The 60948-nt window shown below is 38.8% G+C and overlaps 8 protein-coding genes, 1 long non-coding RNA gene and 1 pseudogene across 11 annotated transcripts; 2 read left to right on the top strand and 8 right to left on the bottom strand.

Annotated features, from left to right (window-relative positions):
* Positions 1 to 11188: 11188 nt before the first annotated feature.
* Positions 11189 to 16181, bottom strand: LOC141622101 (uncharacterized). The gene is made up of 6 exons (XM_074438152.1): positions 15781 to 16181; positions 14932 to 15058; positions 12988 to 13250; positions 12689 to 12900; positions 12315 to 12576; positions 11189 to 11696 (listed from the first exon to the last, which is right to left on the bottom strand). Exons 2-6 carry the CDS (start codon positions 15020 to 15022, stop codon positions 11406 to 11408), a joined length of 1119 nt encoding a protein of 372 aa, XP_074294253.1. The 5' UTR covers positions 15023 to 15058; positions 15781 to 16181; the 3' UTR covers positions 11189 to 11405.
* Positions 16182 to 16797: 616 nt separating this feature from the next.
* LOC141622103 (protein AE7-like) lies at positions 16798 to 22613 on the bottom strand. The gene is made up of 6 exons (XM_074438154.1): positions 22407 to 22613; positions 20422 to 20576; positions 19135 to 19238; positions 18933 to 19032; positions 17698 to 17743; positions 16798 to 17211 (listed from the first exon to the last, which is right to left on the bottom strand). The coding sequence occupies exons 2-6, from the start codon at positions 20548 to 20550 to the stop codon at positions 17111 to 17113; spliced, it is 480 nt and encodes a 159-aa protein (XP_074294255.1). The 5' UTR covers positions 20551 to 20576; positions 22407 to 22613; the 3' UTR covers positions 16798 to 17110.
* A 1380-nt stretch (positions 22614 to 23993) lies between these two features.
* On the bottom strand, positions 23994 to 27955 carry LOC141622099 (uncharacterized). Of its 3 annotated transcripts, none has more exons than XM_074438151.1 (7): positions 27849 to 27955; positions 26945 to 27107; positions 25940 to 26202; positions 25633 to 25844; positions 25253 to 25514; positions 24231 to 24577; positions 23994 to 24092 (listed from the first exon to the last, which is right to left on the bottom strand). In XM_074438151.1, exons 2-6 carry the CDS (start codon positions 27048 to 27050, stop codon positions 24287 to 24289), a joined length of 1134 nt encoding a protein of 377 aa, XP_074294252.1. In that variant the 5' UTR covers positions 27051 to 27107; positions 27849 to 27955; the 3' UTR covers positions 23994 to 24092; positions 24231 to 24286. The 3 variants fall into 3 exon arrangements, with proteins under 3 accessions (XP_074294252.1, XP_074294251.1, XP_074294250.1); XM_074438150.1 differs by lacking the exon at positions 27849 to 27955 and adding an exon at positions 27753 to 27826; XM_074438149.1 differs by lacking the exon at positions 27849 to 27955 and adding an exon at positions 27214 to 27336.
* Positions 27956 to 29541: 1586 nt separating this feature from the next.
* Positions 29542 to 30963, top strand: LOC141622097 (large ribosomal subunit protein bL27c-like). The gene is made up of 3 exons (XM_074438147.1): positions 29542 to 29920; positions 30392 to 30493; positions 30586 to 30963. The coding sequence occupies exons 1-3, from the start codon at positions 29621 to 29623 to the stop codon at positions 30769 to 30771; spliced, it is 588 nt and encodes a 195-aa protein (XP_074294248.1). The 5' UTR covers positions 29542 to 29620; the 3' UTR covers positions 30772 to 30963.
* Positions 30964 to 31416: 453 nt separating this feature from the next.
* LOC141622104 (protein transport protein Sec61 subunit gamma-1-like) lies at positions 31417 to 33047 on the bottom strand. Its single transcript, XM_074438155.1, has 3 exons — positions 32862 to 33047; positions 32648 to 32768; positions 31417 to 31617 (listed from the first exon to the last, which is right to left on the bottom strand). Exons 1-2 carry the CDS (start codon positions 32953 to 32955, stop codon positions 32653 to 32655), a joined length of 210 nt encoding a protein of 69 aa, XP_074294256.1. The 5' UTR covers positions 32956 to 33047; the 3' UTR covers positions 31417 to 31617; positions 32648 to 32652.
* Positions 33048 to 34920: 1873 nt separating this feature from the next.
* LOC141622105 (uncharacterized) lies at positions 34921 to 38303 on the bottom strand. The gene is made up of 2 exons (XR_012532870.1): positions 38266 to 38303; positions 34921 to 35297 (listed from the first exon to the last, which is right to left on the bottom strand). It is a non-coding gene; the product is annotated as an uncharacterized LOC141622105 (long non-coding RNA).
* On the top strand, positions 34995 to 37019 carry LOC141622102 (oxygen-evolving enhancer protein 2, chloroplastic-like). The gene is made up of 4 exons (XM_074438153.1): positions 34995 to 35247; positions 35532 to 35764; positions 35841 to 35891; positions 36618 to 37019. Exons 1-4 carry the CDS (start codon positions 34995 to 34997, stop codon positions 36876 to 36878), a joined length of 798 nt encoding a protein of 265 aa, XP_074294254.1. The 3' UTR covers positions 36879 to 37019.
* Positions 38304 to 40398: 2095 nt separating the features above from the next.
* LOC141622106 (gamma aminobutyrate transaminase 1, mitochondrial-like) lies at positions 40399 to 49516 on the bottom strand. The gene is made up of 19 exons (XM_074438156.1): positions 49325 to 49516; positions 47618 to 47724; positions 46398 to 46482; positions 46204 to 46276; positions 46022 to 46119; positions 45163 to 45255; positions 44549 to 44622; positions 44429 to 44467; positions 44268 to 44356; positions 44098 to 44174; positions 43927 to 44001; positions 43132 to 43179; positions 42800 to 42883; positions 42459 to 42546; positions 42114 to 42192; positions 41490 to 41580; positions 41315 to 41393; positions 40796 to 40911; positions 40399 to 40652 (listed from the first exon to the last, which is right to left on the bottom strand). The coding sequence occupies exons 1-19, from the start codon at positions 49361 to 49363 to the stop codon at positions 40578 to 40580; spliced, it is 1509 nt and encodes a 502-aa protein (XP_074294257.1). The 5' UTR covers positions 49364 to 49516; the 3' UTR covers positions 40399 to 40577.
* Positions 49517 to 49672: 156 nt separating this feature from the next.
* Positions 49673 to 51609, bottom strand: LOC141622109 (large ribosomal subunit protein uL2-like; annotated as a pseudogene).
* Positions 51610 to 51926: 317 nt separating this feature from the next.
* LOC141622108 (putative protein S-acyltransferase 19) lies at positions 51927 to 60677 on the bottom strand. The gene is made up of 9 exons (XM_074438157.1): positions 60319 to 60677; positions 59064 to 59177; positions 57705 to 58106; positions 55746 to 55814; positions 55551 to 55622; positions 55334 to 55462; positions 54993 to 55073; positions 54689 to 54892; positions 51927 to 53341 (listed from the first exon to the last, which is right to left on the bottom strand). The coding sequence occupies exons 1-9, from the start codon at positions 60361 to 60363 to the stop codon at positions 52262 to 52264; spliced, it is 2196 nt and encodes a 731-aa protein (XP_074294258.1). The 5' UTR covers positions 60364 to 60677; the 3' UTR covers positions 51927 to 52261.
* Between the last annotated feature and the right edge of the window lie 271 nt (positions 60678 to 60948).

Genomic DNA, 60948 nt, shown 5'->3' on the forward strand with positions numbered 1-60948 from the left:
TAAAATCCTCCGGAAATCACATTGAAAGTTCCTCGGGTCAGATAAAGCGGCCACGCAAAGTTTGAGCACCAACGGAAGACATTTGGGGGTGCCGGTGTGCCACAAACCAGCATTCGCCGAAACTCGGATTATCGTGAAAAATGTGTTAAAGCTCGTTATTTGAGGCTGAAATCGAACAGGTTGATCCTGAAATCGAACAGGTTGATTCCTTAAATGAGCTCGGATGCGTGATTGAAAAACAGGGAGAAAAAAAAACAGGTTCCGGTACGACCTTCCAAATGGCTGAAATTGAAGTGTATAATACGCGGTTTTTCGGGATTCCGGGGTTCCGGAATAAAATTCTCCGGAAATCACATTGAAAGTTCCTCGGGTCAGATAAAGCTGCCACGCAAAGTTTGAGCACCAACGGAAGACATTTGGGGGTGCCGGTGTGCCACAAACCAGCATTCGGCGAAACTCGGATTATCGTGAAAAATGTGTTAAAGCTCGTTATTTAAGGCTGAAATCGAACAGGTTGATTCCTGAAATCGAACAGGTTGATTCCTGAAATGAGCTCGGACGCGTGATTGAAAAACAGGGAGAAAAAGAAACAGGTTCCGGTACGACCTTTTGAACGGCTCAAATTGAAGTGTATAATACACGGTTTTTCGGGATTCCGGGGTACCGGAATAAAATTCTCCGGAAATCACATAGCAAGTTCCTCGGGTCAGATAAAGCGGCCACGCAATGTTTGAGCACCAACGGAAGACATTTGGGGGTGCCGGTGTGCCCCAAACCAGCATTCGCTGAAACTCGGATTATCGTGAAAAATGTGTGAAAACTCCTTATTTGAGGCTGAAATCGAACAGGTTGATTCCTGAAATCGAACAGGTTGATTACTGAAATGAGCTCGGACGCGTGATTAAAAAACAGGGAGAAAAAGAAAAAGGTTCCGGCACGACCTTCCGAACGGCTGAAATTGAAGTGTATATACACGGTTTTTCGGGATTCCGGGGTCCCGGAATAAAATTCTCCGGAAATCACATAGAAAGTTCCTCGGGTCAGATAAAGCGGCCACGCAAAGTTTGAGCACCAACGGAAGACATTTGGGGGTGCCGGTGTGCCACAAACCAGCATTCGCCGAAATTCGGATTATCGTGAAAAATGTGTTAAAGCTCGTTATTTGAGGCTGAAATCGAACAGGTTGATTCCTGAAATCGAACAGGTTGATTCCTGAAATGAGCTCGGACGCGTGATTGAAAAACAGGGAGAAAAAGAAACAGGTAGGTTCTGGTACGACCTTCCGAACGGCTGAAATTGAAGTGTGTAATACACAATTTTTCGGAATTCCGGGGTCCCGGAATAAAATTCTCCGGAAATCACATAGAAAGTTCCTCGAGTCATATAAAGCGGCCACGCAAAGTTTGAGCACCAACGGAAGACATTTGGGGATGCCGGTGTGCCACAAACCAGCATTCGCTGAAACTCGGATTATCGTGAAATATGTGTTAAAGCTCGTTATTTGAGGCTGAAATCGAACAGGTTTATTCCTGAAATGAGCTCGGACGCGTGATTGAAAAACAGGGAGAAAAAGAAACAGGTTTCGGTACGACCTTCCGAACGGCTGAAATTGAAGTGTGTAATACACAGTTTTTCGGGATTCCGGGGTCTCAGAATAAAATTCTCCGGAAATCACATAGCAAGTTTCTCGGGTCGGATAACGCGGCCACGCAAAGTTTGAGCACCAACGGAAGACATTTGGGGGTGCCGGTGTGCCACAAACCAGCATTCGCCGAAACTCGGATTATCGTGAAAAATGTGTTAAAGCTCGTTATTTGAGGCTGAAATCGACTAGGTTGATTCCTGAAATCGAACGGGTTGATTCCTGAAATCAAACGGGTTGATTCCTGAAATGAGCTCGGACGTGTGATTGAAAAACAGGGAGAAAAAGAAACAGGTTCGGTACGACCTTCCGAACGGCTGAATTTGAAGTGTATAATACACGGTTTTTTGGGATTCCGGGGTCCCGAACTAAAATTCTCCGAAAATCACATAGCAAGCTTCTCGGGTAAGATAAAGCGGCCATCCAAAGTTTGAGCACCAACGGAAGACATTTGGGGGTGCCGGTGTGCTACAAACCAGCATTCGCCGAAACTCGGATTATCGTGAAAAATGTGTTCAAGCTCGTTTTTTGAGGCTGAAATCGAAGAGGTTGATTCCTGAAATCGAACAGGTTGATTCCTGAAATGAGCTCGGACGCGTGATTGAAAAACAGATAGAAAAAGAAACAGGTTCCGAGACGACCTTCCGAACGGCTGAAATTGAAGTGTATAATACACGGTTTTCGGGATTCGGGGTCCGGAATAAAATTCTCCGGAAATCACAAAGAAAGTTCCTCGGAGTCGAGATAAAGCGGCCACGCAAAGTTTGAGCACCAACGGAAGAGATTTGGGGGTGCCGGTGTGCCACAAACCAGCATTCGCCGAAACTCGGATTATCGTGAAAAATGTGTTAAAGCTCGTTATTTGAGTCTGGAATCGAACAAGTTGATTCCTGAAATCGAACAGGTTGATTCCTGAAATGAGCTCGGACGCGTGATTAAAAAACAGGGAGAAAAAGAAACAGGTTCCAGACGACCTTCCGAACAAATTTGAAATTGAAGTGTATAATACACGGTTTTTCGGGATTCCGGGGTCCCGGAATAAAATTCTCCGGAAATCACATAGAAAGTTCCTCGGGTCAGATAAAGCGGCCACGCAAAGTTTGAGCACCAACGGAAGACATTTGGGGGTGTCGGTGTGCCACAAACCAGCATTCTCCGAAACTAGGATTATCGTGAAAAATGTGTTAAAGCTCGTTATTTGAGGCTGAAATCGAACAAGTTGATTCCTGAAATCGAACAGGTTGATTCTAGAAATGAGCTCGGACGCGTGATTGAAAAACGGGGAGAAAAAGAAACAGGTTCCGGTACGACATTCTGAACGGCTAAAATTGAAGTGTATAATACACGGTTTTTCCGGATTTCGGGGTCCCGGAATAAAATTCTCCGAAAATCACATAGAAAGTTCGTCGGATCAGATAAAGCGGCCACGCAAAGTTTGAGCACCAACGGAAGACATTTGGAGGTGCCGGTGTGCCACAAACTAGCATTCGCCGAAACTCGGATTGCCGTGAAAAATGTGTTAAAGCTCGTTATTTGAGGATGAAATCGAACAGGTTGATTCTTGAAATCGAAAAGGTTGATTCTTGAAATGAGTTCGGACGCGTGATTGAAAAACAGGGAGAAAAAGAAACAGGTTCCGGTACGACATTCCGAACGGCTGAAATTGAAGTGTATAATACGCGGTTTTTCGGGATTCCGGGGTCCCGGAATAAAATTCTCCGGAAATCACATAGAAAGTTACTCGGGTCAGATAAAGCGGCCATGCAAAGTTTGAGCACCAACGAAAGACATTTGGGGGTGCAGTGTGCCACAAATAGGCATTGGCCGAAACTCGGATTATCGTGAAAAATGTGTTAAAGCTCGTTATTTGAGGCTGAAATCGAACAAGTTGATTCCTGAAATCGAACAGGTTGATTCTAGAAATGAGCTCGGACGCGTGATTGAAAAACGGGGAGAAAAAAGAAACAGGTTCCGGTACGATCTTCCGAACGGCTAAAATTGAAGTGTAATACACGGTTTTTCGGGAATCCGGGGTTCCGGAATAAAATTCTCCGGAAATCACATAGAAAGTTCCTCGGGTCAGATAAAGCGGCCACGCAAAGTTTGAGCACCAACGGAAGACATTTGGGGGTGCCGGTCTGCCACAAACCAGCATTCGCCGAAACTCGGATTATCGTGAAATATGTGTTAAAGCTCGTTATTTGAGGCTGAAATCGAATAGGTTAATTTCTGAAATCGATCAGGTTGATTCCTGAAATGAGCTCGGACGCGTGATTGAAAAACAGGGAGAAAAAGAAACAGGTTCCGGTACGACCTTCCGAACGGCTGAAATTGAAGTGTATAAATACACGGTTTTTCGGGATTCCGGGGTCCCGAACTAAAATTCTCCGGAAATCACATAGTAAGTTCCTCGGGTCATCGAAAGCGGCCACCCAAAGTTTGAGCACCAACGGAAGACATTTGGGGGAGCCGGTGTGCCACAAACCAGCATTCGCCGAAACTCGGATTATCGTGAAAAATGTGTTGAAGCTCGTTATTTGAGGCTGAAATCGAACAGGTTGATTCCTGAAATCGAACAGGTTGATTCTTGAAATGAGTTCGGACGCGTGATTGAAAAACAGGGAGAAAAAAGAATCAGGTTCTGGTACGACCTTCCGAACGGCTAAAATTGAAGTGTATAATACACGGTTTTTCGGGATTCCGGGGTCCCGGAATAAAATTCTCCGGAAATCACATAGAAAGTTCCTCGGGTCAGATAAAGCGGCCACGCAAAGTTTGAGCACCAACGGAAGACATTTGGGGGTGCCGGTGTGCCACAAACCAGCTTTCGCCGAAACTCGGATTATCATGAAAAATGTGTTAAAGCTCGTTATTTGAAGCTGAAATCGAACAGGTTGATTCCTGAAGTGAGCTCGGACGCGTGATTGAAAAACAAGGAGAAAAAGAAACAGGTTCCGGTACGACATTCCGAACGGCTGAAATTGAAGTATATAATACGCGGTTTTTCGGGATTCCGGGGTCTCGGAATAAAATTCTACGGAAATCACATAGAAAGTTCCTCAGGTTAGATAAAGCGGCCACGCAAAGTTTGAGCACCAACGGAAGACATTTGGGGGTGCCGGTGTGCCACAAACCAGCATTCGCCGAAACTCGGATTATCGTGAAAAATGTGTTAAAGCTCGTTTTTTGAGGCTGAAATCGAACAGGTTGATTCCTGAAATCGAAGAGGTTGATTCTGAAATGAGCTCGGACGCGTGATTGAAAAACAGGGAGAAAAAAACAGGTTCAGTACGACCTTAACTTTGAAATTGAAGTTTATAATACACGGTTTTTCGGGATTAGGGGTCCGGAATAAAATTCTCGAGAAATCACATAGCAAGTTTCTCGGGTCGGATAAAGCGGCCACGCAAAGTTTGAGCACCAACGGAAGACATTTGGGGGTGCCGGTGTGCCACAAACCGGATTCGCGAAACTCGGATTATCGTGAAAAATGTGTTAAAGCTCGTTATTTGAGGTGAAATCGAACAGGTTGATTCCAGAAATCGAACAGGTTGATTCCAGAAATCGAACAGGTTGATTCTGAAATGAGCTCGGACGCGTGATTTAAAAACGGGAGAAAAAAACGAGGTTCGTGCGACCTTCCGAGCATTTGAAATTGAAGTGTATAATACACGGTTTTCGGGATTTCGGGGTCCGGAATAAAATTTTCGGAAATCACATAGAAAGTTCTCGGGTCGGATAAAGCGCCACGCAAAGTTTCAAGCACCAACGGAAGACATTTGGGGGTGCGGTGTGCCACAATCAAAGATTCGCGAAACTCGGATTAACGTGAAAAATGTGTTAAAGCTCGTTATTTGAGGCTGAAATCGAACAGGTTGATTCTTGAAATGAGCTCGTACGCGTGATTGAAAAACATAGAGAAAAAGAAACAGTGTATTATACACTTCAATTTGAGTCGTTCGGGAGGTCGTACTGAACCCTGTTTCTATTTCTCCCGGTTTTTCAATCACGCGCCCGAGGTCATTTCAGGAGTTAACCTATTCGATTCAGCCTCAAATAACGAGAATTAAACGAGTATTAATCCATTTTCACGATTATCCGAGGTTCGACGAATGTTGGTTTTTGGCATACCGGCACAACCAAATCTCTTCCGTTGCTACTCAAATTTTGTGTGACCTCTTTATCTGAACCGAGGAACTTTCTATGTGATTTCCGGAGAATTTTGTTCCGGGACCCTGGAATCCCGAAAAACCGTGTATTATACACTTCAATTTGAGCCGTTCGGGAGGTCGTACCGGACCCAGTTTCTTTTTCTCCTGGTTTTTCAATCACGCGTCCGAGGTCATTTCAGGAGTTAACCTATTCGATTCAGCCTCAAATAACGAGCATTAATCCATTTTTCACGATTATCCGAGGTTCGACGAATGCTGGTTTATGGCATACCGGCATCCCCAAATGTCTTCCGTTCCTACTCAAATTTTGCGTGACCGCTTTATCTGACCCGAGGAACTTTCTATGATTTCCGGAGAATTTTTTTCCGGGACCCTGGATTCCCGAAAAACAGTGTATTATACACTATAGTTTGAGCCGTTCGGGAGGTCGTACCGAACCCTGTTTCTATTTCTCCCGGTTTTTCAATCACGCGCCCGAGGTCATTTCAGGAGTTAACCTATTTGATTCAGCCTCAAATAACGAGCATTAAACGAACATTAATCCATTTTTCACGATTATCCGAGGTTCGACGAATGCTGGTTTATGGCATACCAGCACCCCCAAATGTCTTCCGTTGCTACTCAAATTTTGCAAGACCGCTTTATCTTACCCGAGGAACTTTCTATGTGATTTCCGTAGAATTTTGTTCCGGGACCCTAGAATCCCGAAAAACCGTGTATTATACACTTCAATATGAGCTGTTTGTGAGGTCGTACCGGACCCAGTTTCTTTTTCTCCCGGTTTTTCAATCACGCATCCGAGGTCATTTCGGGAGTTAACCTATTCGATTCAGCCTCAAATAACGAGCATTAAACGAGTATTAATCCATTTTCACGATTATCCGAAGTTCGTCGAATGCTGGTTTATGGCATACCGGCACAACCAAATGTCTTCCGTTGCTACACAAATTTTGCGTGGCCGCTTTATCTTACCCGAGGAACTTTCTCTGTGATTTCCGGAGAATTTTGTTCCGGGACCCTGAAATCCCGAAAAAGCGTGTAATATACACTTCAACTTGAGCCGTTCTGAAGGTCGAACCGGATCCAGTTTCTTTTTCTTCCGGTTTTTCAATCACGCATCCGAGGTCATTTCAGGAGTTAACCTATTCGATTCAGCTTCAAATAACGAGCATTAATCCATTTTTCACGATTATCCGAGGTTCGACGAATCTTGGTTTATGGCATATCTGGCACCCCAAATGTCTTTCGTTGCTACTCAAATTTTACGTGACCGCTTTATCTAACCCGAGAACTTTCTATGATTTCCGGAGAATTTTTTTCCAGGACGCAGGAATCCCGAAAAACAGTGTATTATATACACTTCAATTTGAGCCGTTCAGGAGGTCGTACCGAACCCTGTTTCTATTTCTCCCGGTTTTTCAATCACGCGCCCGAGGTCATTTCAGGAGTTAACCTATTCGATTCAACCTCAAATAACGAGCATTAAACAAGTATTAATCCATTTTCACGATTATCCGAGGTTCGACGAATGTTGGTTTATGGCATACCGGCACAACCAAATCTCTTCCGTTGCTACTCAAATTTTGCGTGACCGCTTTATCTGACCCGATGAACTTTCTATGTGATTTCCGGAGAATTTTGTTCCGGGACCCTGGAATCCCGAAAAACCGTGTATTATACACTTCAATTTGAGCCGTTCGGGAGGTCGTACCGGACCCAGTTTCTTTTTCTCCCGGTTTTTCAATCACGCGTCCGAGGTAATTTCAGGAGTTAACCTATTCGATTCAACCTCAAATAACGACCATTAAACGAGCATTAATCCATTTTTCACGATTATCCGAGGTTCGACGAATGCTTACCGGCACCCCCAAATGTCTTCCGTTGCTAGTCAAATTTTGCGTGACCGCTTTATCTGACCCGAGGATCTTTCTATGTGATTTCCGTAGAATTTTGTTCCGGGACACTGGAATCCCGAAAAACCGTGTATTATACACTTTAATTTGAGCCGTCCGTGAGGTCGTACCGGACCCAGTTTCTTTTTCTCCCGGTTTTTCAATCACGCGTCCGAGGTCATTTCAGGAGTTAACTTATTCAATTCAGCCTCAAATAACAAGCAACAAACGAGCATTAATCCATTTTTCACGATTATCCGAGGTTCGACGAATGCTGGTGTATGGCATGCCGGCGCCCCCAAATGTCTTCAGTTGCTACTCAAATTATACGTGGCCGCTTTATCTGACTCGAGGAACTTTCTATGTGATTTTTGGAGGATTTTGTTCGGGACTTTGGAATCCCGAAAAACCGTGTACCTCAATTTGAGCCGTTCGGAAGGTCGTACCGGATCCAGTTTCTTTTTCACCCGGTTTTTTAATCACACGTCCGAGGTCATTTCAGGAGTTAACCTATTCGATTCAGCCTCAAAAACGAGCATTAAACGAGCATTAATCCATTTTTCATGATTATCCGAGATTCGACGAATGCTGGTTTATGGCATACCGGCACCCCCAAATGTCTTCCGTTGCTATCCAAATTTTGCGCGGACGCTTTATCTGACCCGAGGAACTTTCTATGTGATTTCCGGAGAATTTTATTCCGGGACCCTGGAATCCCGAAAAACCGTGTATTATGCACTTCAATTTGAGCCGCTCGGAAGATCGTACCGGACCCAATTTCTTTTTCTCCCGGTTTTTCAATCATGCGTCCGAGGTCATGTTTATTAATTAGTCGGATATTTATTTAATATTATTATTAATATTACTTTATTATAATAATTCGTAGGTAACGTGGAATAATAAAGAGGAGAATCGAGTTAGAGGAACAATAAGACGGAAATTGGTGAGCAAATTGGGTTGAGACGATCTTAAATATTGATTCATGTGGAAGAAAGTCAAGCATTGACTTTCATATTTTTGACCATCGAATCACTACTTCATTCACCTGCAAGTTCACAATTATTCATCATCACCATTCGACAACAGTCCACCTTCACCGAGCAAAAACAACAACGACAACAGACATCCACCATAGCAGCCCACGATCAAGATGTGAAAAACCACGCCTCCTCCATTGTTGCCACCAGACTAGCCGCACCAGCCTCCTCCAATCTCGAATCACCACCACCAACAACACAGACGTGCACCACCATACTCCCCTGCATCACTCTTTCCTCTTTCATCACCTTCATCACCGCCTCACCTCTGAACCACCATGACATCAATCACCGGCAACTACAAACCACCAACTCGACATAGCAGCAGCACCAATCAATCACCATTAACCGCCAGCAGCAGCAACCTCCATTCATACATCACCTCCACCATTTTCGTCCCCTGACCACCACTTCAATTCCAATTCACTCACCATCATCAATCCACCAAACAGCAGCCGCCGATTCCACCACCATTCGTGACCATTTCAGCAGCCCATTTCACCTCCATCGTCATTCACCAAAACTTCAATCAATCTGCCACCAGACCCGCATCAAACCCGTCCCCTGCATCAATTCAGTTCACCAATTCATTACCACCGTACACCTCAGCCGCCACCACCAATTCACCATCAACATTCATCGTCAATTACCATCACTCACCATTAATATACACCAATCAACCACCATGGCAGCCAAATCGTCACAGCAACACTCAATATCCGCGAATCCGTCTCATCTGCAGGGAAAATTGAAGCAACTAACATCCCCAGCCGATCTCACCGGTGGCCGGTCAACCGGCTCACAACTCAATTACATCAAATTTGCATCACCAGCCGGCTGGGAATACATCAAATTACGCCCTTTTCTTCCAGGGACTTCCCAGCCGGTGTCAAGCCCGACCGCCGGTTGACCGGCTAGGCGTATCATGTTGCGTGATTTTCCCCTTTTTGTGTTAATCCATTTTTCACGATTATCCTAGGTTTAAGGAATGTTGGTTTATCGCATACCGGCACCCCCAAATGTCCTCAGTTGGTCCTCAAATTTTATGTGGCCGCTTTATCTAATCCGAGGAACCTACTGTGTGATTTCCAGAGAATTTTGTTCCGGGACTCTGGAATTCGAAAACCGTGTATTATACACTTCAATTTGAGCCGTTCAGGAGGTCGTGCCTGATTACGTTTCTTTTTCTCCCGGTTTCTTAACCACTTTTCTAAGGTCATCTCTAAAATGACCTAATTCGAATTCACGTCCAAATAACGAGTATTAATCCATTTTTCAGGATTATTCGAGGTTCGACGAATATTGGTTTATTGCATACCGGCACCCCCAAATGTCTGGCGAAAATCAGGTACCCCTTAAAAATAAATGAATACTTCTTATGTAGGGTTGAAAATCGAATACGGTAACTCATGAAGCGACCCCTGACACGCGGTAAAAAAAACTGGGAGAAAAAGAAACGGGACCTGATATGACCTCCCAAACAGCTCAAATTTAAGTGTATAATACACGGTTTTCGGGATTTCAGAGTCGCGGAACAAAAATGTCCGAAAATCATACGGATGGATTCTCGGGTCAGATAAAGTAGCCACACAATTTTTAAGAAGCAACAGAGGACATTTGAGGATGTCGGTACGCGATAAACGAGTCTCGGACAAAAATCGGGTATTCCTTAAAAATAGATGAATAATTCTTATTTAGGGCTTAAAATCGAATACGGTAACTCATGAAGCGACCCTGACACGTGATAGAAAACCTGGGAGGAAAAGAAACATGACCCGATACGACCTCCTAAACAGCTCAAATTTAAGTGTATAATACACTGTTTTAGGGATTTTAAGGTCCCGGAACAAAAATGTCCGTAAATCTTACAGATGGTTCCTCAGTCAGATAAAGCAGTCACACAAATTTTGAGAAAAAAAAGAGGACATTAAAGAGGACATTTGAGTGAGTCGGTATGCGATAAACTAGCGTGTGATGAAAATCGAGTACTCCTTAAATATAGATGATAACTTGTTAGTTAGGGCGGAAATCGAATACGGTAACTCATGAAACGACCCGAGAAACGTGGTGAGAAAACTGGGAGGAAAAGAAACATGACCCGGTACGACCTCCTAAACGGCTCAAATTTAATTGTCTACACGTACACGGTTTTAAGGATTTAAGTGTCCCGGGACAAAAACGTTCGTAAATCATACAAACGCTTGTGACCTTATCATCATAGAATGGCGTTCCTTTTGCTAACAAAGAATATACTTTCATTTTATCTGTAACTAGATTCTAGAGTAGGCAACTAGGTATCTCAAAACAGGTGCTCATTTCCGTTGTCGTTCCAAACAAGACAAAGCCTTTGTGTTGAATAAACTACAGGAAAAGCAATTGAACATTTTTTCTGTTCCAAAGTAAAATGAAAGTATATTCTATGTTAATCATGTACTCAAAATACAGTGATGGAGGGCAATAATGCGCAATCAATCAATAATACAGCTCAAGACACTAATTAAGATGTGATGTTCAATCCAAACCAAAATTAAGAATGACGGGTACTGTAAAAATGCCCGTATCTAAGCGACATTACAATAAGCCTGCATGGTGCATGTAAAGTCAGCCGATGTGTTTAGAAGTAGAAAGAGTACCTCCTGTAATTCAGATGATTGATTTCATTCTAGAGGGGCAATTGCGCCTTGATGATGGTCTCACTCATGCCCTTACCATATGGGAACATGTGTCCACCCCCTGGTATTTCATGGTAGTGAATCCATGGGAGCTTTTCAGCTATATAACGCTGTAATGTGACTGGTACAAGTATATCTTCATCACCTTGCCAAAGGTGAACACTCCCTTCATTGTTTGGGAATGGATTCGTCAATTCAGGTGGATCAAATTCCCATTTTCCAAAGCCCACGATCAAATCACGGTGGAGGGATTCAAATTCTCCTTGCTGTCTCACAGAAGACTGGTGAATAGGCACGAAAAACAATCAGTAAACAGAGTGCTCACAGCTACAAATAAAGATGCTGATCACAGCACAGGGATTGGGTATGCTGTTTCAACTGAAGACAATGATGCAGAAGTTAATTAAGAACATCTTCTCATCGTGGATTATGTCATTAGCACATAATAGACCCATAAGTTTCATATGTTCATTTTCTAAGATAATAAGTTAAGGCGGAGATCCCTCTCCCCTCTTCTTAGGGTGATGCCAATCGCAAAAGCATATGATACTGACCACTAAAGCATATTGTGTTATGTATCATACCAACAAATTTGCGGGTATAGCAAGTTTCAAATTAATGAATAATGATGACCCTTACATTTATTGAAATGCGTTACATAAAGTTTAAGCTTCGTGAGAGTATGAGAAGATGTCGGTAACTGTTACCATCACATAAGGAGTTACGGGGTCTACCAAATCGAAACAATTTGAAGGAACGCCAAGTGAACTAAATAAACGTTTCCCAAGAGAGAAATTACAACTATATTAGCAACTCACCCCCAATTCTACAAATAATTAGAGGTGGGTAATCAAATTTTAAAGTAAATTCCAGAAGTAAATACGGAGTAGATGTCTTACCACGTCTTCCTTTTTCCCGTACTGTCCAAGAACTTCTTTGTCATGGCGAGACAATATCTCGGGAATCTGAGCAATCACACTTAAAGAAGGGAAGAACTTTTGAGTGTTCCACCAATAAGTTAGCCATGGCAGATAGTGTGCCACACGTAGCGACCATACATCCCGCTGAAGCTGTTTGGAGAACGCTTCAGAAGACAGGTTAGATGGGAAGCTAGGCCACCAATAGTTGATGACTGGGGCTATTAATGTTGCTCCAGCTAGCCTAACAGAGTACAAATACAATAATAAAAGTCAGTTAAAAAAGAAGAAATATATTTGATTAACACCACTTCAAACTCTAGGTTAAGATTCACAAAATTAAAATACACCAATACCTATGCGGAATATATTTTAAGCAGCTCCATACACCCTGTCCCCCCAATGAGAAGCCTATGAGATAAAACCTGTCACCAAGACCCAATCTATCGGCAAACTCTTCTACATCTAAAGCGATGCTCCTAACTGTCCGATTTGGATCTGGATCACTTTCACCATACCCAGGGCGATCAAATGACACAATGTAGATTCCCAAGCTTTGGTATGTGTCCTAGAAAAGGAGGCGTATCAGAATGAAGTAACAAGATAATACAGCCATGGAGACAGAACGAGCAAGACAACAAATATTGACTCATACCGGAGAGAGTAGGTTGGCAACAATGGCATGTTGACGGCAAGAATCAAAGCCATGGATATAGACAAATTTGAATTTAGCGCTGTCTTTGGGGACGCCATGCTCTTTGTAAGCCAAATGCCTTCCATCAGAGAGCTTAATTCTTGGTGCAGTAACGGGAGGGGCATGCGGAGAACCGCAAATTTTCGGAGGCGGCGGGCGAGCAGCTTGATATGACCATGCCAACAGACCAACTAGGCCAACTAGAAGGAGTTTGCTGGAAAGGCCTGTTGATTTTGATAAACTTCACAGTCAACGCATGAACCAGATATGGGTTACAGATCAAAGACAAGGTAGGTTATCGAAAATTATATGGAGAATAGAATAAAATAATTGTCAGATATTGTTTTCAAGTAGCTAGAGATTGATAATAAGTTATGAAATAATTAGTCCAGACTAAGTTTTAATTAAGGTTTAAGTCAACGCATGAACGAATATGGGTTACATCTTAAGAATTAAGGTTTAAATCAAGAAGTCTTGAAGTATCTCAGACTTTTCTTTGAATTTTATTATCATATATTGATAATAGTAAAGTAATGTTAACGAGTGTTTAGAGTTTTTATGGGAATGGACTGAGACCTATGATTCCGGTCAGATCGAAAACTCAGACGAGATCGAAGAGGATCGTCAGTTAAGTAGGATTGGAACAGTGGGAGAGAAAGGATCTTTACAAAGATAAGGCTTTTATTTGGTTTTTTCTTGTCTTTTTTCTCACAACTCTTTGATTGTTAAGTAATTTCTTTCTGCTTGCTTTTTTCAATTAAAAACCAGTGTTATGATGCTTTTTTCAATTTAAAACCAGTGTTATGTGTTATGATGCTTTTTTTCAATTGAAAACCACTGTTATGTACTTATGTGTGATGTTGTTGAGTTTGAGGGAAGGTGGATACATCCCATTGTATCGAGTATAGCGCGGTTTTCGTCAGTTTTGCCCTTGGTTCCCCTGATTTCTTTGGTAATTTGAAAGTCCTTTTCTTTCTTTTACCGCTTTCATCCGCGAGGATGTGATAGGTTAATTTCGATTAACCTAGTTTCCTTTCCTTATCAAAAAAAAAAAAAAAAGACTAAGTTTTAATTAGTCCAGACTAAGTTATGAACCAAGTGGTGTTAGTCCAATGGTAGCCGGGTTAAACCTTGAAGCTTGCAGGAATGCAGGAGTTGAAAGGTCTCGGGTTCGACTACGAGCTGGGGCGAAGGGGGTGGCTTACATGGTCCATGTGGTGGTGCGGGAATGCATGGGCCCGGGGGGATTCAACCCTCTCGTCATCAAAAAAAAAAAAAAAAGTTTTGATTAATGACACATCAATCGGAGTTGAGCAGCATGAGCGAATGGTACAGGCTACTGAATCTGATTAATCTCCGGAGTTTGGCTTGAAAGGTTGACATAGAAGGGTCACCACCAAGGCCAACTAAAAGCAGTGGCGGGGGGAGGGCGGTTAGCTAGGGATACAGCCCCCGACGCAATGAAAAATATGATTGTTTTAGTATTGTTTTTATGATTCCTCTTCTAAGGTATTTTATTATGAAACAATTTCACCCACCCCACGATTCTTGATGTATGTTGATATGTTCTAACCCTATACTTGGAATCCCGTCTCCGGGGGTGACGAAAAGAACCAACCTTGTGATTTTGAAAATACTTTCTGGTCAACAGATAAATGATATTGAATCGTTTATGATTAAACAAGGCTAATAATTTACTTGAGATTGATTTGACAAGAGTGACGCTGTCTATGAATGTGAGTACACGTGCCTGACCAATCAACCTAATCAATTGAGAATGGTGAAAAATAGAAGCAAAGGAAACAGAAACTGTTAAATCTAATCTAATACGCCTATAAGCTGTTTAACAGGATGTTCCGTGGGGGGAATGTGCTAACTTATTAATTAAAACAGAAAAGAAAAAACCTGAGGACGAAGAGGGAGTTGAGGTGCGAGTGTGGGATCTGGCTGATGCTGCAGATACCTTCCTTCTGGTTCCACTTCGCTCTCCCGCCATACTAACCTTACTTCCTATCCCTCTCTCTTTGTCGCACTGAAAGTAGAATACAATGCACACTTTCTAAAATTCTCACCTTCTATACATTGTCACAGGCTCCCAGCTACCACATAAACATCTTTTTTTTTTTCTCAAATTAAGCAATGAAGCAACAAACAATGGGTTATTTGACACAAACGACAATAGAGTCAATCTACATACATTTAAGAATCTTCATGAGCCAAAGTCGAAAACATCCACACAACCATAAGTCTTTCAGTCCAACATTCAACCCAACCACTCGGGGGAGACCAAGTTGTCAACAATATGTATTTTTTTGATAAAATACAAGTAGTGTGCATAAATTTAAAATATAAAAAAAGTAATACTAGAAAACTTATTTAATTAAAGATCCTAAATAAAAATGAACTATTCTACAAGTCAAATTTCGGTCAATCACAAAATTAAGTCAAATTTCGGGTTCTCAAACATGTCATTAAAAGTCAAATCAGAACATTCTCAGCCTAACTTTCAAAAACTCACCTAATTATCTACCTACCTCTGATCAACAATATAAACAGACAGATACTCCCTACGTCTCGGTCATTTGCTTTAACTATTACAAATGTAAACAAATGATTGGAACGGAGTACGGAGGGTTCACATCACAACCATAACATATTAACATGGCAGTAATAAGGAATTAAGAACACATTGACAGCAGAAGTTGAGTAAACGATCAAAAATAATGAAGCCAATTGGATGAAAGTAAAACATACCCAGTAATAGTAATTAGGTGAAAGGAGTAGAATTGGGGATTTCCAAAAACAAGAGAGTTAAAGACAAGACGAGAGGAGTGAGGAGAACGTGAAAGGGAATGTTTTTTGAACAAAACAAAACAAAAGATGTTGCCTCAGATGAGTAGGGATGGCTGACATCCAATCCAATGTGGTTAGTAATTTTGGATGGATTGTATCAGATCGTACAGGACCATTTGGAAATTTTAGAATTCATCCTTTACTTTTTAAATGACAAGAGTATGAACTAAATTGGCGAATACTTACAATTTAGTAATTTACGTCCAAATTGATCTTTTTCAAACCCAAATATTGTGTTTGTTTTGTTAATATGGCTAACAAGAAAATGAATTTTAAAAAGTACTTGCTCCCTTTCTTTTAACTTTGGTAGGTTTAAATTTTGGTTGTTGAGAGGCTTAATTTTGGTGGATCTTATTAATTGCAAAAATGATAGGCATGTTGGGTGGCAGCCCACTCACCAACCAAAATTCATGCCCCTTAAAACTAATTTTTTTTCACAAATTCTTGTTTCAGACGGACACTTTTGGTCTTATTTGTCAGACGGATAAAATGTTGCCATTTTTTAAGAAAATGTAAGCAATTAATTCCCAAAATATTATGACTAGAGGTGTCATTTTTTACTCTGAAAATGATGTGAACAATAATGATAACATGTTATCAAAAAATAACATTTTATTGTAAAATGATGACATGTTACCCGTCTTATTTCAGACCAAAAGCAATGATCTTAAGAAAAACGGACCAAAATTTTTTTGGAAGGAGGTACTTCTTCTATTGCCAATTCAATTAGTCTTATTATAGACAGGTATATCCGTCTAAAAAATTAGTCTCATTAGCTTTAAAATGCAACAACCTATTTCGGATCCATACACATCACGTGTTTAAAGAGGCTCAGGAGTAACAACAGTCTCTAAAGAAATTTACACACGCGACGCGTTACGTCTCGAGTAAAACCCTTTATGACTAGTACAAGCCTTAGACAAAAAGCAAGATATTTTTAACATGAAACGGCAAGTAGTTGATGCAGATTTCTTAAAGAAACGACTTGGGAGTTTGCTAGCACAGTAAATTCACACATTATAGTATTATACTGCTATATTATTTTCCCATCAACTTCTCATGCTTTCATGCATCAAAATTGTCACCTCAATATTTACATACTGGTACAATAATTTTCAGTTAAACTGAATTGGCAAAAAGAACTAATCTATATGCCCACCTATAGAGCTACACACCTTCATCAAAGAGTTACACACAATGAAAACCAAATTGCGTAGAGCAGCAGGGAGGTTCAAGCAAAGGACGGAGCTAGACACTCGTCAACCATATCAACTAGGTTCGGATTTTCTAAAGCGGCTGCCACACGCTCTTTGTCATTCAACTGTTTATTAACTGCAACAACAGAATAATGGAATGTGTGCATAAGCAATCCAAATAGTACCATTAGTATAGGAACATACGGCATGCAACTAATGAGAAATGATGGCATCACGGCACAACCATCTCAGAAGCCAGCACCGGTCATAGACTCCCAATATTTGAAAGAAACGCTCAAAACTGTCAGAGTAGATGAGTCCACGGAGAATAAATTGACTTAGCAAAGTAACTATTCTAATAAATTCCCTCAAACCAAATAAAAAGAGCACTATACATGAAAATATTGTCGAGTGACTTGGGCGATTTACATTCATCAACCAAACGTTTACAAGCATCTTTGCTAAGCAATTCAGATAATTCAGATTCCGGCAAAGATGCTCCGCTTTTAAGGGGGGAAAGACTATGTGGCCCGTTTTTGACAAAATACTAGTTTCAACCCATACTCATTTTGATAATAACGCTGACCTTCAATTAGAAGTTCAAAAAGGCTCTGTTAATTACCTGCCGCCTCAGTAGCATGGGTTCCTGGCGCTACTCTGATATCCACCTGGTAATTAACAAGACAGTGAAACATTTATGATCATTACAAGTTGCAATCCTAGCAAAACAAAGTATACTGCAGCGCAGCACAAGTAATTCAGCCTGAAATCACTCCCCAAACGGCCAAGCTCAAACTTCCTCCCTCCATCTCACTATAAATAAATTTCCTAATATGCAAGTAAGATGTAAACTTTACAAAATGGGTAGGTTGCTTTGTTGTAACTCCACCTACAAGTTGTCTTACTAGAACAATCTGGTCTTGTGCAAGCAAGGGTTGCTCCAAAAATGGAGAGGAAGTTTAATATGAGATATCCAGAAAAGGAAAGTGAGAAGTTCAGTCTATAAGATAGAGTAGAACCGTAGAACATTCAAAAAACATGTAGAGTCATATTGTCTTTTGTCATAAAATAACTACCAGTAGGAAAGCATAAAAGTCAAGATTTTGATACTACAATTGACACTTAACTGACATGGCACAGTTTAAAGTCGTCAAAATTCCACACATTTCATATGTTGTTTGCAGCCGCTGGTATATACACCGTGTTAAATTAGGTTTTGTTCAGATTGGAAAGATTTGGGATTCTGCCGACTTTAACCCAACTTATTATCAAAGAGTTAAAACCTAAATCTAAAAAATGAAGGCGCCTAAGTTCCAAAATAAATTTGGGGTCAGCCTACATTAACCGTCATAAGGAACAATGCAAATAAAAGGTGGAAACGGGAAAGCGAGAGGCCGAGGGTGACAAAACATATAGTTAAGTTCTAAAGGATGTTAAACTGATAAAGGCCTGAGAAGTAGGAACTCAATCCTAAACCCAACTCAAATAACCATGTATAAACTTCACTGGAGAACCTACTAAAATCATTCAGCTGTTGACCTATTGATAGAATAACTCTTAATATATGAACAAAGTTGTACATGTAAATTAGATAGAATGGACAGTTACGTCAGTTTCACCATTCAGAGAACTATGCACCCGATAAAAAGAAATAGCCAGCCAAGGGAAAAAGCTGTCTGACACACTAAAGATAGTTCCAAACTTCCAATCATTGCCATGATAACTGTTAATATAAAAATTTGGTATATGAATGATCTAAAAAGCTTTCAGGCTTAACAACTAAATTGCACCCACCATCTTAAGCAAATTATCCAACAAAATTTAACAGTCTAATGATATAGAGTCCAAAGTCCAAACCTTGTAGCGTGAAGGCAAGCTCCGCAAGAGTTTCACCCTTAAGCATAAGCCAATGACTGTTGCCATACTACAATGTTCAACTGTTGGCGTGAACGTTACTCTGCGATAACAGTTACGTGTAAAGCTCAATTTTCGCCGATCGCTAAGAAAGCGAGCTCAAGCAGGACGTGAAGAGCCATATATAAATGTAGTATAACCTTACCTAACATGACTACGCTTGTCATCTACTTCAACAGAATCTTCTGTCACCACTTTCAGCTCTTCTAGAGAATAAGGATGCTCAGGATCTTTTATGTCTCTAATATGATGTAAGAAAAGTTAAGGAAACAAACTCCCTCGCCATTATTATAAATCCTTACTTATTCTGTGAGCCTTCCGTATCAGCCTTAAAGAACAATAACTTCCTAACCATTACTTTACTCACACAAATAAATGAAAGAGCTCGTTTAAACTGCACAATTGGATATTGGAGAATTCCCATTTTTATCAAGTGTCCTGCCATACTTCCTCTAACCATATTTTCATCAACTATAGTATAGTATATTATACAATCAATAAATTCTAGAAACAAACTCCAAAAAAAAAAAAAGACATTAGAAACATCCTTAATGGGAGTAAACAAAGACATGAATTCAAGCCACATAAATCACAAATTTGAAGCTAGATCATCTTCTTGTATGATAGAATAAAGCAAAATGGCCCACTTAACACACTATGCTTCTTTTATTGAGTTAGTGGGAGAGTGTCAATGCATTTCATGATCCAATTTTCGTTACGGGTCGTCTGAAAATAACTTTGCCATGTTAAAAACGCGAAAATAACTCCGCCATGTTAAAAACGCGGGGACAAGGATGTGTACATCCGAACCTCTTTACCTCGCCACAGGTTGGAGTCATTGAGGCACAAAAGTAAAGTTGTTATTGGAAGCTAGATTAACTTCAGATGCCAAAAGGATATCACAGCTAATGAAACAAACATTATTACATTAAGCGACCAGACAAAACAAAACAAAACAAAAATATCATAGTTAAACGTAGATTTTTAGATGCCAAAATATTTATGTTCCATGGAATATGTGCAGTAATTTTATTTTGAAACAAAAAACTTGTATCTCAGTGAACAAATTTTGGCCGCGATTGTCCTTGAATAATGAATATAACCCGAGAGGTACGAACGATCCCAAATTCAATATACTAGCAGATGTCATAGACAGTAATCGACTAAGCACCCAACTAAACAAAAAACACACTTTTTCGGAAAATACTTATGTCCTCTGGGAGGACATCCTCCTTACACTCAAAGGAGGAGGATTTGAATCCTCCTCCTTTGAGTGTAAGGAGGACGTCCTCCCGGTGGACACAAGTATTTCTCCACTTTTTCAGGCTCAAAAGTCAAAACCATCAAATCAAGTAAACTTAATGACCCCACTACAGCAAACTAAAGATAAATAACAAGAACACCACTATATCAAAGAACAACGGAAAAGGATATCAAAAATCTCAAGCTCGTCAATGGGTTCGGCAGTGTACTCATCAACTAAGTCGGGTTGTTGAGGACGAGATCTGCGCTCTTTCTTCTCATAGACTGTCGGGTTCGCATTTATCAACCCACTCACCATGTTTGGCTTTTGGAACTTGGTAAGACCTGCCAAGAATTGGAGATACAATATACAAATTAACCACTTGTCTTCAACACAATTTTTCACCACCACATTCAAGTCATGGTGGTGAGGGGGATTTTGCGGTGGAGTCCGACGGAGTAATACCCTTTCATTTGTTTATCTATTCCATTTTAAAATCTCAGTCACTTGTTATTTTTCCACTAGTAGAATTTACACTTGTGTGGCAGTTGTTATAAGCTTTCTGAGACGGTTGTGAAGCGACGTATACGAAATTGACTACACTAGAGCCTAGAGGTATGATAAGAAAAAGTAGAATGGTGGTATTTCGTTCAATTCCAATAAGAATATTCACAAGAGGCATAAGAGATAGAAAGGAACTCTAATTCAGACCCGTTTATAATCAGCTCACTTCCACCTTCATTATTGAGAGATAACTAACAGTGTCATCACATATAAAAGCAACTTGTAACTCGCTAATTAGAAGAAAGATAGACTGACTGCAGTAAAAACCATGCATAGTTCAGACTGAAAGCAGGTAAATGCATAGTTCAGACTGAAAGCAGGTAAATGGCTTGGCATAGTTCAGTGAAAAACGAAAGAAATGGAGTACCCTGTAACATTAATTGGTTCATGTAGGGGCACTAAAATATTTGTAGAAAACAAAGCCAAAGCACTCACCCTCATTGAACTAGAATAATCAAAAATGTATTTAACGGTGTGAAGTATCAAAACCACAGGCCCAGTGGACAAAGTACTCGAAAAACATATGACTGAGAATCAAGGAAAAAAACGTGAGTACATACACCGCTTTATTTCATAACTACTACTATAATTAAAAAAGTACGTAACTTCTTTATTTCATAACTACTACTTTAATCGCCACGTAATCTTCATTACTATTTGTCCATGTCAATACAAATAGCTGTGTAAGGCAGTTTTACTTAATCATTGTTGAAAAACCGCTTTGCACAAGTATTTGTGTTCCACAACTACACTTGTGAAAATATTTATCAATTACTTTTGAGTGCCTTTTCTGATAAATAAAAGACCTTTTGCTCTTATTATTATTCCTCGGATTATTATTACGTCTATAAGTAAAACCCACCCTACACAAGCATTCACACGATCGCTTCAATACTAACTACAATGCTCAATTCTCATGATAATGATCATGAGCTTGCATCCAAATCCACTATGAAGCACATTTCTAATCAGCAAAGCAGCCCAACCATTGTGTTCTAGTATAATAACCCCCTCCAATCCTCCATTTTTCAAGTAGAAAAGGGAGGTCACAGTGTCACATCCTCCTTGTGTTTCGCGGTGAATTCACGAAATAAGACAAACTAAACCATAGGCAGCCCACTAAGAAACAAAGAGAAAATCCTGTTAAATTTCTTCAACTCCATATATAGGTTTAACACATAATCTATTTAATCAAAGCAGTTGACAGCTGACCAAAAATAATCTTGTTTGCAATATATACATCAAACCAGGGTTACCGGATTAGCTCGGATGCCCTACAAATCGCAAATCGTTAAAAGCGAATTCTATCACGTCGCTTACTGAAAATACATATAACCCATTTTAATCTCAAGGCAGCCTAACCATTCCATTCACATCAAAACTACAGCTAATTTAGTGGACCTCTTCATATGAAGAGTGTTCTACCTAACTAAAACAATCAGAAATTAGGTACTTGAATAAGTAAATTAACCTAGAAAAAGCAGCCAACAAACCATCTTCATTGATGTTATAACAAGATAATAGTATAAAACAAAACCCTAATAACAAAAATTAAATCGACAAAACTAATTACATACAAAAAAATGATGGTCGAAAATTAGGGTTCTTACCTTTTTGGGTCAATTCTGGGGTACCGTACGGGTGGGGAGCGTTGGTGTTGGTTTATGAAATGAAGGGTTTAAGAATTGAGATGGGGGTTCCAGACTTCAAGTCAATTAATCAACAATACAACAACTTGATGCAACTCTACTAAATTGATCGACAAAACACTTTGAATACGAGTATTGGAGTTGCACTAAATTGTAAATCTACTTGGAATCATCAAGCAATAACGCATGTTCGGGTCATGTTTGATTCGTATTTATAACACGTGTAAATGAGTTACGAACTATTTAACCCAAATAAATTTTGTGCTATATTTGTGTAGGCCTTAAATATAAATGTGTCATCAAGTCTCAATTCAAACCCGTTAATTTTGTGTCAGGTTCGTACTAGGTTTTTGTGTCAAGTCAACATTTGAAAAGTGTATATATAATATATTTATGTGATGATGGATCAAAATATTTAAAGATGAATTTAAATAGGTAATTCATATCGGGTTCGTGTTCCGACAGCTCAGCCGAAACTCGACTCAATTAAATTTCATGATTTGCTTGTATTCACCCACTTACGTAAATAGGTCATTTTACCTCAACTCAAACGTGTTGATTGTGTCGTATTAGTGTTGTTTTTTCAGTTTGTGTTATTGTTTGTCGGCTTTACTTGCAGCCTAGGTAGCACCAAAACGGACACGGACACGACACGAACACGTGATACGGCATCCCATGAAATTTAGGACACGGGACACGCTATTTAATTTTAATAAAAAAACATATTTTATGGTTATAAATAACGTATGATTTTATTTTTGTAATGTATTTGATACTAAATTTAGGTAAGTGAAGGTAAAATTCGACCTTAACTATAACTAATTCTCATTTCTCACCCAAACCAATCTTGTAATCAATCTCTTTTGACAATTTATTCCTCGTCTAAACTATAACATTTTTGGCGTGTGTCCGGTGAGTGTCGGGTGTCCGGGTGTCGGACACGGGACGGCTAGTTAGGAGGAGTGTCCGTGCTACCTAGCTTGTAGCCTTATAGGTCTCCAAATACGGATTACTCTATTACGGCTTCTTTTGTAGGGTGAATTGATAATACCGAATATAGTATTTCATCACGATTCTTTTGTAGGGTGAATTGATAATACCGAATATAGTATTTCATCACGATTCAAGAAACGGAATATCATAAATTTTGGGTTCAAAATAGATAATTTTTAAAAATAAGTTGAAGACCTCTCATTAATGAGAACATAAATTGCAAAAAGGATAACATAAAATTATTCAACGGTCTTCTAAGAATTTCTACACCCGATTGATTATGTCATAATAATTGAAATGAAGGAGAGCATGACATTACAAAACAATTGTTCCGAAATTTGGCCCAACATAACTTGAAAGCAAGATTTTCGACTCATTCAGCTCCATGATAATATGACATATACAAGTCGTGATCATCTGGTCGGGGAAGGAAACCGAGATCACAGAAGATATAAATTACATCATCTTTTGCAGGAATGCACAAAATACAATATCGACAATGTACAATTTCCTATTAAGACTACACTACTGAGTCGTTTACATGTCAGGTAATTTTTGTTCCAAACAAAGCCTTGGAAGAAATTTCAGGAAGACCACTTCGAGGTACATTGTATGTTGAGTAGACATCACCCCTTAAGATCCGAAATGCCCTCCCTATACAAACAAAATTACCATCAGTATGAATGTATGATGAATAACTTGAGATGTGTTTTTCCACACGACATAACAATAGCCTTGCATGGTGATTGGTGAATGCATGTAAAGTGTAAACTTCCAGTTATCACTTATCACCTCAATGTGTCTGTCTGGAAGGAGAAAGAGTAACTGCTCAGATGACTGTGCTCATTCTAAAGGGACAATTGCGCCTTAATGATGGTATCACTCATGCCCTTAGCATATGGGAACATGTGCCCAGCCCCTGGTATTTCGTGGTAATGAATCCATGGGAGCTTTTCAGCTATATAACGCTGTAATATGGCTGGTACAAGTATATCTTCATCGCCTTGCCAAATGTGAACACTGCCTTCGCTGTTTGGGAATGGATTCGTCAATTCAGTTGGATCAAATTCCCATTTGCCAAAGACCACAATCAAATCACGGTGGAGGGATTCAAATTCTCCTTGCTGTCTCACTGAAGTCTGACGAATAGTCACGAAAAACATTACCCACAATCAGAAAACAGCTTACTTACAGGCACTTGCACAAAACTGGATGCGGGTAAACTGTTTCTAATTAAGGTGTGTTGTTTAACTGAAGACAACGGAGCAAAATATAATCAATAAAATATTCTCACTACGGATTATGTCACCAACACATAATAAACTCAAATGCTCATTTTCTGAGCTAATAGGTTCAGGCAGATTGATTCACATCCCCCTCTTAGAATGATGTCAATTGGCAAAAAACATATGACACCGACAAGGCGACAATTAAAACAGCTCTGGTCATATATCATACCAAAAAAAAGTTAGGAGGTATAGCAAGTTTCAAAATAAAGGTATCCTCTACATTTATTGAACTGAGCTACAAAATAAAGTCTAGGCTCGTTGAGAGTAAAAGAAGATATCGGTAAGCCCTCTTGACATCAATCAAAGGGGTTAAGGATTAAGGAGTCTGTCAAATCCAAATAATCTGAAGGAACAGACTAGTGCTCTTAGTAAACCTTGTTCTCATTTGACACATCAAATCACAGCCAAAGAACTCTAACGTTTTTCAACGAAGGGAGAAGTTACAACTATAATAGCAATAAAAAAATAATTACGGGTAGACAATCAAATTTGAAAGCTAAAGTCAGAATTAAGAGAATGATTTACCATATCTTCCCTTTCCCCAAACTGTTCAAGAACTTCTTTGTCATGGCGAGACAAGACGTCAGGGATATGAGAAATTGCACCAAAAGGAGGGAAAAACTTTCGAGTGTTCCACCAATAAGTTAACCAAGGCAAATAGTGTGCCACACGCAGCGACCATATATCCCGTGTAAGCAATTTGGAGAACGCTTCAGAAGACAGATTAGAAGGGAAGCTAGGCCACCAATAGTTGACGGCTGGGGCTATTAATGTTGCTCCAGCTAGCCTAACAGTGTACAGATTCATTACAGAACTCAGCTCGTAAAGAGGATATTTATTTGATCAACAGCACTAAAAAAACTCTAGCTTAAAATGCACAAAACTAAGATACATCTCATCAATACCTGTGTGGAATATACTTGAGGCAGCTCCATAAACACTGTCCGCCCATTGAGAAGCCTATCACATAAAACTTTTCCCCAAGCCCCAATTGATCAGCTAGCTCTTCTACATCTAAAGCAATGCTCTTTACTTTCCGATTTGGATCTGGATCACTTTCACCATACCCAGGCCTATCAAATGACACAATATAGATTCCCAAGCTTTGGTAAATGTCCTAGAAAAGGAGAAGAGTATCAGATTGATGCACCAAAATAATACTCTGTACAACAATATAGCCAGAGTGGGCAAGTAACAAATAATGACCTGTACCTGAGATAGTAGGTTGGCAACAACGGCATGATGGCGGCAGGTATCAAAGCCATGGACAAACACGAACTTGAATTTAGCGCTGTCTTTGGGGACGCCATGCTCTTTGTAAGCCAAATGCCTTCCATTACTGAGCTTAATTCTTGGTGCAGTAACGGGAGGAGCATGCGGAGAACCACAAATTTTGGGAGGCGGCGGGCGAGCAGCTTGATATGCCCATGCCGACAGACCAACTAGGCTAACTAGAAGAAGTTTGCTAAAAAGACCTGATTATTTTGATATACTTCACAGTCAACACAAGAACGAGAATACGAGATGATATGGATTACAGATCAAAGGCAAGGACTGTTATCGAAAATTATAAGAGAATACACTGGAATGGATTGCCGTTGTTTGGTTCGGGTGTGTTTGGAATGGAGTTAGATACCTAATAGATTCTAACTTCACCCCCAACCACTTGGAATCCCATACCCACCCTACCGCTAGGTTTCAAACTTCATTCCCCCCTTAGACAGACTTATATAAACCAAATAACATTAAGTATGGATTTAGAACCCCATACCCCCATATTATTAAACTCCATTCCATTCGGTCTTCTTGAACCAAACAAGTGATAACGATCTTTAATAGTAATCAGGTGACTAGTGCTGATGTATCATAATTGACTATTAATTGGAGTTGACTTGAAAGGTTGACATATAAGGATCACCAACAGGCTAACTAAAAGTAGTGGCGTAGCGAGGACGGTTAGCCATGGCTACTCCCACCACCACCACCACACACACACACATACACCAAACAACGAAAAATTTAACTTCAGCGTTTTATTTTTATTTGATCAGCAAGGTTAACTATTGAATTCAGATTGAAACGAGGCCAACTGCTGTATAATAATTTATAGGATAATGAGTACATCAGCCAATCAAGAAAAGCTGGCGAATCTAATCTAATCTAAAACGCCCTATAAATCTAACCAGGTTGTATAGGGAAAAGATCAAAAGAAAGGACCTGAAAAGGACGAAGAAGGAGTCGGGCTGCGAGTGTGAGATCTGGCTGATGCTGCTGATATCTTCCTCCTGCTTCCACTACTGCCTCCCGTTCTCTCTCCCACCATCCTAATCTGCTTCCCTTTCCGTCTCTTGTTCACCGGATTATCACACTAGATGCAGAACTGTAGAATACAACTTAAAATTGTTACCTTCAATACATTGTTCAGCTACCACACACAGATAACTACTTTCTCACAATAAGCAATGAAACATCAAACAATGGTTTACCCAATATCACAGTGCTTTTACTTGGGTGGTCAGAAACAAATGACTGGGACGGAGGGAGTGCAAAGTTAAAAACACAAGTCATAACACCACCTGGAAACTTCATGAGCGAAACCAATGGTGAATGCAAGTGTAAGCAACTAAGCATCAGGGGTCTCGAGAATTCGAGAAACCCGAAAATTAAATCTTTTGTGTATTTTATCCAATTTTGAGGCCAAAAAATTTATTCTCCGTACTTGTTATGTAAAGAAAATGGCCGCTTTCAGAACTCGCTACCATGAGTTATAGCCCGTAAAAAAAATGATCAAACGGAGGCATACAGAAAAATTTATGGATCGGCCACTAGACAAACTAGTCAACATCAAGACAACAACAATCAACAAAATGGATAAAATCACACACTTAACATCCATAATTCATATAAAATGAACAAATATATTTGACGAGAATAAAAAAATAATTGCAATCTAAAAAAATTCAAATAAACCCACAATCATTTTCATAAAAGGTAATAAAATAGAGCTTAATCATAAATAGAATACCCAAAACAAAGCAATAAATCAGTACAGTAATAAATAAACAGTGAGAGCAGAGCTTCAGTAAGCAGTGAAAAAATGAAACGAAAGTAATAATCATACCCAGTAATCACAAGATTTTCGAGATTCCCAAATCAGGAGAGTAATAATGAGAGTAGATAATGACTGAGAAGGAAAATGAAAGAAGGGGGAAGGCTACTGCCAAACGGGTCACTCAAGTGTCATATTATAGGGCTAGTTCGGGTTACGGGTTACTTCGGTTTTTGAATATGTTGGTTGGGTTATTTGCGAGTCAAGTTATTTAGGGTTTGGGTTATTTTTTGGTTAGTGATTACCCGAAATATTATGTGTCTTTTAAATTAGTGATTACCCGAAATATTATGTGTGCTTTTAAATTAGTGATTTCAAATCTTTTTTGTTCAATTATAGTTATCTGTTGTCGGTTATTCTCTGGTTACGTGGTTTCGAATCGGGTCATTTTGGGTCATGTCAGTTATGAGTCAAAAAAAAAAAAAAAACATGGGTCATGTTATAATACTACGGATTTATGAGCTGTTGGGTACTCTATCGAGTAAGGCTTACTCTGTCGAGTAAGTTAGTTTTACGTTTTGGAGAGTGTTCTGCCTGATGGATACTCGATCGAGTAGGTAGTACTCGATCAAGTACCTCAGTTACTCGATCGAGCACCTCAGTTACTCGATCGAGTAAGTTGGTTTATATGGGTTTTTGTCGGGTTTGGTAGCAACGCGTGAAAAGGTTATATAAACATTTTCGTCAGTTTCTTTTACCTTTTTACTTTATTCTAACCATTTTACAAGAAAAAACAAAACAACGTAAGATCCTTCTCTCGCATTGCTATCAAATCCAAGGGCTAGAGTCGTCGGATTCGGAGTTCTTTATACCGCTGAGACCGTCGTATTGTGGGTGAGATCCTTGTTCCGTTGCAAGTAAAAGTTTGTTATCAAAAGGTTAACTACTATCTAACCTAAGGTGAGATTATCAGTTAGACTATCTCAAGTCTTATAGCAATAGCAATGGAGAGTTTTTTTATTGGGTTTGTCAAAATCAAACTTTAAAATAAAATTTGTCCCATTGCAAGCAAAAGTTTGTTATTAAACTAACAAACTTGGTTTGAAAATAAAAACCAAGTTCTTTCAAAAAACAAGAACAAATTGTGAGTTCCAATGAAAAATTAAATAATTAATTACATTATCAATTAATTATGGATTAAAGAAGAACTTTATTTAAAGTATTTTACATTGTGACAAAAAAAATTAAGATTATTGAGATTGTCAAAATATGATGTGGCAAAGAAATAACTTTATATAAAGTTCTTCTATTGTACCTGCTCTTAAGACTCTATCACATCAGCTTTCCACTAATTTTAATTATTTCTTTATTGTTGAGACCCATCTCATCCTAAAACATGACTCGTAGAAGTTAAACTAATTACTGAAAACATTCATTTTGCTATATATATATTTGTATATAAACTGCAAAAACCTCTTTTGAACACTCGGAACACCAGATACAAGCAATGTATGGAGATTTTGTTGAACTTCTACGATCATAGCCAACACCTGCCTATGGAAATGGAGCAAACTTATTGATTAGTCGTGTAATTCTTCATACAAACGGCCATAAAATAGGATAGATTAATCAGTGTTGTCATTGGTGGACACCTCGATTTACCCAAAAAGGAAGAACAATCATAGCCAACAGCCCAACACCTTAAAACTTAGTAGGCCAAAAGCCCAACCCAATCACACAGAAACAACCTTAAATAAATCCAGTAATCAAAGATAAGGTTTCCATGAAAAAATCCACTCCTCAAAATTAACACAAGACACTCCCATTTCCCAAATCCAACAACAATGGCGATGGCAACATCAATGGCTTTGAATTTAATGGTATCATTCAAAGGACTATCACTAAGCTCAAGTTCATCATCATCCTTCGTCAAAGGCGAATTTGGGGCTCCGTCTTTGACACTACCCGCTCAATCAATCCAACCCTTATTGCCATACGGGTTGACGATTGAGTCGGCCCATAAGAAGGGTGCTGGAAGTACCAAGAATGGTAGAGATTCAAAAGGACAGAGACTTGGTGTTAAGATTTATGGTGATCAACTTGCTAAACCTGGTGCCATTATTATTCGTCAGCGTGGTACTAAGGTATATGCTTATGCTCATTTATTGTCTTTTTTTTGGGGTTTAATTGATACATTGATGTATCAGTGTAATCCTGTAAATCTCAATTGGTGCAGTTCTGAGTCTTGTTCTCCATGATTGACCTCAGCGTATGTGTGGAACATATGCTCTTTTGCTTACAACACTTTAATTTAGGAAATCAATTTGTGATTTCTTTGGATGGAGCATTGAACCAAGTACATACAACATTTCTTCAATTGAGTTTGAGTAACATAGATTGGCTATAAGATAAACCCATAAATTGAGCTCAAACAACAAGTGATGATTTTCTTACACAACTTTTTCAATTGTTCTTCAGCGGTATGCTATGTGATTGTGTTATTTGAATACTGGAGAAATTAGTGTTGCCTCTGTTGTTGACAAGAAGCATGCCATTTCTTTCCATTGCGTAACACTAGTAACCTATCAGTCTCACACAAAGCATACTTGTTCCAGGTCCATCCCGGTAAGAATGTTGGTATTGGCAAGGACCATACAATCTTCTCGTTAATCGATGGATTAGTTAAATTTGAGAAGTACGGGCCTGATAAGAAAAAGGTTAGTCAGTCTGTCTTACAATTCCTCCATTTTGTAATTCTTGGTAACGGAAACGTTCAAAACATAAGTTTGACGAACAAGGTTTATCACAGGTTAGCGTGTATCCACGAGAAGTGCAACCTGAAAATCCCAACAGTTACAGAGCAAGGAAAAGAGAGAATTTCAGGCTACAACGCGAAAAAAAGAAGGCAAGAAAAGAAGGTTACTTGGTTAATCCTCAATTCATAGTGGCATCCGCTGCTACTAATGAGGGCATCATTGATAACCCAGTATGCTAAATTGCTAACCTGTACTGCACTGAATCCTTCTTATTTGCATGGCATTCAAGTTCAAAAATGTGAAGGCTTTTTGTTTATAGCATTCAGTTTGCAAAAAAAAATGTGCTGATAACAATTCTAAATTTGCAGTTAATTACCAACTATGCCAAGTAGAATGATAGTAACATCGCTTTACTTTGACATGGTAGAAAATATGAGTTGTAATATTATCGCATTCAACTATTCCAGTTATCAAGGCTTTGAAAACCCAGACTGCTTTAACTTTGCTGCTGACAAAAAGCAATTTGAATTCAATCATTTTCTTATCTAGTAAAATGGTTGTATCGCGATTCTCACATGTTTATCTTGTTTCTCGATCAGCCATGTTCAATGACACAAGAAGTCTTACGAAATGCTGCTCGGCTATAACACAATTTTCTACAAATGGATTATTGCTTTGACAATAAGCTTTGCACAAATTCTCACTTTAGATGGACACTATCCGTCTAAAGCTGTAGACGAACGGATAGTGTCCATCTACAATGAGACGGATTGTAAACTTTGACAGGATAAATTAAAGTCAAGAGTTTGTTGCAAGAAACGCGTTGCCCCAAAAGTCGTTGCGTGCCCCAAAAGTCGTTGCGTAGAAACTATTTTACGAGATCATAGTTCCAAAGCAAAATGCCATAAATTTCAGAATAGGAGGTTCTTACACGAAAATTCGAGAACTACAAATGACGCAACACTGAAACGTATAACTTCGGAAATTACATTTGAAATGAAACTCTCGACTACAGTAAAAAAAATAACTAATGAGTTGTGTACCCAGTCTTCTCTTCAGTCGTATCTCTCCACCAATGAAGTTACCTGCACCGAGGGCTGAAGGAGTTAGATAAAAACAGAGCGGGAATGGAACAAACAATTGCTGATAACTAATGTATCACAGTTGCAGGCTATGAATTAAATCGGAGTGTGAGTCACAATTGAGGCAACGGTCTTGAGTTGCAGTAGCTTACTACAGGTCACAGTGAGTCGAGTGTCGTGCTTAATCAAGGCTTGTTTCTATACAAAGCTGTATCAGTTCAGTGTTGGCTTTGCAGCGGTCGCTATATATAATAGGGAGTACCGTGTTCCCACATTCAGAGACGACAATACAGCCATTTCTATATCCGGCTTAAACGATTAGGCCAAAAGTCCACAACAGCACCATCATTATTAAATTTTCAACGGAAAAAAGTTGCAAATTCATGTCAAGAGGTACACATGCATGTTAAAAAAAATGATCATATGTCATTACTTTGTTACTTCAACACTTCACTCCATACATGCAGGCTAATAAAGAAGAGCATACAATTCTCCATCTCATTTTTCCTCGCTTCTAACAATTAGGACTGAACGCGTTACATAAGCCAAGCGACATCCCCACCCACATGCCATGCTTGGCACTTCGCTACCTTATAGGTAGCAGGGCCGTCCATGATAATGTTAATGTGGTTTCGGGAAGTATACATTACAGCCATAATAAGATGATCCAACAGAAAAACATGGCCGATACAGTCACCACTGTGCCAGATCCTACGGCATTGAGGAGGTAAGATAAATAATAACTCCTGATACCAATTACGACTCCAGTAACATATCACAATTTCAACACCCTACAGTCAATATAACAGTTGATCTCGTCGAAGACCGTTGTAATTATTATCGCTATCATCAAATGAGGTGCATGACATAAGAATACAGTCGTTGTATGTGGTGCAATGGTCTAAGTTGTCGATATAAACGAGAGAAACTGAAAATTACAGGTATCTAATAAACCCCAGATGATAAAAGCCAAATCTTTTCGATTAAAAATAACCAGAAACAAGGATCAAAAATTGAAAACAAATTAAATTACCTAAATCAAACAGATCCAACAATAATGTTATTAATTGGGATAAAAATGAGCTTGACGAAGAAACCCACAAAACCCATCACCACAAATCCAACAGCTGTACGAAAAGCAACCTTTGTAAACTCTGCAATTGCATTTAAATCAATCATTATTACAAAATTCACCAAGATCTTCAACAATATTATAAAATTACAGAAAATTGAAATGGTACCTATACCTTTTTGATCGGGTTTGTGACAGCGCTTAACAAGACGAACGCTGTCTTTGGCGAAATCTCTCAATGGATCGAAGACTGTGTCTAGAGCATCCATTTTCTTGGGATTTGGTAAGAGGTTAGAAGGTAGGAAATGGGTTTTTGATTTGAAGATCTGCAAGAGAGAGTTATAAATAAGGGGAATTAATTAGAGATTTAAGTGGATCTTTTATTACAAAGAAGGATTAGGTAGTTTCGGAGTAGGATTGTAGAATAGTGGCGGGTTCATGGGCCAATTTCGACCGGGAAAATAGCCCGATCAGTACTCGACTCAACAATATTCGAATTTGATTCAAACTCGAATTGACCAGACTTTAGTGTTAGGCCCTGTTTGGTAAACAGCGGATTAATTTCAGCATAAGCAGATTGCAAAAGCAGATTATAAATGGCAGATTTTATCAGAAGGTTTGACTAGCATATTATAATTAGCAGAATTGATTTGAGTGTTTGGTAATTGGCGGATTACGATTAGTAGATTGTTAGTTTTCTTTGTAAAATGGAGAAAAATTTCCTATTTTACAATATCTTAACCAATATCTTTAAAGATAAAGATATTGTAAAACAAAGATATTGACCCCAAATATCTTTGTTTCAATATGCTGTTTACCAAACACTAAAATTAGCATATTGATTGGTCAAACATGCTAAAAGCCTTGAATATGCTAAAATTTGGCCAATATGCTGTTTACCAAACAGCGCCTTAGTGTTGAAATTGACCTTTATCCCTAAGTAATTTGAAAAATGACTGGCCTGAGAATATTCCAAGCCCGAATTCACCTGTCCCGTTCCGACCCGAATTCTGTTATATTCAAAAATGACTCGACTATTTAACCAATTTACCAACCTGATAATTCTTTTTCTTTTTATTCTTTAATTTACCATTTAACCAATTATTTATTTTGAGAGCACATAAATTAGAAAATTGAATATTTTAGATTATAAAGAATGTATTATATAGTATATTTTTTCAAAAGAAAAACTAATAATATCTCGTGGTGGATGGACGCTGAGTAAAATTTCTTCATCCATCCACCATCCATTTAGGTCGGATTTTCATCAATTTGTTAAAGTTGACATCCCTAGTTATACTCCATTTGTTGAGTAATTTGTTTACCATTCATATTATTCGTAAGGGACATTTTAGTATAAGGTAAACAAATAATTAGGACACAAAAAGTAAGTTATAAGCGTTGTGTAGGAGGTTCCAATCCTCGAACATAAGGGTGCGACTTGTGTCGCGGGCAATGACACTGATACAAGGCAGCATGATCTAAGCACGACACAATTCAAAACAAAAGTTATAAAGTAAAATTTTAAAAAATAAACCGATTCACCATAGAAAACACCTATAGTCCTATATGTTCTTCTATATTTCTTTTTAGACCGATTCAAGCCAATAGTAACACAAGGGCAACTACTCGGTCAAGTATAAACATTGTTTATTTTTTAAAATCACACATATTTCGGCATATCAATCACAAAAACTTTTTTTTTGACAGTGCAATCTAAAAAACTTGAAATACCAACTCAACCATAATGGTTTGCAATCTCTAGCAAATCCCAGTTCACAATCTTCACGTTGGTACCTATGAGCATTTAATCAAATTGGTAAGGGATTGTTGAATTGTTCTAACGTAATGAGAGGTCTTGTGTTTGAACCCTTGAAATGCAACAATATTATCATGAGGGAGAGTTTTACTGTCTTAGTGCCCTACCTGACTCGAATCCAAACTAAACCAAATGGTCTACAAAAATAAAAATAAAAATAGAAATAAAAACTATTCCACGTTGGTTAGGCAATTGGACTCCTACCTTCCAAAACCTTGTAGAGGAAAATCAAAATCTAGAAAACTAGGGCCAAAATGCCTGACATTCACCAATCTATGTGGGCCATTAAGAGCATTACCTGGATCCAATGGAGTCCTCTGTAACCTTATCTGCCATCATAATCTAATCTTCATATCATCCATTTCAACTTTTCTAGATATCAAATTATTTCACCAGCAAAATTTATTCTTAATAACATTTTTTTATTCCCAAAAACTCCATTTGTAATAAGGAGGGGACAAAAAAGAAAGGAAATAAACAAGTGAAGAAATGGCATCAACTGCATGTTTCTTACACCACCATGCAGCCATCTCCAGCCCAGCAGCTGGTAGAAACCCGTCATCGCGCTATCAGGCCGTAAACACTAAGACTAACCTAGTGGTCTGCAAGGCTCAGAAGCAGGAACAGATAGGCCATGATGAAAATGGTAGCATCTCCAGAAGGCTGGCTCTCACTGTCCTCATTGGTGCTGCTGCAGTTGGATCAAAGGTCAACCCTGCTGATGCTGCCTATGGAGAAGCTGGTACTCTTTTCCAACTCCACAATGCTTGATTACTTGCTTTCATTACATTCCTGGGAAAAAAAATGATTCATTGATTTTTTACTCATTAAAAACATGATTAGTAGTTGATCCATACAAATTCTCGTATCAGACAGTTTTATGGTACGATAATGTATACCATTTCACTCCAAATTAATCATTTGACTAGTAAGAGTAGGAAAATATAATTCAGTGACAACAATTTATGGAGTTTCATAATTCTGAATTTCCTGATTTACATGCTAACAAAAATGAGGTGGTGGCAGCCAATGTGTTCGGAAGGCCGAAAACAGACACTGAGTTTATGGCCTACAACGGAGACGGATTTAAGTTGTCAGTCCCTTCAAAATGGAACCCGAGCAAAGAAAGAGAGTTCCCGGGTCAAGTTTTGAGGTTTGAAGACAACTTTGATGCAACCAGCAATTTATCTGTCGTGGTCCAATCCACTGACAAGAAGTCTATAACTGATTTTGGTTCTCCTGAACAATTCCTGTCTCAAGTAACCCCTTCTTTCTTTAGCTACCAACACCTCTTCTTATCTACTTCTTAGCTAACTAATAGCTCTACTGTTCCAGGTTAACTACTTGTTAGGACAACAAGCCTACTTTGGCAAGACTGATTCCGAGGTAATTCTTCAAAGCTTCAGGCTTGCACTATTTATACCTCCTACATGTTCTTTCCCCTTAAACTTTTTCCCTTTTGATGATATGCATAGTATAAGGGGGGCTTCTTATATTCAATCCAACTAAAATCATACACAGCAAACTATGATTTCAGATAGGGTTTGCAGGAATAAATCCATGACTCCAATGTCTCAAAATATGATGAGGTGGTTTCTAAATGAACTACATAATGAAGGTGCAGAAACACGGCGTGCAAAGCCAAGAGGGGACTAGACCTTCCTAAAAATAATGCAAAAAAAGTATAAGAATGTATTTTGGCGTAGATGAACAGATCAGATCCCAGGTTTTCAGATCCTACAAAGTTGCATTTTCCTCTGTCTCACTACAAGTTTCATCGACTCACCATTTCCCCTCACACAACGGTGGGCTCGATGAACCTTACGGTGAGACAAATAGATACATGATGAGTACATGATATTTCTCTATACTCACCAAACTTTTTCTCAAAATTCAGAAGTATGGTTGTATAAAATTGGAGATAGAAGCTCCACCAATGAGTTTCCCTAAGCTAGGAGGAAAATATAATTCAAATCTCAGATTTCTTTTGGCCAATGCTTTTAGTTTATAGGGAACCGCAATGAAATACTGGGCTAACCGGTTTAAATCCAGGTCGTGAAATCTTATTGCTAAATGGTTCAGATTTTTAAACCTTTTGGTAAATTTTGGCAGGGTGGTTTCGACTCAGGTGTTGTTGCATCAGCTAACATCCTTGAAACAGACACACCCGTGATTGACGGGAAGCCATACTATTTTGTATCGGTCTTGACAAGAACAGCGGATGGGGATGAGGGTGGCAAACACCAACTGATTTCAGCCACCGTCAAAGATGGTAAGCTTTACATCTGCAAGGCTCAAGCTGGAGACAAGAGATGGTTCAAAGGAGCTAAAAAGTTTGTTGAGAGCGCTGCCTCTTCTTTTAGTGTTGCTTAAAATGGTTATGCAACTCTGATATTTCTAATGTAAATCAGCTTCTTAAATATTGAGTTTTTAATTTCATCTTGACATATCAATTTGTCAAGACATTTGACCGAGAAGCTTCAATATATGAGCACCGGAGTTTCATACTGCAAATATCACATTATAGACCTCTGAATAGCCTCACAAACAGGTCATTTGTGTCGGGTATAAATTAGGTTAGTTGGGGCCAGGTAATTGAGAGTTTAGGGATCTATCGAAATGTGTTACCATCAAGTCATCAAGGCATAGATGGTTTTCAGGTAAGTTTCTGTTCTACTCGGGTCATTTAGGGTTCGGACATGAATCGCATGTGTAATTAACCTATCATCGAATCATTAAAGGTAATGGTCAGTTTGGCAGAGCAAAATTCATGGGGGATCAGATCATGGCAGGTTATATTCAGCCATTCAGATTCATCTATTCCTGGTGACTAAATCCTATGTTACTTTGACACTTGAGACTTCACTTGGCCATCGTGTTGCGTGTGCGACACGCCACGCGGCCGACACGACACATGACACGTGTCCGACACCCCAAATCAGGCACGATACCGACACTTGACTGATATCTTGAGATTGAATTACAACGAAGTAAAATAAGAGCAAGAAGAGAAAGGAAAAGACAAAATGATGTAATAAAAAAACCGAAAAGAGTAATAAAGAGGACAAACACTTGAAGGAGGCAAGGGAACATTTAAAACAAAGTGAACAATTTCAATTTTCTCCTTTTTTGGTGAAAGAAGCATGGGTAGTCAACAAAACGAGTCGTGTCCGTGTCTGCAAATAGGTCAGGATACTTGTTTGACCGTATCCACGTATCGCTTAATTTTTAAAACAAAGTGTCAGACACTCGACACCGTGTTGGCGAGTCTGAGTAACATATTGGTGCGTGATGTGTTTGAAGGAAGCTGAAAGCAGGCATCATATCTTTTTCTGCTGCTCATACTCTCAAGAATTCATGATAACAATGCCAATGAACATAGTATTCATTAAGACGGATTAGAATAATGCCACAAAGTACATCTTTATAGAACAGATACATACATACGTAGAGCAAGCTTAACAGCCACATAGAAGGATGGAGAGGAGTCTCAAACATTTGCGTAAAGGGGGAATTCAATTAAACTTACAAGAATCCATCAGCTACCAAATACAGTACAATGTACTCATACTAACAATAACCAAACATATTCACATAATCAAAAATAATAATTCTATAACCAAACATATGCACACAAAATTCTATAACTACCTAATAAAATCTCAGCACAAAAAGAAAAATTAGATTGATTATCAAGTAAGTAGAGATGATAATAATTAGAATTGAAGCTTGAAAAAGGGGGGAAATCAATTAAACTTACAGAAGCTCCACCAATTAAACTTACTCGTAAGTATTTGGCGCTCAAATCTCAGCGCCTTGATAATTCTGCAATCTCCATGGTATTCAACTATTCATCATGTTTTCTCACATGGTTGTTTCTCTCTTTTCCCTTTGGTACTTTGGTAGGCGCATATAATATAATAACACAAATTCTCGCTATAGACGGACATTATCCGTCTATACGTATAGACGGATATCATTTTCCCTCACAAAATACCCATTTGTCATAAAGTGGGAAGCACATAGGAGGTGCCCCACCTTGTCCCCCATCCATTTTATCCATCCATTTTATTAGAGGTCTTTACCCGTCTGTTCACTCCACCCGTCTATACCAAGACCTATTGATATAATAATGGTAGTATTTAAAACGGGTAATCTATTTTGAGCGACACTTACGGTGACAGATGCAAGTTTGGGAATGTAATACGTGTCATGATTCATGAATGGTGAGACGAGTTAGATTAGTACATCAAATTTGTTTCAGACTTTTTTACACGAGAATTATTAATGTACTTCGTATGATGTTAGAGTAACTTCTCAAATCTCAAATAAAGTTTGAGTTTTAGATCTTTCACTACGAGAATGAATATGGTTGACTTTGAGCCCCGTAATAATAGCCTATTAGTAGGGATGGCAGTGGGTGGGGCCACCCAGGACTGAGGTGGGACCCAATGGGTCGGGTATGGGTCTCATTTTTCGGACCAATGGGTATGGGTCGGGTATGGGTCTTAAGAAAATATTTGGTCCAGGGTAGGGTCTAAGTTATGAGACCCATACCCACCCTTAGACCCTTTATTAATGAAAAAAAAATCAAAATTACAACTTTTCTCAATTCATACCGACAGATCGTAGAAACCCAACTAAAGTCTCTTTCTTCCCTCATCCCATAAAGTGATAAAACCCAACCAAACTCTTTTGACAATACCACCACTCCACCACTGACACAAGAAAACCACCACCACAAAGACGACACGCGACCAAGCAACCACCTCTCTAATAGTCGGCGACCGACAACCACCATTAACGGCAGATTAATAAACTCATAATGTTAAAGTAGTATGAATTTTTTTTTTAATATTATAGACCCCATAGTTGTTAATCTTGTTCTTAAAGTTCATTTAAAACCCTGACCATGGGAGACCAGACCCTACCCTTACCCATAGGGTCGGGTATGGGTCCTCAAATTTTAGACCCTTACGGTCCGGGTCGGGTACGGGTCCAAAGGGAAAATCTCGGGTCGGGTCCGGGTCTAGGCGGACCCTACCCAGACCCTACCCATTGCCATCCCTACCTATTAGGTAACAATTGGTCTCCCTTGTGACGGGTTACCATTTGTGGCGGATATTTTGTGAGTTAAAATGGTAACAAAATGGGTTAGTGGAGAAAGAGGACCACACGAATAGTGTTGCAGAGAGAGAAAAAGTGGGTACTTTGTGAGGTAAAATGGTATCCGTCATTCAAGAGTGACGAATATGTGCCGTCACAAACAAGAATTTGTGATTAGGTAAAGGATGGTTACGAGTATGATTTTGTTTAAAAGCCATGGAGAGCATAATTGTCCCACACACGCACGCTCATTACCTTTTATACAAGGGGCCAGGGTAGAACTGTAGGAGTATAGACGTATAGTTGTATCTGAATGGATTAGCAAAATGCGATATCAGCTCAGACTCTCGGCCATAAATGACCGGGCGAGTCTTGTGTGAGACGGTTACATCCATACAATCAAATTGAATGCCACATAAGATATTTCGGCTGTATGTATACTTGTTACATTGAGGGGGTGTTTGGTTGGAGTTTTTGGAATGGATTGGAATGGATTTAGGCCATTCCAATGTTTGGTTGGAGCATTTTGGAATGGAGTTAGATACCTGATGGATTCTAACTCCATTCCAACCCCTTGGAATCTCATACCCATATCTCTTCCCAAGTTTCCAACTCCATTCCACCCCAACACATTATCATTCCCATACCCGGATTGAACCAAACAACTTTAAACATGTATGGGGTTCTAACTCCATACCCCCTTGGAGTTAGAATCCATTCCATTCCATACCTAACATTTGAACCAAACGCCCCCTGATTGTATACATGATAATACTCGGGAGTGAAATAGAGATAAGAAATGCTTTATTAAAGGTAAAGTGGTAAACTGTTCTTTCAAGTTACAACGGCCAGTTGAAAACAACCTATCTTATTCTCATCCCAATTATCAATCCTCTAACTATACTTCCAAAACATAAGTTGCAATTAATTCATTTTCGCCATTATCAACCTGGCTTAGAAGAATCCTTACTTCTTCTGAGCCTTTAGTTCCTTCACTCTCTCCTCAGTATTCTTTAAAGCTTGCCCATATTTGCTAATTAACTGTAAACGATGACCATCAAACACAAGTTAATGATGATAAATACAAAAGTTTGGAATAAAGATCGGGTGTAAGATGCATTGAGGTCATGCTAATGACTACGAAGTGCATAGAGATGCTCAAAATGAACAAATGGGCTAATCACCTCATCAAGTTCTCCCTCGGAAATACTCAATGGAGGACATAACATAATGCTATCACCAGCCACGCGAACTAACATCCCATTCTTCTGACATTGTGCTCCAAAATATGCCCCAACTCCTGCTTATGTGTAATAAACCATGATCACAATAGCACAAGGTACCTTGAATGTCATCTAAAATAATAGGAGTATACTCCATTTATGCATATCGATTCACTACATTTTGTTTCCGACAATCAATTATGTTCGTTACCTTTCTACTTTTGAGTAGAAAATAACTCAAAACACTCGCATGTGATTGTGCCTCCCAATCTTCTCTTAAAACTTTGGTCCAAAACCAGGTCTAGTGAATTCAAATGAGGAAGTAGATTCTCATACTCTGTATTTGCGTAAGACGTATGCTTCCCCGCCATGGACGAAGTTAATTTTGAAAGCATGAGAATGTACAACCTCAGGAGCCAGGAAAATTGGTCAAAGAAACTCACTGATCTCAAATAAAATAAAATGAGGAAGTAAATTTACCCCATTCAGCAGGAAATGGGTCGTTTGGGGACTTGTTCTCTGTAAATTCGGTTCCCAAGATCAAGCCTGTTCCCCTTATCTGTACGGTGAAATATTGCAACATTGGTCACTGCCACTAAGAACTAGTACTTAGATATCAATATATGCAACCGAAAGGATTTAATCATACAAATACCTCTCCCATGATAGGACTGTCAGTATAAGCTCTGAGTCCATCTTGGAATTGTGGTGTAAGACTTCTTACTCTCTCCACAATATTCCTTTCCCTGGAAAAAATGATAATTTCAGCTCTAACTTCGGTAAAAGTATACAGAAAAAGAAAAGAAAAAAAAAACAGTCACATTCATGTGAAGATGGCCACCAATAACAAGTCAGTCCACACACTGACATACATGTAAAAGATGTGAGGTTCTGACCGTATGGTTGCCTAAAAGTACATTCTCCTGTTTCTCAGTATTCAAAACAGGTTTCTCACACTTGGCCAATTTTTCCTTCACTTAACTGTGAAAATATGAGATTACGAGAAAGTTACGGAATGTAAGGGCCTGACTACTCAGAAGACACCTTCACAACTTAATAATATGATGCACGCCCATAATAACCGGAAATGCTTGATGATATAGTATTGTTAAACGCTAGAATGCTCTCCTCTTACAGTTTTCCGAATGATTCAATCTAGGCAGATAATTTCTCGGATGTTGGAAATCATCGCGCAGGTAATTGACAATGACAAAGCACAAACCCTAGCAAAGATACGTAATATACACAAGAGACTGTCTTTGTGACAGGATGACCATACTTGTACAGCTTCAGTGCTTCCAGTGCGACGGCACATGATACTGGGTGCCCGGAATATGTAAATCCATGAGAAAATGAACCTACAGTCGAACAGTGCGGTCCATTAGGGGTCTCCAGATCCCAGAAAGCATAGAATAAATGTTCTCTTTCAATTACACTCGGAGGGTTGGTATTAAAAACAGGTAACGGCTATTCCCACCTCTCAGACTATTCCCTGTTTACCAAAACCCCTTCTCTCACTATGCAGGTTTTTTATATATCTTCTGACATTTTTGAGAGAGGATAGTGGAAATAGTCGTTTCCTAATGGTCAACGGAGATTGCATATAGAATAATTAAATGCATACCAAGTTTGTTGCTTTGAGAATGTATAACCTCCGAAATTTCAGGACTTACAAGAACTGCTCCAATGGGCATGTAAGCTGATGATAGAGCCTGTGGAAACAAGGCATGATTATTTTCTTATACGAGTTTTTTCAATACTTCCATCATTTCATGTTAGAACTTGTCCCGCATGAGGTGTCGAAGGTTTTGATCCAACTCTTACTTTTCTCATACAGTTCAAATTATTAGTATTATATCTCGCATAGGAGATGTTGAGTTGGATGCTTTCTCTGTCGCAATTCTTGAGTATTATATCGTGAGCCGCATAAAAACAGTGCCTTTTAAGAGGCCATCAGGTCCATACCTTTGCTAAGGAGACAAGATCTGGTTTAATGTTGTACTTATCAGAACCAAACATCTCTCCAAGCCTTCCAAATGCGCAGACGACCTATGCGGAAGGGGAGAAAAGACCTTTGTAAAAACAATCGGATAAGAAAAGCAGCAACAGCGGCAAAAAATACTCCCTGTTTAGCTCCTACACTGCCAGTATGTTAGTTCCCGGATAAAATGGAGAACAACTTTACACGAGCAGTACAAAAGGATGGAGGAGTTGGTCTATGTCTTTTAATCAATATGAAGTAACATTATTAGAGCAAACTAGCATTACAGGATTACAAATAATTATATAAACCATACCTCATCTGCAATAAACAGAATGTCGTATTTCTTCACAACAGCTTGAATCTGTACCAAGTTCAACGACATGAAAAGTTTACTGGCAGAAAATCATTTGAAAAGAGGCCATAAGAAGCACATAAGACGGAAAAGACGGACGAGTATCAAATCAACAAAGAAAGAAAATTGACAGTCATATATATGCCTCGAGGGTAATTGTTGAGATTTGAGCACTAAACTCTCAGATACTAATGTCTAAGGGTCATGCACTATTGACATGCAGGGAATACTAAAATGTCATGGCGGATAAAGTTTTTGCAGAAAAGAGACACTTTTATTGAAATAAAGAATACTCTTTCTGCAATCAAGATAGGCAATTAAATTCCGGATAAGTTTGCACACTGAATTCCACCTTCTTAATACTCCATCCATTCCAACCAATTGTAAACATTTTTCAAATTATGAGGGAGATTTTGAAAAATGTATACAATACATTGGAATGGAGAAAGAATGTCCATCCAGATTTTATCATGTGAAGCATATTGTGACCCTATCTGCAAGATAATGAACCAGGCAGACTTCTACTTAGAAGGCATGTTCAGCCTGGCGCTACAAATCTCATTTCCATTTGTTTTAATCACCTAACTAACTTTAACCCGAATACTTTCAGCCTTTCAGGTTCTTAGTCTCAACGATTGGTGGTATCTAAAATTCCAAAGTCATGAAAAAAGCAATGTGATGAGGTACTCTCAGTGCCTGAATCTAACCAGTAAGCATTTCAGGTTGGCTAAGAAGTTCATACTACCAGTCCCAAACCTTTTCAAAATATGTTGCCGGTGGAGGGATGACTCCTCCTGCTCCCATAACAGGCTCAGCAATAAATGCAGCAATCTGTAATAGCAAAACAAACAATAAGCATACAACATTACCTTGAAGTGACATATTACTCATAACTAACACATATTTCAGATTGACAAATTTCATTACCGTCTCTGGTCCTTCTTTGAGGATAAGATCCTCAAGGTTTTTAGCCAACCGAGTAGCAAAATCTTCCTCTGTCTCACCTGAAAATATTGAAAGATTAAACTTTGTATCAACAATTGATTATAACATCAAAATGTGAAGAGAGAAACCCTAGGCAAGAAGTCATCAACAACCTGGAAGATGATAACGCCAATAGTGAGGGCAATCAGTGTGCAAAACAAATGGCGCTGGCAGATCAAATTGTTGATGCAGAGCTGGAAGCCTAAGAAAACAGGTCAGTTAGTTGATCCAACTGTGTTCACGAACCAAAACATATATGCAACCTCGATCTTACCCTGTTAAACTAGCCGCTATCAGTGTGGATCCATGGTATCTGACAAACAGCAACAATGGCTAAAGTTAATTTCTCATCAAAATAACATTTAAAAGTTAAAAGCTTCAGTTTAGACATCACGATTTCGATCGAGCAATAAATTTTTTCTTGTTTGGTCTTCCGAGGGCGTTGTTGTAATACCAAACTAGCTTCACCTGAAAACAAACAAAAATGAACACTATGAGAGTATGAGCTAGTAGTATTAAACTTTATACAAACTTCTAGGGGAATGAGCTAGAGGTTGAACCACCAAATATGACACGTCCAATTGAGCAGTGAAACCGCCATGTACATGTCATGTGACCAATGATTCATATTCAAAAACAAGTTTAGAGTTTAATTTAACAAGTCCCTGAAATTCAAAGACAGTACAGGAAAAAAAAAAAGACAGGAATCTGATCCACCCTAAATCCCTGCTACAGTTCATTCACAATACTGCAGTTAGTAAGACTATATCAGCTGCGGCCCCTTGGCTTGAATGAGCTTTAAAATAATTAGTAGAGTATACGGATCATACTTGCCATAACTGGACATGGCTACCGTTTTCTTTCTACAAATGGAGCTGTGCATGGAAAAGTGTCCTTTCAGAGTTTCAGTTTCTTCCATGTATACTTTAAGATGTCCATATGCGTAATTTTGTCTTTAAGAATATGCATTAATAATTTCATAAGGCACCGCATAAAATCATAACTAACCTGGGTGTCACTGGCTTCTGATCCACTGTTCACAAAGAAAGCTTTGGCCATTTTTCTAGCTGTGAAAGTTTCTAAGAGCTCTTCAGCAAGGTCCTGGAGAATTGATCGGAGAATAAAAATCATTACTTGACTCCGTGCTAGATTACATTATTTCCTACAAAAAATTTGAAAAATGGGAATGATCGGGAAAAAGAAAGAAGAGAAAAATTACATTATTTCCCACCCAAACGGCCAAACCTTATGGCTATCCAAATAAGGGATTTTGAATAACACCATTTCCTCCCCCCTACCACCCATCTTGCCATATCCCAACCAATTATGCATATTATGCATAAACATATCAAAATTAAACTGACATAAGATTGGATACTATGATCAAACATGAGCCAGAAGACTTTCACGCGTGTCATTACACAAACATCTGCCAAACACAGGAAACTGGCAAAAGAGAGTAACAGTCACAATACTCACAGCTTCCCACCCTACTACACCCATTAGTAATCCACTTTCAGTTGATCAAAAGCATCCTTTAGTATTAATTTCAGAAGCAGGGAAAATGTATATGTCGGGGTAATAATAGAAAACCTCATAACTCATAAGAGATGCATAACATCATCCCATTACAACAATTTTTAAAATGGGACAAGGATTTCTCAAATAAATAATGAACTCATATTTAAGCAACGTCAAGTTAACATCAAGCATCTCAATCAACTTCCTGAAATCCCAAAATAACCTTAAACGAACGTCTATATGCTGACAGATTGATGACAAAAAAAACGATCACCATATGTGTGAACTTAACCCAAAAGCAGTGATAATTAATGATCAGTACAACTAACTGAAGGCAAGTTGTTACCAGAGACACTTTTGTAGTTCGATTCCAGAACGAATGATAAAAAGGCAATGTCTTCAATTGCTTGGTTGCAGCGTCGATAAGTCGTGGTTCATTTCCTCCTGCAAAATTCAGACAAGGCGCTTCATGTCTACAGACTACAGGTTACAGCAAGGAGATTCTACCGTTATCATGAATTTCAGTACCTAAGGCTGTACACCATAAGCCAGCAAGAGAATCGAGGTACTTCTTTCCATTGCTATCGTATACATAGCAACCCTAGCATTAATTAATCAAAGAAGCAAGGCCGTTAGTAACTGAGACATATAGAAGATGTACATTTCAATAAATTTCTCAAAATTTTAAATATATGGTTTGTACAAGCATGAAACTTATATACCTCAGACTTGTCTATCACCAATGGATCTGTATCTGCTGTTTGCCACCCAGCAGTGAAAGGTGCCAACATAGAATGCCCTTTGTAACTTAACCAACAAAATATAAAGTTATTAAGTTTACAAAGTTGATTATCCATGGAAAGGTAGAATTGAATGTCAGGGAAGGAAATGATGAAACAATTGCCTATAATGATTTTGACAGCTGAGAAAAAGAATCTCAGATCCCTTGAGAAGAAGAGACAAGATGAGATATGAGAAAATCAGCTACAGGGGACAGTAACCAGATGTTGAGAACAGCTTATTGAACATGGAGATTTACTTAGATTCATCTCAAAGCAAGACAACGAGTAAACAGAGTAGAAGTCAGCTGACACGTAGCAGAAGAAGAGTTCATTGCCAGCCACATTGTGCATAAGTTTCTTGTAATAGCTATGTTAATTGACTGTGATTTTTACCATGCAAACTTGTGGATATACTGGCAGCAAACATAGTGCCTACCTGTAGCACTCTCTAGAGTAAGGCGAGTACAAAGACTAGTGACAATCTCATCAAACTATGTTTGCAGCTCACGTCGAGGACAGGAGGATGCATGTATCATGTATGTGATGTGAACTGACATGAACCTCACTAGAAATGGTCAAACCCTGAAGTAAGATCCCCACTGCATGACAAATTCTAGCACCCACCCCTCTCATTCTGTACACAGGAGCCCTCAGATTCTTAGATACATATTTGTCCACATCGTCTAGCGCTTAAGCTAGTAATGAACTGTGTAAAATTTGTTCTGCAAAGCTCAATAACTTCTCCATTTCAGTTAGCTGCCACTTTATTTTATTCATCATCAATTCACCAATTTCTCCACGCGACTAAACGCCTCCGCCAACTCTATAGTATACGAAGGTTTTTCGTTTGATATTTCATATAGAACAAGTGTACCCCACATCCGTATTCCTTCGCTAATAATACAGACAAACATGAGCCCCAAAGACATAGTGGATTTGAATAAAATTAATTTCATATATAATATACTCCCCGGACCTTCGCCTAGCGAGGACGCCATCGTGCAACGGGCTGCCCTTTTATAATATACGTGTGAGACTAGGATGGCAGCCACTATCCACTTCCATGATATGCAAACTCAAATCACTAGTAATTTACAAGGCATTTTCGAAAAAAGACTAGTCTCCAAGTATTCCCAGCATCAAAGTTAACAGAAGAGTACCTTTTTTCCGGTGTAGAGTCTTGAGGCTTTGACACATACTTGTCAGTGGTAAAACATCTGACATGGTATGAAGTTCGTCCACCAGAAGCAGCTGCATTTCTTGTATACTGTATATAAATAATTGCAGGTTTGTCATAAAAACTTTCAAACTAGGAGAATCACAATGGACGCACCAGAAGCAATATATGACAATACATTGAAATGAACATGATCAGTTAATTTATCGAGACAGAGACTCGAAAGCAAGTTGATCCTGTAAACAGATATAAATATTGTTTCCCTGCCCCTATACAGGCATCCTAATAACATGAACACCCTGCTACCTCGCAAATCAATGACACGACTAAGTCGCTCCAAAGCCCAAACTGCTCAGGTGGGGTAAATCCATGCCTACATAAGTACTGAATGATTATTCTACCTAAACCCAAAATAAATCAAATCTAGAACACAGCATGCCTGAAAGACTGAAAGAAACTGGTGCAGGTAAAGTTTAACTTGCCAAATTACAAGTGGTGAAACACATGGTTTCTGGAGTCTAGATAACCTTGAAACCATGGTAAAAAATCTTGTAACCACAATTCTTGAACTAGATATAACATTGGAAAAAGTTCTTAACCATACTAGCAATGAACTTGTAAACACCTAAAACAATTTACTCAACCTAAACTTTTCCTGAAAACTCTTCAATCGCCATCGCTGTTGTACATAAGCAACAACACCTTACTCACCTAAGCTCCAGACAACTCCTTTTCCAAGTTAACCCAACTTTAACTTACTGCTTTGTTCTAACCCGAAAAACACTCTTATTATCCATTATGACCTGTTCTTTTTATCTAAAAGCAATTACTTGAGTTCACATCAAACCATCACACACTTGGTTCAAAAAAGGTCGCCTAGGCACAAGGCCAGCAGATGCTTTACAATGCTTGAGTCAGTCATCTAAATTGTGCAGCTGTGCGCCTACCGTCATTCAGAACTAAGTGGTTACAGTAAATTCCGTTTACGTTTGCTCTATTGCTAAAGCTACTATTCCATATAATTTAGTTCACTTCTATTGAGAAATTTTCACTCATAATCAAGTCCACATGCTATAACTACACAGTAATTCTACGGTAAGATCATCTCTTCCTATGAGACACCGTAAAAGTAACTAAGTTATACCTCAACATAACTTAAATAAAATAGAGTAAATTCCAAATTACTCCGGATAATACATTGAATTGTGATTTAAGTTACTTTTCAAGTATAACATGATTACTTTTTTTTTTCTTTTTTGGTTCAAATGAGCTGAGCGCACTATGCCGCGGGTGAGAATCGAACCCCTTAAGAGCTCTTACCGCTTGAGCTAACTCTTGTTCTCGAAAAAAGAGAGTCATACCGTGGAATTTGTTTTAACCTACAATATACATAATTCGGAACAAAATTGATAATCAAATGCTCGCTCCTTTGTGATGATCTAAACTCTAGAGAAACGGTGTTACTGTAGAAATTAATGTAGTAATAAACGGAGTAATCAGAACGCCAAACCTTTCGAAGTCGGCACCATTAAAATCGAAATATACACACGATAACACGTAACCGACATAATCAATTTTATCATGTGATCTGTAATGCATTATTAATTAATTATCACTTTCAACAACAGAAGTAAAATCATAGAAATAACAACAATTCAAAAATTAGAGAGAGAGAGAAAAGGATTGAAACCTGGAGAGTTTTGAGAGTGGATTGTAAGAAATGTTTCATGATTGCAGTACGTAGTTTGAGATCAAATTGGGGAAGATGAAGATGAAGATGAAGGAGAATGCGTAAGAGAGTAGAAGGAGAAGAGTAGAAGTCGGAGTGTTAGTGGCAAAAATGGCAATGTTTTCCTGTGATTACGCATGCACTACGTTATGTACTATCTCAATCATACGGACCATCATTACTTTCTTTACGATAATATTATTTTTTCTATTTGATGACGTGGACCCAAGTCGGCAATCAAATACTTTTATAATATCAACAAAACTATCGAGTTTAATAATAATAATAATAATAATAATAATAATAATAGAGTAATAATTAGCTGAATAGTAATACCAACAAAACTTGTTCTAGATTTGGACCACAATTTATTCCTGCTAAATCACAAATAACGATAACAATAATAATAATAATGTAGCATATTAAGTAGTAGTGCTGAATTAACTAATAAACAGCGGTCTTGAGGAATTTCTTTTTGCCACCCCCACCAGTTTGCCTAGCACCAATCTGACCAACCTTTTGACCCGGAACAGCTTGCTTACTAATGGTGGTACTGTGGCCTGGATGTTGGTGGTTACCACCACCATGAGGATGGTCAACAGGGTTCATGGCCACACCGCGAACCTTAGGCCAACAGTTCCTCTTAACTCTAAACTTGTGGTATGCTCTTCCTGCCTTTAGTAGCGGCTTCTCTGTTCTCCCTCCTCCGGCTATCTGCCCTATCATTGCTCGACACCCGCTTGATATCACCTTCTTTGCTCCTGACGGTAGCTTTATCCTTCACGTACATACACATATTATTAATGGGGTTTTTCTAACGTGTGCCTTAAGGGCACACATTAAGAAGATAAATATAGGAAGATTCATTAGATATCCTCACTAATTATGATAATATAACATTGTGAAATAAACCCGTATTAAAATTAGTTTATCCATCCTTTTCGTAGACACTAATATAACAAAAATTACAACCAAATTGAAACATGGTGAAGTTAATGCATACACGTGCATCCAAATTTTCTCGATTTTTTTTCTTAAACAGGGTTCAAACCCGAAAAATAATAAATATTTATCGGTTTGAAATAACCATTTAAGAAAAAATTCAATTTTCTCCTAAGCTTGATAATTAAGTTTCATAACCGATAATCTAGATTGTAATCTAAAGTGGACCAAAAAGTTCCAATCAACAAACCGATCGCAATACTTAACATATTGTTTATTCCAACGTACTCCGTAATTGGTTTCTTTGAACAAAGAAAAAGCCGTCATATTTCGTATAACACAAAACCTCAATAAGATTGTTGTAATAAAATGAACACGACTATAATATAGTTCATATGTTCTATTGAATTGTTTACGTTTTCCAAAATATGTAAAAAGAATTTTAAAAAACGTAAATAGTTCAACTGAAACGAGGAGGAAGTGTATATATATATATTATGGTAAATGGTTTTACACAAAACTAAAGGTTAGTTCATATACAAATACCCTATATACTTGAAAAATATTGAATATAAAGCAAATCATACGGAGTAATACGTACCTAGTAGTAGCATTATCAGGATTATGACCAATAATAACAGCATAGTCACCAGAAGCCCTAGCCAAGACTAGTAAGGATCCTCTGTCTCATTTTTGTGTCCCATTCTGTGTCCCACTCCATTTATCTTCTGACACATCACTTGATGCAAGAATAAAATATGCAATATATAGTATAATTAGTTGATGTGTCAGAATATGTATGGAGTGGGACACAGAATGGGACATCAAATGGGACAGAGGATCCTTACTGAGCCAAGACACCTCGGTCACCAATCCGGCTCTCAACATTACAAGACGGTACCTTCAGGGGCCTGTCCGACGGGCAACACATTCCCAACAGACAATTTTGCATTCTTACCACAATAAAGATACTGACCCGTATACATACCTTCAGCAGCCACAAAAAGTTCTTTTTTAAGCTTGTACCTAATCGGATCACGGAACGTGATACGAGCAAGTGGGGCTCCCCTCCCGGGATCGTGAATGATATCAGTCACCACTCCTTTGAGGTAGCCTTTCCTTTCGCCCAAGTCCAATGTTCGGAACTTGGCAGGGCCCTTTCTGTGGTGCGTGTGGGACTTGAATACGGAGCCAGCTCCCTTACGTTGAGCCCTGATAACGCGTCCCATCACTTTGGTTGGTCTTTTTTTTTTGTGTGTAAATGTAGAGGAGAAGAATAGGGTTGTTTGGGATTTTGTATATATTAAGTGGTCACGTGGAGAGGAGGATGATTAGGGTTTAGGGTTTTGTGGCAACCGTGGAGATCAAGTATTTGCAGGGCCGGCTCAATAATTATCGGCGGCCCAAACTAATCTGTTGTTTGTTTAGTATAATATTATCGACGGTGGACTATACCATTACACCCAAAAAGACATTCTAACTCCGCCCTTGTTTATTTGATTTTCTTCTTGTAGTTGTATTAGCTTTGTATTGGCTCCTACCCCAATTACCGTGGAACACATGCCGTTTTCAACCTCACATACACGGTATGCTTTTTCCCGGGAGGAAGAAGGAATCGATATATCTGAAACAGAACAAGCTCATTGACAACAAAAATGAATTTCAGAGGCAATATTTTCTAAAGATAAAGATACAGGAGAAATGACGAAATGTACACAGATTAAGCGAACCCTAAGCCTTGAAGTTGAGCTTAAGAGATGACGTGGAACATAGCAAGAGAAGGCCACGCTTCATTCCGTGATCTAATGAACCCGTATTCTTCTGAAATATCAACGCAGCAAGTTTGCCAGAAACCACGGGAAAAATCAGGACTAGCTTGTTCGTCGTTAGTTTGTTACCAGTCTTTGCATCTAGGGCATCCTTGATCCAAAAGAGTCAAAGCCAGTCATATACCAACTATCTCACACCAGATGAACCAGGTAGGAAAACGGGAAGCTGGTTGGAGCCAGCATCCCTCTTGAATCGTGATTCCCGAGAAAACAATTGCTCCTGACCCCATCTTAATACCGAATTCCTATCAGACTTTGCACCGTCTTTACCTGGAATATCTAAAAGAGGCCCGCCAAAGAAAATGCTGTTTTCTCCACTGTACATCAACTTATTTGATTGTTGTTGTGGACCCCGAAAGGAAGATGGTGACTCTCCAGGTTGAGGTTGAGGTTGAGGTTGAGGTTGAGGTTGAGGTTGAGGTTGAGGTTGCGGTTGGGGTTGGGGTTGGCGTTGGAGTTGGGCTTGGAGTTGTGGTTGAATAGCTGGCAGTGGTTTTCTACTATGATTACTTGTATCTACATTAGCGTTCCTAGTATTGGTTGTGGCCGGGACCGAGACATATCTCCCAGCTTCTTGATCCCAGACAACCGATGTCCTTTTGACATCCCTGAGAAGTGCAGTTGAAGCTGACAATAGTAGAGGATTTGCACTACTTTCCTTTTGGGTTTTTTTCTCATCATGTAAAGCAGGAAAATTAGGCAGTGGGTCAACGCCATGGATGATAGCCTTACCCCAAGGATCCGCGCTAGCTGGATTTGGATTACCTGTAGCACGCGCTCGTGGTAGAGGGCTCAAAGTGACGGATTCATGGACATGGCTAGGACTGCTAAAGCTGCTCATGCTGTGGGTCCCAGTTTCATATTCATCCCGACTGCCTTGACTTGGAGCGACAGAATTTCTCATGGATGAGATTCTAAGGTCGGCTTTGGTTTCTTTGTTTATCCCCATGTCGGTGCTCATGCTACTACGGATACTCATATTTTCACTGGAGCTATACTCGGGTTGGCGGTGATTTTCAACTGGTCGCAGCACAGAAGATGAAGCCCTGGCTTTTGCAGCAGCTTTTAAGGCTTCATTACGATCCAACTTTGCAAGCTTCCAGGCACTGACCTTGACTGGCCTTCTTGGTACCTTTATGCGTCCTGTTGCATCTGGGTCAATAGTTGATGGGATCATTCCAGGTTCGAGATGGGGGGCAACTTCGTCCTGACGCAGAAAAAGGGTTATCAAGACTGAATTTCAGGTAATAAGCCACTGAGTAATGGTAAGATTCAGGAAATAAATGGTATGCAGCAACAAACAGATGACACGAGTACAAGACACTTCCCCTTATTTCCTTTTTTTTTTCCATTTTCTTTACATTATTTTACATGTTATTGACGGCTTCAAATAATAATTCAGGTTAGCCGACTCCAAATCAAATTGAGATTACCTACATGATTGATTATGTCTAAGGATTATGTTCCATTAGATCTAAAAATGATCAAACTTACAAGTACATGTCATGCAAAAATATAGTTACATTGGGGTCAGATTTAAAATGTCAAGTCAGTCTTACGAACTGTTCACTGACTTTTAAGTTGACGCCAACAGGGAATAAGGATATAGTCTATCTGTCATTGCAGGAACACCATAGACTCTGATCTTTCTAGGCAATGCTAGCAAATAGTAGCAAGTGCGTCAGAAGCGATAGAAGCCAATACATAAGTTGGCTATAACTCTAATGCCAAATTAATAAAATTGAAGTCTAAGTTTGGCTGCTTTAACATTTGCAGACTGAAAGAAAGAGTTCTTTTGTCAGAGTTGATATGAAAGAGTTCTTTTGTCAGAGTTGATATGAAATACAATTGAAGTCTAAGCCTCTTGGTAGTTGGTAGTCAAAAGGAACTTCCCCACTCACACAACAAATTACAAGTTTGGCTGCCCAACGATATAACTCGATGTTCAATTTCTTATAAACGCGACTCTAACTGACAAGAGTTAAGAAAAGCTGCAACTATTTAAAAAGACAAAAGGTAACTACGGACACAATAGCAAGTGGCCTACAGCATATTACATGACTGATCTTATGATATCAGGATGTTATCACTTCCATTCAATTAATGGCAGCATCTTGCAGCAGTATACTGTTCTACACTATTACATAGGCAATAGTCTAGGATTAATAATGGTAAAAGGCATCTCAGAGTAAGACAGGCTAAAAATAAACACATTGTATTACAATATACTGTCGAAGTAAAGCCCACTATTCTATACAAGCAATACTCCCTCAATCGCATTTACATTGTTTCCGTTTGACTAGAGACCTATGTAAGATTTAGTAATAAAATATCATTATTGTCTTCTCACTTAAGGAACTTACATGTAGAGATACCACGTAACCCTTGCCATTACGTAACTTAACTCGGGATAGTATAAGAGATTTGCTATTTCATCTTACAAGATGAAGTATAAAAGTGGACCAATTATTTTGGGAAGGGCCGAAAAGGAAATAGGGACAACAAAGATGGGAATGGAGGGAGATATATGAAAGATTGTGTTGTGAAATAGTACCTGATAATCGACAAATACCCTTGGAGGTGTACACCATCCTCCCTTATACTGAAGACCAAGAGAACTGCCGCCACTAAATCCAGTTGTTGTAGACCCAGTTGGTGAATATAACTCATTTGGTAAATCATCATTGCTAGATGCTCCTCCTGGTGGCGCTTCGCTCATAGCACGCATTGCAACAACATACTCATATGTAGTCATTCCCTACAGCCACAACATTGTGGAGCACTATAAATAACATAGAGATATAAACAACAAAATGAAGCACAAAAAACATGAGCGAATAATTTTACTTGGTAACTACCTTTCTCATCAGAATCATGTGGAAAAAGAAAAGTTCACCCAAAGGTACGCAAGCTGCCATGGAAACAACTGCACATACAGCCTGTTCGAAAAGCAAAATGAATCAATGAGTAACATTAACACAATAATTCTGAAAAGTATTACCTCCAACTCATTTATAGTGTTCCTATTTGACTTCAATGGTCAACCAATGTCAACTTAACCTGATACATTTTACTTTGTATCTCTACAAATATTAGTAGAAATTAATCGTCAAAGTTGACAAGAGTCGACCACCAAAGTCGAACCTGCACAATAAACTTGGGCAGGAGGTAGTATAGACCTTATGTTGATTTAACATACCACCACTGTTGCAAATGGAGCACGCGAAAATCCATTCCCTAGTCTATCGATAATTTCTGACTCCATACTTCGCTTATTTACAAAGCACCGTACAAACACAGCAAGGCCCAGTGCTGCTTCCATAACTAGCTGAGACAGCCAAGAAGATTTGTAAGCAGCATAAAATTTTGACATGTTCCCTTAAAAAGGAAAACGACCTCCAAAGTCCAATACATACCCAAAGAAGGCTGACAGCCATGAGAGAGATGAAGGTCATGTAGTTTTTTCTCCCCACACAATTGTTAAGCCACTGCCACCAATGAGTCATATGATAAGTCAATTGAATAGGAAATGGGCAGCTGAAAAATTATTCAAGCTAAAGCGTGTCAAGACCAGGCTCGTTCTGAAAGCATTGATGGGCAAAGCAGTATACCCGGCAGTGATGATCAAACTCATCCACACATTTATCACAGCTTCTGCAATGTTTGCTGAACTTCCGCACCTGGATTGCAGAGGCCAATGTATAACAAAACACAGGGGTCACAAACTCACAACTCACATGATTCATCCAAAGAGACACAAACATGAAAACTAATCAAGATTGCAACCACATCTAATATTATTAGAGTGCTAAAAGGCATCAGAAAGTTTTTCCACTCGGGCACCATTTTCACACAATTGCGATTGTTGGACGAATAAACTGGGTATTCTTTTTTCTTTCAGGAACCACATATGTTTAGCTCATGGAAGATCTACTGATAATCACTAGCCTCTTCTTTTGGGTAGAAAGACAAATTCATTCAAGAACTCAACTCAGCGTCTTCTGAAGAACTTTTTCACTTCAAGTTGATGCAACAGATACAGGATCCTTTAATGGAGATTTCAAGCTGACTCAAATAGTCAAATCTACCAGCTCCCTAGAGGTAGCTTCAACATGGCATTGATCGCTACTTCACCCAAACACATATAAACATTTCAAAAGGATTCAATTTCCTAACTTTTTGCGTGTATTTTTCATCTTATTTAGTTCTTTTTACTTTCATTTGTTTAAATTTTCTCACATTTTTCTTTTCATTTGAATCTCTTCTTTGTTCATTTCCAAAGGTTTGTACAACTTTTTCCTCATGATTATTCTTCGCGCATATTTCTCCCATTTAAATATCTTTTTAGATCTCGTTCAAAAGGTTTTCCTTTTTTATGCCTTTTTTCTTCTCTTCACACTATATCTTCCTTAGTACTCCCTTTCACTCAATTAGGGCCATATGCTTCGATTTGAGGAGAATTTTGGATAGGGGGGCTAATTGTCTAAGATGGCGGGAATATTCATGTCATGTGTGTGGGAGGGATAACTATATCAACCAAAAATCTTCTACCTCACCCCAATTTCTACTAAATGGTTTTCGCAAACAGCCCTTATAGAAACATCTTAAAACCTTCTATAAAAACCAATACCCCCCACACAGATCGGCAATGAGAAGTAAGAATCTGGATAATCTCGGGATAGATCAAGAAAAACCTCAATATGAATGAACAATGAGCCAGCCTGTAGGCTGTAGCCCTTATCATCAATGTTGTACTAGCTACATAAGTCATAACTATTTCTCTCCAAGTATGATTCAATGAGTGTTAGACCATGACAGAACAACGAACAGAGGTTTTGTCCATTATCAAAGAGAATATCAAGGATCAATTGCAGATATAATAGGTTGCCAAAAAATGTGACTTTCATACGTGGAAGATAATTAATCGTCACAAACTTAGGCATATTTGAGGGAGGGTGGGGCTAAGGGAAAATATTCTAAAACAAGATCACTAGATTCACTACACGTCAATTTTTTTAACTTCAGCATACTTCAGTTTTTCGCCAAAATGAATATGAATCCATAGTTACACAAAGGAATGCGCAATAGTCTTAGATGGTCAAACAAGGACTCATTATTTATTGATTCTGTCTTATGATGGGAAAAAAAAAACAAATGGTTCAGTAAACTGGTTGCTTCTTTTTATGTGAAGTGGCCCTTTCGAAACAACCTATCTGTGTTAGCTAATACGAGGGTACGGTGACGTACAATCAACTGCCCTTACAAATCACAAATTGTGGGAGTCCTTGAGGCAGTGGGGTAATGTTGTTTTTAAGTCAATCGTAGACTAAAACATATGAACAAGAATGCCCCATGTTGCTTCGACTTGGCTGCATGGTGTTTCTGACACTCTAACATGACACAACACTTTGAACTTCATTATAGGCCAAACATAAAATTTCTTCAGAAATAGCCATAATCTGACACTGAGACGCCAATTTGTGTATGGCACCGTGTCGCAAATGACACTTGCAACCGAGTCAAATAACATAGGAACTGGCAAAAGCCTATGACTATAATAGACATAATACCTCAGCATTGCATAATGTACAAAATAAGGCATCTTCTCTGTTGCCTTGCTGCTCCTCCATAGGCTCTTTACGGCAATCTTCAAGGACAAACAATGCACAAAGAATTCCACCCATGCCCCTACAAGATGACATTTTCCTTTCCGTCTGTGCATAATTGCTAACATCGGGAACTTCCCTAGCAGACCCAATCTTACTCAAGTTACTTGCCATTGTTGAGCTCCGGGACACTGAATATGGGGAGGAGTGACCATCTGTCCTACGCTCATTTAGTCCAGCAGACCCATCCTTGACTGATGCTCCATGTTTTTCTAAGCATGGTTGACCATCAAATTTAGACATGATTCCTGGATCTGCTGGATTAATTGCAGTACACCTCACGTAAAGAATGAATACTATGAGAGCCTACAATTGCCAAATTGAAATAGGAATGAATCAATATAACAGATTAATAGACCACATCAAAAGCCAACACTATAAAATATTAATAAACTATATATAGTGAAGATAATTAAGTCAACCGACTCATGGAAAAGGTTGCAACATGTAAACAGTTTTTTAAGTGTTTCTAAAATCTAGATAAAACTTTAACTCCTATAGTCCTACCGATAATGCTGGACAAATTCTAGTATCAATATGGTTGCATTACTCTGTTAAAGGAAAAATACACCTTTTACTGTTACACAATTACGACGATTAGGAGTAACAACTTTCTGAAAAATGGGTCTGTTCCTACGCATATACCATATATCCCTGCTGGATAAATAAGACGATATTTATTTGAGAAGAAAGAATGAAGTGTATAAAAAATAAAAATGAAGAAAAGAAGTTCATGACTGTGTCATCAATGAATCCACGCAAAATGTTACAAAGTGACAAAGCACTTAAATTGCCACAACATGCTAGTCTATTTGTCTGGCGATGTGCGCTTCTTTTCCAGAAACAAATTCTTCAAGCTCAAAAAACAAGTGATGCCCTCTATCTTAGACAAAGCTCCACGTGTCTAGCTCCCACATGACCTACTCTCGGCCCCACTGTGAAAAGAGCTCTATTATGATTTATGCACATGTGACTATGCGAGTGTCCCACATTTTTATGAAGGTGAGAGTTCGTCGGCCAAACCTATTGGTCATCTGAATTTCTTATCAAACCCTAATGTAATGCTTCCACTCCACATTAACATTTTGTTTTCACTTTATGTCTTCTCCCACTCCCCCATCTCTCTCTCTCTTGTGCTTAGAGTCATCTCAAAAACAGCTTAGCAATAAAGCAACGCCTGCTGGTAGCTTTTAAGTAAATGACGGACAATAACCAAAAGACCAAATAAATTACGGACCAGCAAAAAGAATTAAATTATCATACCACTGGAGAATAAGTGGCCACTAAAGTATACTCCCATATCCGACCTCCGAGGAACGGGGCAAGGAAAACGTAGAATTCCACCACAAGCAAGCAGTATACAGTAATTGCAACAACCTAAAAAGAGAATAGATAAAGCAATTAGTAACATCATGTTGTTAAAGCATATAATAGTATTTTGCACCATAGAAACATATAGCGACAAATTGATATTGAAAACACTGAAATGCGGTACCTGTGGCCTCAAAGTCTCTAAATAGCCAAAGGAACAATTAATTTACAACTTAAAAAGTGACATTGATAGTCTCTTCTAACCCTTTTTTTGGATTGGGGAATTTGGAGAGGGAATATTTCCTTTGTTTAGGTAGCAAAATGGTTAGAGGATTGAAGGAGACTGAAAATGAATCCCTCCAATTCCCTCATCCACGGCAAATTATTTTCCCATCCAAAAAAATTGGACGGAAAACCCCTTTCCTTCATTCCCCTCCCTTTCCCTTCCCTCTTTCCTCCTCCACTCCCTTTCCCTCCATATTTTGTATCCAAACAAGACCTTAGTCTCTCCAACCACCACCCAACTCTCTCTATATATCAAAAGACTAACACAGTAACACAATAACTTTGTTAGTTGCTTAGCTTTCACACATAAATCCCGAGACGAGATTCCCGACATTTAAACACTCAGACTCTCCCCTTATGATACTTTGACTCAGGTCCGGGTGTGGGTGTTGAACACAGAAGCGCAAGCATTTTACATTAACACCGCCACCATCAAAACATCCTAACCATGTTCAACAACTTCTTTCTTCCAACACTCAATCCTCGCAATCAATAGAAACACTATTTCAACTGGTTTCCTCAAATACACTTTGCGCTATACCGATATAAAAACCATCACATTCTATTGCGATATTAGATATTTTCGGGATATTTTGTTCCATCTTTTCTTTTCTCAATTTTATCACATTCACATTATTCAACAACTCTACCAATTCAACACTCCCCTCATCCAACAAACACTGCAATATATCACCCTCACTTCATCAGTCAACTATAGTAAATAATTATCTGATCTACTCCCTCCGTCTCAATCATTTGTTTACCTTTGATTAAAACAAAGAATTTCCGGTAATAAGACAAATACTCCGTATATTTTCTAACAGAAATTGAATTGAAGTCAGTAAACCCGACAACATTGTCTACACTACCGAAAACGGAAATTTAATATAAAAATAAAAAAAAAATTAATAAAAAAAGAAACCTGAAATGTATGAGCAGGTAGCTGAAATCCATGCTTCCTGGGCATTATATTGAGCAGAAATTATGCACAGCAAAATAAGCTACTAATTTTAGATGAATTAAACACAAGAGAAAAAGAGTAAAGGAGGATTGTTCATTGATTGATACATTAAAAGTGGGAAAAGCTGTAAAGAGTGAAAAAACAATTAATTAAACATGAAAAAAAGGAAAAGGGAAAAAGGTGTGAAAGTAATTGAGAAAACACGAAGTAGGAGGAAAGAAAGAAGATTGGGGTGGGGCCTGGAGGTTGGGTGTGTGTACGTGGAGGGAGTTGAGTGGTGGTGGACTTGCTTTGAATTAAAGGAGAGGATCCATATTTTTAGGCTTTGGGTGGTTTGGTTCAAAAGGTCGAAATGGATTGGAATGGAATGAGATATCATGAGGGAGTCAGAAACCCGAGTGGGAAGTTGGGTATGGGATTCCAAGGGGTTGGGGTGGAATGAGAATCCATCAGCATTCTAACTCCATTCCAAAATACCTCAACAAAACACTATAATCACTCAAATCCATTCCATTCCATTTCAACACCCCTAATCAAACACCCCCTTAGGCCTTAATGGACCTGAACTGAACTTAAGCTAGTAATGTTGAT

This window comes from Silene latifolia, chromosome X (assembly GCF_048544455.1).
Source record: "Silene latifolia isolate original U9 population chromosome X, ASM4854445v1, whole genome shotgun sequence".
NCBI classification, from domain to species: Eukaryota; Viridiplantae; Streptophyta; class Magnoliopsida; order Caryophyllales; family Caryophyllaceae; genus Silene; species Silene latifolia.

Bases quoted from the DNA above. Each gene is read 5' to 3' on its own strand.
- LOC141622106 (XM_074438156.1), bottom strand. From the start codon at position 49,363: ATGAAACATTTCTTACAATCCACTCTCAAAACTCTCCAG. The intron at 44,175-44,267 runs GTTGTTGATGAC...CAATATTTTCAG, and splicing joins TTGGCGTTATCATCTTCCAG to GTGAGACAGAGGAAGATTTT. The intron at 41,581-42,113 runs GTATGGTCATCC...CATTTTTTCCAG, and splicing joins GAAGCACTGAAGCTGTACAA to GGAAAGGAATATTGTGGAGA.
- LOC141622099 (XM_074438151.1), bottom strand. From the start codon at position 27,050: ATGGTGGGAGAGAGAACGGGAGGCAGTAGTGGAAGCAGGAGGAAGATA. The intron at 26,203-26,944 runs GTCCTTTCTTTT...CAAAATAATCAG, and splicing joins TCCTTCTTCGTCCTTTTCAG to GTCTTTTTAGCAAACTTCTT. The intron at 25,515-25,632 runs GTATTGATGAGA...GTACACTGTTAG, and splicing joins CTCAAGTATATTCCACACAG to GCTAGCTGGAGCAACATTAA.
- LOC141622102 (XM_074438153.1), top strand. From the start codon at position 34,995: ATGGCATCAACTGCATGTTTCTTACACCACCATGCAGCCATCTCCAGC. The intron at 35,765-35,840 runs GTAACCCCTTCT...CTACTGTTCCAG, and splicing joins CTGAACAATTCCTGTCTCAA to GTTAACTACTTGTTAGGACA. The intron at 35,892-36,617 runs GTAATTCTTCAA...AAATTTTGGCAG, and splicing joins TTGGCAAGACTGATTCCGAG to GGTGGTTTCGACTCAGGTGT.
- LOC141622104 (XM_074438155.1), bottom strand. From the start codon at position 32,955: ATGGATGCTCTAGACACAGTCTTCGATCCATTGAGAGATTTCGCCAAA. The intron at 32,769-32,861 runs GTATAGGTACCA...ATGCAATTGCAG, and splicing joins TCACAAACCCGATCAAAAAG to AGTTTACAAAGGTTGCTTTT.
- LOC141622101 (XM_074438152.1), bottom strand. From the start codon at position 15,022: ATGGCGGGAGAGCGAAGTGGAACCAGAAGGAAGGTATCTGCAGCATCA. The intron at 12,577-12,688 runs GTATTGGTGTAT...GTACTCTGTTAG, and splicing joins TTAAAATATATTCCGCATAG to GCTAGCTGGAGCAACATTAA. The intron at 11,697-12,314 runs GTAAGACATCTA...CCTATTCACCAG, and splicing joins ACGGGAAAAAGGAAGACGTG to TCTTCTGTGAGACAGCAAGG.
- LOC141622108 (XM_074438157.1), bottom strand. From the start codon at position 60,363: ATGCCCAGGAAGCATGGATTTCAGCTACCTGCTCATACATTTCAG. The intron at 55,623-55,745 runs GTATACTGCTTT...CATTGGTGGCAG, and splicing joins AGTTTGATCATCACTGCCGG to TGGCTTAACAATTGTGTGGG. The intron at 55,074-55,333 runs GTATGTTAAATC...CTTTTCGAACAG, and splicing joins CTCCATTTGCAACAGTGGTG to GCTGTATGTGCAGTTGTTTC.
- LOC141622103 (XM_074438154.1), bottom strand. From the start codon at position 20,550: ATGGTGAGTGGGTTGATAAATGCGAACCCGACAGTCTATGAGAAGAAA. The intron at 19,033-19,134 runs GTAAGGTTATAC...CTGTTATCGCAG, and splicing joins GACAAGCGTAGTCATGTTAG to AGTAACGTTCACGCCAACAG. The intron at 17,212-17,697 runs GTAATTAACAGA...CTGTTGTTGCAG, and splicing joins CCATGCTACTGAGGCGGCAG to TTAATAAACAGTTGAATGAC.
- LOC141622097 (XM_074438147.1), top strand. From the start codon at position 29,621: ATGGCGATGGCAACATCAATGGCTTTGAATTTAATGGTATCATTCAAA. The intron at 29,921-30,391 runs GTATATGCTTAT...TACTTGTTCCAG, and splicing joins TTCGTCAGCGTGGTACTAAG to GTCCATCCCGGTAAGAATGT. The intron at 30,494-30,585 runs GTTAGTCAGTCT...GGTTTATCACAG, and splicing joins ACGGGCCTGATAAGAAAAAG to GTTAGCGTGTATCCACGAGA.